This window comes from Lactuca saligna, chromosome 7 (genome assembly GCF_052625555.1).
Source record: "Lactuca saligna cultivar CGN05327 chromosome 7, ASM5262555v1, whole genome shotgun sequence".
NCBI lineage: Eukaryota > Viridiplantae > Streptophyta > Magnoliopsida > Asterales > Asteraceae > Lactuca > Lactuca saligna.
Window position 1 is genome coordinate 156,735,939 of NC_136423.1, and position 72,089 is coordinate 156,808,027.

At 37.8% G+C, this 72,089-nt stretch overlaps 2 long non-coding RNA genes and 1 other non-coding gene across 4 annotated transcripts; 1 reads left to right on the forward strand and 2 right to left on the reverse strand.

Annotated features, from left to right (window-relative positions):
* Window positions 1-25,816: 25,816 nt before the first annotated feature.
* LOC145004115 (uncharacterized) lies at window positions 25,817-26,973 on the forward strand. Its single transcript, XR_013662273.1, has 2 exons — window positions 25,817-26,313; window positions 26,402-26,973. It is a non-coding gene; the product is annotated as an uncharacterized LOC145004115 (long non-coding RNA).
* Window positions 26,974-27,872: 899 nt separating this feature from the next.
* LOC145004087 (uncharacterized) lies at window positions 27,873-29,645 on the reverse strand. Of its 2 annotated transcripts, none has more exons than XR_013662265.1 (3): window positions 29,312-29,645; window positions 28,738-29,215; window positions 27,873-28,569 (listed from the first exon to the last, which is right to left on the reverse strand). It is a non-coding gene; the product is annotated as an uncharacterized LOC145004087 (long non-coding RNA). The 2 variants fall into 2 exon arrangements; XR_013662264.1 differs by having other exon boundaries at window positions 28,722-29,215.
* Window positions 29,646-44,454: 14,809 nt separating this feature from the next.
* Window positions 44,455-44,527, reverse strand: TRNAA-UGC (transfer RNA alanine (anticodon UGC)). Its single transcript has one exon. It is a non-coding gene; the product is annotated as a tRNA-Ala (tRNA).
* Window positions 44,528-72,089: the final 27,562 nt, after the last annotated feature.

Consider the following 72,089-nt stretch of genomic DNA (forward strand, 5'->3'; position numbering starts at 1 on the left):
CCCGATTAGGGTTTAGGATTTTTGAAAATACGAACTTTCCAAGTGATAACTTCTTATTAAAATAGCGAGTTATACAATAGTAACATATTGTAAACCCTAATATACAAGGGTTAGATGAGTTGACCGGTTTAACCTGTTGACTTTATTTGACTTTGACTTGACCGGAAATTGACGATTGTCACACCATCCCCCCGATAGAAGGAATTTCATCCCAAAATTAGCGTTTTGAACGGGACTTCAAGAATTTGGGAAAAGATGCACATAATTTTGTTTTAGTTGATCCTCGCGTTCCCAGGTGAATTCAGGCCCCCGTTTAGCCTTCCAACGGACCTTCACGATAGGAATACGATTTTGCTTTGTTCTTTTGATCTCCCGATCCATGATTTCAACCAGTTCCTCCACGAAGTGGAGATGATCGTCAACTTCAATTTCATTGAGTGGTATTACGAGGGTCTCGTCGGATAGACACTTCTTTAAGTTCGATATGTGGAAGGTAGGGTGTACTTTATTAAGTTCCTATGGTATTTGGAGTTTGTACGCTACAAGGTCAATCCTGGCAAGGATTTACAATGGCCCGATGTACCTAGGGTTTTGTTTCCCACATTTACCAAAACATACCATACCCTTCCAGGGTGAGACCTTCAATAGCACATGGTCTCCAACCTGGAATTCCAAAGGTTTGCGTCGTTTATCAGCGTAACTCTTTTGTCGGTCACAAGATGCTTTCAGTCTTTCTTGTATTTGAACGATCTTTTCTGTGGTTTCCCTTATGATTTCAGGACCAGTGAAGGCGCTATTTGGGACTTGTCCCTTTGCTAGCTGAGTGTCCCCCACTTCAGCCCAACACAGGGGTGATCTACAATTCCGACCATATAGAGCTTCGAACGGAGCGACTTTGATGCTAGTATGATAGCTATTATTATAAGCGAATTCAATGAGTGGTAAGTGGGTATCCCATGCTTTACCAAAGTCTATCACACAATCTCTCAGTATGTCTTCAAGTATCTGAACGGTTCTTTCGCTCTGTAAGTCGGTTTGTGGGTGGTAGGTTGTATTCATATCCAACCTAGTGCATAGATATTTTTGTAAAGACTACCAAAATCGTGAAGTGAACCTACTATCTCTGTCATAGATAATGGATATTGGCACTCCATGCAGTCGTATGGTCCCTTTGGTGTACGTTCAAGTCAAATTCTCCATTTTGTCGGTTTCTTTGTTTGGTAGGAAGTGCGCGGTAACTTGGTTATGAAGTCCATGGCTAACCGCTAAAATTCCTTTCGGGATCCCAGATTTTTTGTAGGAAAATCGAAGACTCCTATCGTTCTACCTTGACCTTCGTACAAGTCGAGTACTTGCCCACATACGTATTGATGTTACCTTTTCCATTCGGCCACTGTTATCATCCTTTGAGGTCCAGATACCTCTCGTCCGAGCCTGGATGAACGGAGTAGCGAGTTCTTGTGTGCTTCGTTTGTGATGGCATATATGAATCTACCAACTTCGACGTCTAGATTCGGTCCATGGAATAACTTGCCCTGATGTTCTACTATACGAGAGATACTCTCGAAGGGTCTACTATGAATACTTTGTAAGGGTTTTAGAATGTATGACACACCTCCAGATATTGCTTTAGGGTTTTGCAATGGAGGATGACCCAAGGGCCAGAGTCAGATTTCGGGTTGCGAGAGATGAGGGTTTTCTATCAAGTTGGTTAGGCGAGGGGCTTCTTGTAACATGTACAACTGATAAGATGATTTCCCAAGCCAATCCATAATGAATGACGACATCGGTATTTTCTTATTGACACATGTATTAGGTTGTGTTTGCATGGGATATTCGTTAGAGTGATAGAGCATCCTGTGTTTCTTGTTAGTGTATTCTGTTTTTAATAGATGTGATTGTTACTGTAAATGATTCATACCATAACAACTAGTATTGGTAGTAAATGCGTTCTGATATCTAGTAATGATATGTTATATCATGATCCCCGATAGATCACCCTATGATTGATCGGTATATGTAAGTCGTATGTCATTTGATATTGATGAAATGGACGAGTGAATGGCTCTACCTTAACCCCACTACTAGATGAGGAACAGGAATTAGGACGGAATTATTCACTTGAAGTCTGTAATATTTTAATTATAGTAATCCTGATGTATACATCAAGTCATCACAGTTCATATATAAGTGTTTTGATTTGATTGAGCGAGAGCATTTTAACTACTTCTCGATAGACGGTAACTTTAGCAAACATACTGAAACCATACAAACGTACGTTACTTAACTATTCTTTTTTTTTTTTGAAATGATCCTAATGTCCTAATAAGGTTTCTTGTTGGTCCTGTAGGTTAAAGTTGTCATGCTCCTCCTGCTCCTCTATCATTCCACTCTATTGGACAGTTCCTCTTAAGGTATCCTGTTTCACCTCATAGGTAGTATGTTATGCTTACATCGGAGTTGGTGATTGAAGTGATGTACCGAGGTTGAGTCCTGCAGAAGCGAGCAGTATACCCTTTCTTGTTGCAGTTTTTACAACGCAACACCCGGAAAATCCCATTATGGTGGTAGCTACACTTGTTAAACTTTGGGAGTGTTCCAACATATCGTCTGGCTGGTGCTTGGGTGACATGTTTTGTGGGAAAGGTCGAGGCATGTGTCGTGATCGCTGTTGTAATTGTAGGGCAGACATGGATCGTTGTCTTTTAGCGAGTTTTCGCATTAGAGTGCGACTCTTTTTGTCGCAAAACTTTCATTTCTTGCTCTTTGGCTTGTGGTTTGAGGCATCTTCGTAGGTAGCTATCCGCCGGTGTCCTCGATCGATACTGTGGCTAGTATTGTCGACACTGCCTCCTACTTCGCTGGCGTTGTTAGCATTGAGTTGCGCCATGACGGCTGTCACTGCTGCCGTGACTGCAACTTGAAAAGTAGCGGAGTCTATCTGCAGGATTGGTGTCTTTCTTGTTGGTTGGTTCCCTCCCGGTGACGACATAGTCCTGTTGCATGGTGAGGAACGATCTCGTGAGTAGTGATGATCATTGCTAATTACATTCTTACGATTTATATAAATAAATTTCACACTTTTCTGTGCTATTCCCAATGTTTCCTGATAAACATCCCCGAGATGGAGTTATGGTAGTGGATAGAAGTGGGTTTGGCACGAGCGTTAAGTCTTACCGATCCTAGTACTATCTTTCCCCTTACACACTTAGTTATGGAGTCTTGTTGGGATTTGATGCAATAATGTTGGTATGATTGCACCCTATAGGTCCACGAAGAAGGTACCTTTCAACACTGATATTTAAAAAAAATGGGTTGACAATGAGTCACTAATGGAGGATTATACGTCGTGAGTTATCTACTAAGTTATCTTTGTTATGAGCGTATCCTGTTTCGAATTTTATAGTATTCTCAAAACGACTCATAACAGAGGTCTATGGAAACAAACTTATGAATTTTTAGTATTTACCTTCTCATGAACATTTGTGAACTGAATAAGTTGTCACTAATTGATACGAAGGACAAAATAAACCTAATACATAGTGTGAGCAGTGCAATTTCTGACTCACTAGGTTGTTTTAGTTTAATAACTATTAGTGTGACACATACAATGCTCGGTCTCTTCGCGATTCTAAGGAATTGGTTTTTGCCTATCTATGTTGTTTTTGCGAGAATGGGAGGGGTTAAAGAATCTATAGGATTAACTAATAAATTTTTATCTTTTGGATGACCCCTACCGAGTCTTCCCATAATTACGCAATGTATATAGGTTGTATATATATATATATATATATATATATATATATATATATATATATATATATGGGTTAAACATGCATCTGAATGAGTGATCCTACTCTAAGACCACATCCAAACAAGGAAAAGGGGGTACAGTGAAAATCACCCATTTCTAGGTCTATACAATCTCAATTATATAAAACCTTAAGATATACACTCGGTAATTATGAAGCTACCAGTAAGGGTCTATTTAATTCTCACATAAGTTATGGTACCACAAAAGACTCCTATAGTATTTTAAATGTTATGTTTGGTTCTTAATGGTTTTCTTGTATGGGAAGTTGTTAGGCTTGTTGCTCACTACCACCATTCCCAGCATACACTAATCACACCTCAGATTAAATATAGTTGATCAAGCTATATTCGACCCAAGTCTGATTACATATCCCAAGGTCTACTCAAAATGTCCAACTATTTATTTTAATTTCGTATTGTATTACATATATCACTATACTATTATGCATGCACGTACTCATACTTTTAATAGAGAAACGGTTTCATTTCTAAAAGTATAGTTATTTGAAAAATGTTTAAGCAGAGACTTTTAATCCCAATGCATTTATAGTTTCTATATCTTATGTGGTTTGATATACATAGTTCACTATAAAGAATGCTTTGATACTAATCTTTCACACCCCCAAACCAAGGATGGCGGAAACGTCCGGGGGTGGAGGACTTCATGTGTAGTATCATAACAACGAGTATAATAGTGCTTAAAGTAAATACAACCATCATAAATATAATTGAAAAAGTTACACCGTAGTATATGTTCACATATTTCAAAATCAATTACATTATGATGACAAAAATGAAATGTTTGACGTCTGAGCGTCCCATCCTCAAAAGTTGTTGTTTAGCTGGTTCATTGATTTCCTGAGAATACAAGTAGTTTCGAAAAAAACATCAACAATTAAGTTGGTGAGTTCAGAAGCTTTTGTATATAGTTTTTGAAATCCTTTCCTTGTAAAAGTAATGTTTGTTCCATAAAAATCAAATATTTTCCTTTTAAAACTTATTGTAGTCTTCAAAGTCAAGACCAAAATGTACAAGTATCATCCATACTTAAAGTACTTTATGCAAGTTTAAATGGACATAAACCCGTTTATTTAAATGGAAATCCCATAAATCTTATGTTTTGTTAATACCCATGTGAGTTATTATAACAATGCTATGACTTAGTCGGCCTCGTAATACGACGTTCTTCAGGCGTTGCAAAGTTAAATGACATTTGTCACCTCAGACATGTCAGTCTAGCTGTTGCATGAAATTCAGGAGTGTATTTGTCAGACGCAATATTGATCTATATACAACCATCACGCTCTCCCTACAAGAGACTATGGTTACAATTTACAGGACTTTTAATGCGCTACTTTAAAAGTAACGTGAAGCGAATGTCTCATAAATTGATTCATTAATAGATTTACGTGCACTGAACTGAAAACCCCTTTTTTTATAAACCCGGTACTTTGTATTCCTACCCCATTTATATGAAAACCTGGTACTTTGGAGTGTACCCATTTTTGTATAAACCCGATACTTTGTATTCGTACCCCATTTATACGAAATAAAAACTACCTTTTATAAGGAGTTCGAAAATTAATGAAACATAAACTAGACCTATTGTAGTTTATCATAATTGTTTGTAATGTATATGAACCATAACAATACCTTTTATAGTTTATTGAAATGTTTGTAACGTATAGTAAACCTTTTCTGTGTAAGTAGAATTTATAGTAAAACATGACTATCTTATTATGCTTCATCTTGTATTGTTTTTAACGATAAAGGCCTCTTACAATTTAGTTAACAATTTTTTTGTTATATAATTTTAGTTAAACAGAAAATCACATATAAAATATGAAGTTATCAAATATTAACACTTTGCTCAACATATTACAAAGTGTTATGAAAGTTGTAAGTTGTTAACTTGTTTTTAGCATTTCTGCAATGTTTTAGAAAAATCACAGAAAAATCATACGAACTCGAAAACTGAATCTGTAAACTCTAAGAGTTTAGAAAATGTGTCTAGTTTGTTCAAAAATTTTATTATGATTTTTATATGTCTGTAACGTGTGTGAAAATGTCCATATTCACGGACTGGTCCGAATTCGTAGCTACAGTGATAGATAGTTTTGTAAAAATCACCGTAAATTGTAGAAAAATCGTATGGACTTGTGCAAGTAGTCATTTTAACTGTATAAACCTGAACTATTTGCACATAATACAGTTTTGAATACTAAAAAGTTTAAGATGTTCAAAACAGTTTGTGAATGAACATTAACTTTTCTATTGAAAGCTGATATTTGAGTTTGGTTATGTTATTTGTGTTTTTAACTTTTATTCTCCCCTAAAACTTGAAGAAAACATGAAAATGTGGGGGTATGAACTCACCTTGAGTGATTTCTTAGGATGGATGATGAATAGAAGACATTTCCAAGTCAAGAACGCTTGGGAGATACTTGAGGATTCGAAGATCTAGTAACAAATATGATGATATTTGTGTAAGGAATCCATGATTTGAGTGAAAGGATGAATGATAATCAAATTTAGGATGAAGTTACTTACTAAAAATGGAGGGAAATGCTCAAGAATAGCCTTCAAATTCGAGTTTTAAAGAGAGAAATGGGTTTGATTATTGGTGAAAGTGTGAGGAATGTGGAAAGGAGAAGTAAAGATTTGCAGACATTTGATCTGATTATGGGCTAGTGAAAGAGGGTGAAAGGACAACCAGTTGACTAAGTATGGGGGAATAGTAACTTTGTATGGCCCTGGAGTAGGTGTGGTGGGTTGCATGCATCATGACTTAAAGGTAATGTCAACACTCCACCTAAATATCTTACCCAGTAGATTTTATTCATAGGCAAATATTTCCCATAAAATGTGTTGAAATTATGAATATATAGGGTCTTATATGTCAAAATATGATTTTGGGTGAAAATCCCATGTCAAAATCATGAAAAACGGGCTTAAAACGTGAAAATGATCGAAAACCGGGAACTTATGCGAAAACATCGAAGTTCGGATCCGGAGCCAAGGGTTTGGTCTTTAGGGGTTGTGAACCGAAGGTAGGTTCGGTCTAGGAAGGATGAGAACTGAGAGGAGGTTCGGCCCGAGAACTTTCGCAGGCGAGAAGGGAAGGAAGCGAAAGCGAGAGTGGGAAAAGAAGCGAAGGCGAAGGTTAGGACTAGAAGTGAAGGCGAGGCTTGGTTTGGTTTGAGAGGTTCGGTACCGTCTAAAGTTTCGGCCTATGCAATTTTCGGTCCTCTGTCTCAGTTTTGGTCCTCTTACTTTCGGTTCTTCATAGTTTCGGTTCTAATAGGGATTTCGGTCTTATAAGGCCATTTTCGTTCCAAGAGGCTTCTTAGGGGTTCGCTTCTTAGGGTTTCGGCCCTAAGAAGGTTCGGCCCTATAAGGCTGTTTTTCGCATAAACTCCCCGTTTTGCATAGTTTTTGGCTATGTTAAGGGTTGGGATGCCCCCAAATCATTATAAAATGTTGAGGGGGTTATGAGAGAGATTTAGGAGTGATTTGGGGGGGGGGAGAGAGAGAGAGAGAGAGAGAGAGAGAGAGAGAGAGATTGATAAAGAGAGACTTCGTTTGTGACCTTTTTGGATGTTTAGCTTCGCAACACAAGGCTCGTACACCCCGTTAAGCCTTGTTATGATTGTTATATGTCCCCGAGGGGTATGGAATAATGTTTTTTTTCGAATAGTTTCATCACTTACCCCGATTAGGGTTTAGGATTTCTGAACATACAAACTTTCCAAGTGATAAGTTCTTATTAAAATAGCGAGTTGTACAATAGTACCATATTGTAAACCCTAATATACAAGGGTCTGAACATACAAACTTTAACCTGTTCACTTTATTTGACTTTGACTTGACCGGAAATTGACGGTTGTCACAGATACCTTTTATGTGGCTTGAAGTCTTGATGTATTTGGTGTTGCTTGAAGGACTTTGGCCTTTAAGAACTTAGTGCCCCAAGTGTTGCACCTCAAATGGAATCACAACTCACTTAGAACAAAGGTGACTCTTGAGAGAGAATTCCATGCACCAAAATACTGATGGGTTTTGTACATAAGAACATTCCTAAGTGCGCATACAAACCCTAATGCTCGGATCTAGGTTTCTCTAATTAAACATGCTTTGAATCCAAGACTCCTAATGGCTTATTAGGTATAAGAACAACACAAAATCATATTTAGAATCATACCTTGAAACACTTGTTTGATCTTCTTGTTCTTGGAGCTTTAGAGTCACAATTGTCACTCCTCTAATGGCTTACAAACACCAACTAGCAAAGAGGATGATTTGAGAGAGAGGAGAGAGGAGGGAATTCGGCCAGGGGTTCTCTACTTTAGATCAAGTACCGATTTCCCTTTGCCATAGGGTCTATTTATACTTGTAGACTCCTTAAGGGTTACAACTCAAACACTAATTGGATAACTATTACTCAAAGCAATCCAAATCCTTCCCAAGATAATGCCTTAGACGATTTTGAGGCTTATCCTAGCCTAGAAATCATCCAACCCCTATCCAATAAGGATTTACAGTCTAAAGTTTAACTATCAAACAATTGACAGTTTATACCCTCTTATTTAATTAATCTCCTTAAGTCACCAAATTAATACTAATTAATCTATGACTTATATTAATCAAATAACTATATTATTATTCCTTATATTATTCCCATAATATATTAATAATATCCATTCTCTCATAATAAATCATCCTACCAAGTTGCTATGGTGAAGGCAACTCAAAAGGACCATGCACAATCGGGTCAAATACTTGCCTAATATAGTTGCAGCTTTAGACACTATTCCAACAGTCTCCCACTTGAATAATTCTAGTAACTATATGCGCAGGTACATTCCGATTTGCAATCGTAGCTCTCAAAGACGCTGTCAAACTCTGATCAATCTGTGCTTCAGATAAGGGATCGTACAGTCCTCTGTTAGATATCATGCTGACAATTATATGGAATGATTAGTCTAGCATTTGGTTTCTCGATCTCCGATTTATTTGACATAGAACTTAATCGAACACATCAATTCAGTTCTGACCGGGCCCAACACATAAGTCAAATCAAATCATCGAGCGGCCGAGATATCACTTTTTTTTCCTTCTTAGGATAAAAGTTACAGATAAACTTCGACTTATATGCATTTACTTATTCATTAACCAACTACACACAACAATGCGTTTTATAACATCGAGTTACCAATGCGTTTTCGCATTATCAATGTACGATCAATTAACCAATAACAAACCATATATCTAGGTTTTAAGACTATATGATATTATCGTCTTGCGATCACCTTTACTATCACATTCCATAAGGTGATTCCAGCAAGCGCGGGTTTGTTCCAATTCTCAAAACTAGTTCATAAGCACTCATAAACGTTGCAGCAATCTTTTGCTATGTCCAAAACCATTTAGACACTCTACACACCTATTCATGACAATCTTCATTCATATCTACTTCCGACATATGAACGATTGTGGACTATTTGAATAATTCGATTATTCTTAATAAACTCAATTATTCTAGAAGTCAAAACATGCAAAGTGAAACAATAGTTAAACAATTAACATAAGACAGTAACATTACTTATAAATAAAACTCCTTTATTTAATCATCAAATGTCAATTACATTTATCTATAATACGTTTCTAATACTATCTAATCTATGCTAATATCATCCTTCAGCCCAATACTCCTAGCATGCTGCAAATGCTTAACCCTACTCAGTCCCTTCGTAAGCGGATCTGCTGGGTTATCTTCTGATGATATCCTCTTTACTACGAGTTGTCCTTCTTCTACACGATGTCTAATAAAGTGATATTTTCTATCGACATGTCGTGATCTACCATGATCTCTCGGTTCCTTGGTCAAGGCAACCGCACCTTCATTATCACCGAAAATCTCCATGGGCTCCTTTATGGTAGGTACAACTCCAAGATCACCAATGAAGTTCTTTAGCCATATTGCCTCCTTCGACGCTTCGCTCGCTGCAATGTACTCTGATTCGCACGTTGAATCAGCTATGGTTTCCTGCTTGGAACTGTTCCATGTTACTGCTCCTCCATTCAGGGTAAAGACCCAGCCCGACTGCAAATGGTAGTTGTCCCTGTCGGTCTGAAAACTAGCGTCACTATACCCTCACACCTTCAAGTCATCACTCCCTCCGAGGACTAAGAACCATTCCTTCGTCCTCCGAAGGTACTTAAGGATATTCTTCACCGCAATCCAATGGGCTCTTCCAGGGTTCCCTTGATATCTACTAACAATGCTCAAAGCAAAGGCTACATCAGGGCGAGTACAAGTCATAGCATACATGATTGAGCCAACTGCGGAAGCGTATGGAACTCGGCTCATTTCAGCTATCTCAGCTTCGGTACTCGGACTTTGAGTCTTACTCAACTTGGCATTGCTTTGTATCGGTAATTCTCCCTTCTTCGAGTTTTCCATACTAAAACGTTTAGTACCTTCTCTAAGTAAGTGTTCTAACTAAGTCCTATTAGTCTCTTACTTCTCTCTCTTACTATCCTTATTCCCAAAATATAGGAAGCCTCTCTGAGGTCCTTCATAGCGAAGCACTTCCCGAGCCAGGACTTAACCTCCTGCAGAGTCGGGACGTCGTTTCCTATGAGTAATATGTCATCGACATATAGAACGAGAAAGCTTACTACACTCCCACTGGCTTTGACATATACACACGATTCATCTTCGCTTCGTACAAATCCAAACTCTTTGACTTTCTCATCGAAGCAAAGATTCCATCTGCGAGACGCTTGCTTTAGTCCATAAATGGACTTCTCAAGCTTACACACTCTATTCGGATGCTTCGGATCCACAAACCCCTCTGGCTGAGCCATGTAAACATCCTCAGCCAACTTCCCGTTAAGGAAAGCGGTCTTGACATCCATTTGCCAAATCTCATAATCATTAAATGCGGAAATAGCTAGCATCACTCTAATAGATTTTATCTTCGCAACTGGTGAGAAGGTCTCTTCATAGTCAACTCCAGGAGTTTGAGTAAAGCCCTTCGCAACTAATCGCGCTTTAAATGTGTGTACCTTTCCATTCACGTCGGTCTTCTTCTTGAAGATCCATTTGCACCCAACGGTCTTACGTCCAGGCACATTATCAACCAAATTCCAAACTTGGTTATCATACATGGATTAGATCTCGCTATCCATTGCCTCTTTCCATTTCGCAGACTCCGGGCCTGCCATGGCTTCCTTATAGCTATTAGGTTCATCAAGATTTATTAGTGTACTATCACTAATATACGTGTCCCCTTCGGTAGTAATATCAAAACCATACAACTGGAGTTGAACTCTAACTCTTTCGGAACGTCTAAGAGGTAATGATACGTCAATTGGTTCAACCGGAGTTTCTTCCTCGGGTTGAGCGCCAGCGGTAGAGGTTCCTTCATCTATCGACTCTTGAATCTCTTCAAGATTGATTTGCCTCCCACTGTCTCCTTGGCTTATGAGTTCTCGCTCTCGGAAAACTCCTATCCTCGCAACAAAGCCAACATTATCCTTCGGTCTATAGAAGAGATATCCAAAGGATTTCTGCGGGTAGTCGATGAAAATACAGCGTCACTACGAGGTTCGAGCTTGTCGTGAGTATCTCATCTTACGAAAGCCTCGCAACCCCAAACCTTGATATGTGCCAACGAAGGAGCTTTCCCCGACCACATCTCGTGAGGTGTTTTGGCAACCTTCTTAGTAGGGACTCGGTTAAGGATATGGGTGGCAGTCTCTAAGGCATACCCCCCCCCCCCAAAAAAAAGAGATAGATAGCGAAGCACGACTCATCATAGAGCGAACCATGTCCAACAAGGTTCGATTACGCCTTTCTTCCACACCATTCAATTGTGGTGTCCTAGGTGGAGTCAATTGTGAAACTATTCCACACTCCTTGAGATAATCGTGGAATTCAAGACTTAGGTACTCTCCTCCTCGATCGGATCGAAGCATCTTCATCTTCCTGCCCAATTGATTCTCCACTTCATTCTTGAACTCTTTGAACTTTTCAAATGTTTCTGAATTTTGCTTGATTAAGTAGATATACCCATATCTACTATAGTCATCGGTAAAAGTCACGTAGAAGCGGTTACCATCCTCCGTGGTAGATCTAAACGGTCCACACACATCGGTATGTATGAGTTCCAATAGACCCTCACCCCTTTCGCACGTACCAGCAAAGGGTGACTTAGTCATCTTTCCAAGTAAACAAGACTCGCATGTGCCATCTTCCCTAAGGTCGAATGACTCCAACACTCCATCGTTTTGGAGTTGGGCTATTCGTTTCTTGTTGACATGTCCAAGACGACAATGCCATAAGGATGCCTTATCCATACTATTGGAAGAATCCAAGTACAAAACATCATTTCCTAAGTTATCAACCATCATAATAGTTTCATAAATTCCATTACATGGTATAGCTTCAAAGTAAAAGACACCATTTAGATAAGCTAAAATAGAACCATTCTCATTATTAAAAGAAAATCTAAAACCTTGTCTAAACAAACCATGAAAAGAAATGATGTTTCTAGCTATTTTTGGCGAATAGCAACAATTGTTCAAATCTAAAGATAAACTATTCCTAAGCACTAAAGAATACACTCCAATCTTGGTCACAGGCGACGATCTTATGTTCCCCATGACTAGATTTATTCTTCCATGCTCCACGTCTCTACTTCTTCTTAGTCCCTACACATTAGAACAAATGTGGTAACCACAACCGGTATCAAGAACCCAAGAAGTATTGTGAGATGAATCGTTAGATTTAATTGTATATATACCTGCGAAAGATGGCTTGATCTTTCCTTCCTTGATGGCTTGCAGGTACTCCGGGCAGCTTCTCTTCCAATGTCCTATCTTGTGGCAGTGGTGGCACTCTGCCTCCTTCGGATTAGAGCAGGGCTTAGTGGGATCAACTTTGGTCCCACTAGAAGAGGCACCATCTCAGGCTTTCACCTTGCGATAGTTCTTTGATGAAGCCTTCCTCTTCTTTCCCTTTCCTTGTCCAATTGCCAAGACAGGAGCAGCGGGCGGATTGGGAGTTGGTGCAACAGACTTGTCCTTGAAGTTGCTCTCAACGACCCTCAAGAGACCTTGGAGTTTGCTTAGGGTGACCTCTTCTTTGTTCATGTGATAGGTCATCCTAACTTGATTGTAGCTTGGAGGCAAAGAGTGAAGCACCATGTCGATCGCCAAGTCTTCCCCAAAGTCAACATTTAACTTGCGAAGGCGGTCGACATACCTTTGCATCTTTTTCAAGTGCACGGTAAAAGACTCTCCATGACCCATCTTAGTGGAAATCATGTTCGTGAAAATCTCATAACGCTCTTGTCTCGCGTTTTGATGGTATCTCTCCAATAAGTCTTGGTGCATTTCGTACGGATACATGTTCTCGTAGGACTTTTGGAATTCGGAGTTCATAGTCGCGATCATGATGCAATGTACTTTCGTTGCATCACGCTCGTGAGTTTCGAAAGCGGTTATTTCGGAGGGAGTAGCAATTTCGGGGTTGATTTTCTCGGTTTTCTCATCGAGGACATACTCCTTGTCCTCATAGCGAGCAATCGTGCGAATGTATCTTATCCATTCGCTAAAGTTCATTCCATCAAAGGTGACCTTTTGACAAAGGCTCATCAAAGTGAAAGAACTCGCAGCAGCATTGTTGGCGTTCGACATCTATAAATAGAAAGGACAAAGATAGATTAGAATGTGAATCCCTAATTATCACCCAATAAGAAAATTAGGGCTAGGATCCAACAACAATATTTACACATTAGAAAAGGGATGCCGTAATCTAACATGCAAACAATTTGAAGGTAAGTGAATGACGATTCACTAATTCTCCACCATGAAAAACATAACTTTAAGTCCTAAATGTATTGAGAATTCCTAGGTTCGGATGAGATTCATTGAAACTTTTCAATGACATGTTTAAATCTCGATATGCCCCTCTTGTTTGTGACTGGTATACCGAGGATCACAAAGCGGGTGTGAATTACCATGCAAATTCACATGGTGCCTTCATTGTAACGATCACCTATTCGATGTGCCGGTAAACCACACACGCTCCATCGAACTATGATAAACAATGAATCACCCTTTGCCACCTTCGCTTAGAACCAATTAGTGTGCCGGTAAACCTCACACGCTCCACTAACTTCTTAGCAAGGTGCAAAGTGTAATTTCATGGGATTGCATCAATTCACTTTTCCTAAAGTAACTAAGATTGGGAAAAAAATTTAAAAACATGTAGTTACTTTGTATTTCTTATTATACTTTTAATGAGAGGATGAGGTTGCCCTATCCTTCCCGTTCGGCTAACGACCCTCCACCGATCAAGCAAGCGGTGGGTGTGAGTGTACACCCATTAAGAGCCATTTTATAGGCCGCAACCTTATACCCACCTTATAGATCGGCTTCGTGAATGAGGCCTACTAACGGTAAGACTAGCATTTAAGTTATACATATATAGATATTAATCTTGTAATATTATATTAGTATAGGGTTGGATTTTAAACTTGTAAAATTCTAGGGTTTGAAATTTAAATTGTCTAAATTAAACTTTTAATCACAAAACATAAATTTCAAAACTTGAGGGCAAGTTTTAAACGTTTAAAACATAAAGGATCAAATAACAAATAATTTATATTAACAATTAATCACATAATTATCCATATTTGATTTATTTATGATTTCTTGAAAAACAATTTACCAATTTAATAAAAATAATTAATAATTATCATATAAGGAAATTAAATATTTTATTAATTGATAAATATCTTCAATTAGATCAAAAATCTAGTCATATATATCATAAAATCGGATTTGGGTTGATCTAATATGATAAAGGTAAGTTTCCATAAGATAAATATGAAAAAATCCCGATTTTGGCTCTTCCTGACGCTCGGACTCGCCGAGTACCTACTTTGGACTCGCCGAGTCAGGCCAACTCGCCGAGTCCCAACTCGCCGAGTCCACTATGGGACTCGCCGAGTCCATGACTCAGAATCACAAAATTCGAATTTTGCAGGTAAGATTAAAACAATCAAGCAACAATTTAATAGAAACCAATCTAGGCTCTGATACCACTGATGGGTTTTGTACATAAGAACATTCCTAAGTGCGCATACAAACCCTAATGCTCGGATCTAGGTTTCTCTAATTAAACATGCTTTGAATCCAAGACTCCTAATGGCTTATTAGGTATAAGAACAACACAAAATCAGATTTAGAATCATACCTTGAAACACTTGTTTGATCTTCTTGTTCTTGGAGCTTTAGAGTCACAATTGTCACTCCTCTAATGGCTTACAAACACCAACTAGCAAAGAGGATGATTTGAGAGAGAGGAGAGAGGAGGGAATTTGGCCAGGGGTTCTCTACTTCAGATCAAGTACCGATTTCCCTTTGCCATAGAGTCTATTTATACTTGTAGACTCCTTAAGGGTTACAACTCAAACACTAGTTGGATAACTATTACTCAAAGCAATCCAAATCCTTCCCAAGATAATGCCTTAGACGATTTTGAGGCTTATCCTAGCCTAGAAATCATCCAACCCCTATCCAATAAGGATTTACAGTCTAAAGTTTAACTATCAAACAATTGACAGTTTATACCCTCTTATTTAATTAATCTCCTTAAGTCACCAAATTAATACTAATTAATCTATGACTTATATTAATCAAATAACTATATTATTATTCCTTATATTATTCCCATAATATATTAATAATATCCATTCTCTCATAATAAATCATCCTACCAAGTTGCTATGGTGAAGGCAACTCAAAAGGACCATGCACAATCGGGTCAAATACTTGCCTAATATAGTTACAGCCTTAGACACTATTCCAACAAATACCTCCATATTTCTCTATGAAAAGAAGCACACGTTTTTGTTCATGAACTAACATAATGGAGGGTTTCTAGGGATACAATACCTGGTTTTATTTTAAGTAATAAAACTACTATACATACAGGCGGTAGCCAGGGTTTTCAAACTGAACAAACTTTACATACCGGTGGTAGCCATGGTTTTCAAACGGAACATACTATACATAGTGGTGGTAGCCAGGGTTCTCAAACGGAACATACTATACATACTGGTGGGTAGCCAGGGTTTTCAAACGGAACATACATTACATGCTGGTAATAATCAGGGTTTTCAAACAGAATATACCATACATACTAGTAGTAACCAAACATACATACTATCATGTTTCTTATACTACGAAGGACACAACATTAAACATTCATAGTTATTTCTATAACCTCTTAGTTTATACATCAGGGTTACCTATGAAGAATACTCGATAGGCCATGGAGTATGTGGTTTCCGCCTTATTCATGTTCCTTGTTTGGTTGTGGGTTTAAGGCAGATCCACATAATCCACTGTCTGTTCGATATTGGTTTATACGTGACTAGTATGAACTAAATGGTGATAGAATGAACTTTTATCATCATACTTTTACTTAAGAAAATATTGATTTTCTTAGAAGCATGCGAACGTTTTCACGGATTCATCAACATATTTTCATTACAAAAACATCTCTTATGAAATCACCAGCTTCATGTTGATACTCTTTCAAAATTGCTTATATTCTCAGGGAATCATTAGACAGGTACCTCCTGGATTTTGAGAAAAAGGGGCGTATAGAGTCACGTCGTTTTCTTTTGATTATACTTTTGATGTATAAAAACAAGAATCAAACATATGTAAACTCTTTCTCCTATATTATCAATGTAATGGTTGTGTTTACTATGATTACTATGATGTGATGGTTGTGATACTACATATGACGCCATCCACCACTGAACATTTCCGCCATTTTCGGTTTGGGGGTGTTACATATTAATACTTTTATAAAGTCCAAAAATTATCATTTTTTTATGAATAACAATAATGGAAATAGTATTTTCCAGTAAGTCTGTAAAAGCCAAAATGTATCTTTGTATAAGTAATCCATACATAAAAACCGTGTTTGTAAAGAATGTTTGAATATCCTTCAAAACCAAATTGTATTGTCACATAAGTAATTCCATACTTAAAATAGTTTTGAAAGCAACCAAGCCCATGGTTGGTAGTGATATATATATATATACATATTCTTCTTAAAGTTTATAGTGAGTCCTATAACCGAGCTATGTGATAGAGTGTACCCTTATAACACTTCATTGGATGTTGTAGTAACAATTGTAGACACCTATCACTAGCTTTGATTGATCGGTCTAGGGTTGTAGCTACAACCACATGTTGAGATGTCAATGCCGTATAGATCTATACATATGAATCTCTCTCCAAAGATTAACTGTTACAGTAGTGTGCACATGCTAAGTGTTTCGACTCAGGTAATCAATAACATCTCACTAAAAAACCATTAACTAAAAAGTTTGTAAATAGGTCTTAGCCCTAAATTAAGTGTGATTAAGTCACTAGGCATAATGAATTTCATTGCATAAATTTTATAAAATCCAAGTATGCTTGGTATGTATGTAAAAGTGTAATGTACTTTCTTTTATAAAGATGTATGTTTCAAAGTAAAGAACATATGTACATGTATAACATATAAATATACATGAATAGTAATAGCTTGAATGCTTGAAATACAACAAAGTGTTATAACATGATTGTTTAAATATACAATGTCACATAAAAATCATATATATTTGTATCATGTAACATTTGTCGTGTGGACTAGTTATTAGACAATAAAAATTATATAATATGTATACGAAAAGTTTATACTTGTTATTTGTAACAATATGTTAAACTTTTAAATAACATTTTTATAAACTAGATTTATTTTATTTTTGCATAAAAGATAAAATATTTGTATATAAAAAATATATATATAGACACATGTATTTGTTGGATTAGTGTGTAAGTCCATAACTGTTTTGGTATGTACTTGACCCGATTATGAGCATGGTCCTTTTGGGTTGCCTTCACCATAGCAATATGTAGGATGATTTAAGGAGAGAAAGGTTTAAATATGATTTATTAATATATTATGAGAATAATATATTAAAGGAGAAATCATATTGTTTAATTAATATTGGTCAAGAATTAATTAAGAATTAATTTTGTGGTTAAAAGAGATTAATTAAACTTAGGGGACTGAAGTTGTAATTATAAGATAATTATAATTGGGCTATGGATCACCTAATAATATATAGGTTGAACGAATTCTATGGGAAGCCCATTAGAAATCATCCAAGGGATATGTTTAAGGAGTCCATGGGCTGCTTAGGGCCTAAGCAGTCAGATTAGGGTTTCCTAGTTGTAAACCCTAATAGCCTACATGTATAAAAGGGACCCTTAAGCCCCAAAAACGTGAACAACACTTCCATTAGGGTTTCCAGCCGTTTTTTGTGCCTCTTTTTCTTCTCCTCTTCATCCAAGTTGCATATGGTGTTTGTGACTCCATTAGAGGTACTACACTTGTGATACTTGCTTTCAAGAGCTAAGGAAATTCAAGGAACTAGTTGTTATTGCTATATAACAACAAAAGGTATGTATTCTAGCTTTATATATGAATTTCGAAAATTATAGTAGCATGCCAGGTTTCTTTTTGTGTTGATAAAGTTGTATAACTAATAGTGAAAACATAGATCCAATACTAGGGTTGCATGCACACATAGGATTGTTTGTATAAGTCCCAACAGGGGTATCAGAGCCATTGGTTTTTGTTTTCAATTAGCTTTTATTCAAATTTGTGAACTTGACATATTAGGGTTTATGGCTAATAAACCCTAAAGGCTAGGTAATTTTCGCAATTAGGGTTGCAAAACCCTAGATGGCGATTTTTGCTAGGGTTTCCCAAATCCTTTCCTTAGCCTCCAAGATTTTGAAATCTAGGGTTATCCAACCCTTGGATTTCGAAATTACCTCCTTCCCCAAGGTTAGATCCTAAATTTTAGGGATTTGGATAATCCCATATCTTGTAATTATCTTTTAATTGTTAAATATGGTAATTAAAGATCTTGAATTATCCCATCCCTTATTTTCGAGATTTAGAGAGGGATTCAAGGGATTAGGATATCTTAGATGTATAATTGGTAATTATCCTCATGATCTAGATAATCCCTTGTGATTTAATAATTTAAATTAATTGTTTAATTTATGGTAATTATTAAATCAAGAGTTTTAATATTTAAAATTTTAATTTAAATGTCTTAAATTCGAAAATTTTAAGTGAGATTAAAACCTAATTGTTTTGAAGTGTTTCAAAACTTGTCCTCAAGTTTTGGAATTTAAATTGTTGATTAAAAGTTAATTTTGAAAGTCTAAATTCCAAAACCCAGATTTTGAAAAGTTCAAATTAAACCCTTATGGTTTTATTAAATTAATTAAGTGTATAATTAAAAGAGATTTAATAAATCCATAATGATTTTGGTTAATTAAAAGTATAATTTAAACCACCTAGTATTTTAAAAGTGTAAAATACACCCTTATACTATATATATAACATTAAAAGTTTAATATTATATATGTATAACTAAAAATTCAGTCTTACCGTTAGTAGGCCTCATTCACGAAGCTAGTCTATAAGGGGTGTTTAAGGAAATTGCCTATAAAATGGCGATTGAATGGGTATCCACTCTTACCCACCGCACTCTTGACTAGTGGAGGGTCGTTAGCCGAACGGGTAGGATAGGACAGAAACCTTCCATTATAAGTATAATGAAGTACAAAGTAACTAAATGCTTTTTCAAATTCCGAAATCATAGTTACTTTAGGCAAATGTGAAATTGTATGCTAACCCATGGAATTACACTTCGTACCCTTGTCAAACGTTAGTGGAGCATGTGTGGTTAACCGGCACACTAATTTGGGGATGACATTGGTGGCAAAGGGTGGCTCGATGCTTATCATAGATCAATGGAGCGTGTGTGGCTAACCGGCACATTGATTAGGTGATAGTAGCATTGGGTGCACCACGTGCTTCGTATGGTTATTTACACCTTGTTTGTGATCCTCGGCATCCCAGTCACGAATAGTAGGGCATAATCGAGATTAAACATGCCATTGAAGAGTTCAATGAGTCTCAAAAGATCTAGGAGTTTCAATTCATTTAAAACTTAAACTTCTTTTTCGTTTTTCATGGTGGAAATTGGTAAATCGTCATTTACCTACCTTCAAATATTCTGCAACTAGATTACGGCATCCCTCTTCTAGGTTGTAGAGTATTGTGTTGGATCCTAGCTTGATGTTTCATTTGGGTGTTGCATCAAGAATTCTAATCAACTTAACTTGAATTTTCTCCCATTTTGTAGATGTCTGAATCTTACAATGGTCTTCCCAAATCCTTTGGAACAAGCTTTCCAAATGAAGATGACGTTCCGAGATACGATCAAGGAAATGAGAGTCATGTTTCACTTCCTCCACCTCCTCCAATTATTCTCCCTGACCCACAAGTTCAAAGGCTTGAAGAGTTCAAGCTCACTCAAGCCCTTTTGGTAAGTAAAAACGAAGATGGGAAACCTGTGTGTGCGCACGTCTTAGAGATGAAGTCATACATTGATAGGTTAAACATGTTGGGTGTCGAGATTTCAAGTGAGTTGGCTGTTGACTGGGTTCTTCAGTCACTTCCTGAATCATATAGTGAGTTCGTTAGAGAGTACTATATGATGGACCACGACGTGACCCTAATTGATCTCACCTATTTGCTTATAGCTGCTGAATCAGCAATGATTTGGCGTGCTGGTCAAGCAAATTTGTCTAGTGAATCAAACTCCCAAACTTCAATGGACACTGGCAACATTGGAAGTCCAGAAAGAACTAAGTCTGTGATTGTCCGATGTGTTGTGCCAAAGGAGTCTATTTGCTTTTATTGCCAAGAGAAGGGGCATTGGAGATGAAGCTGCCCTAATTACCTGAGAGATCTAAGAGATGGGAGAGTCAAGACGTATGGCTCTACTTCAGGTAAAATCCATTAACTAACTCTTTTAAGTTCCTAATCTAGATTCTTAATACATGATGTGATAATATTACATTTTGATGTTTTGTAGGATCGAAGAAAAGAGAGGAAGCTTGAGAAAAGAAGTGAGCTGAATCTGATCATGAAGAAATGGATTTCGATCGCATTACTTGAAGAATGGATTCTTGAGCTACAACTTGGAGTTAGAATAGATTGTTAACATAGTTTTTCAGTTGAATTGCATTGTAAGGACAAGTTTTTTCCGCAATAAAATAAATTTTGATTTTGTCTTATTTATTTATCCTTACAATGAAATATATGAAAAATTGATGTTCATGTACTTCTATTATTAGCAAAATGGATTTGATTCTTAATTATGGAAATGTCAAAAGTGTACCAAATAGGGAGACTTTCTCATCGCCCAAGTTTCAATTGGACAGAAACTTGGAATCATGCAATGTGTATTGTATGATGAATGGAAAACTTTCACATTTGGGAAACTTAGACTAATTCTTTGGCAAAGTGTCAGTTGAAGGACTAGGAGATCAAGTACACTAGGTTGTGCGTTGATCAAGTCCACCACAAGAGTGACAAAGATATTCGTCATGATTTACTAAAGTTTAGTAAATGTGATTATACTTATAAGATTAAGTGTAATTCTGAGATTGATTGAAGGAGTTTCAATGAATAGTAGAACGAATAAAGAAGAATCGAGTAGGCAGAAAGATAAAAGTTTCTCTTTTCTAGGAAGAAGGGAGAGTACCTTTTATTGTGTTTTATGATAAGTCTTAAAGATTAAGAACCATGTCTCAATAGATCCTCTAAGTGAGTCTTAGTGCAATTGCATGTCTAAGAAGAGGAATCAAGTATTGTAGAAATGGTTAAATCAAGAAGTCAATCACACTTCGTTCCAATATCAAGTCTTAAAGTCAAGATTGTGACATTGAGTGAAAAGTTTTAAGTAGGTTTATAACACTCATCAAATATGGAACTTGGAAAAGTTTTCTTATTCTTGTACATTTGAGATTGGTAAGTTGTGATGTCTTGGATAAGACAAAGACCAACTAGGACCAACTTGTGAAGTGTTCTTGTCTTGATAATAACTGCACTGACTCTTGAATATTTGATTGTCAAGAAATGTTTCTTGACAAAGAGAATCATATATGTCAAGAGGTCAGTGGTAGTTTTAATGTTTTGAAAAAGTTTCAAGAACAAATCAAATAAACCTTATCGATCATCACTAGCGCACGAGTTGAGGTTTACAACCTATCGTGTTGACATTATTTTGAGTCTGTGCCAATCCAATCGAGTTAATTATGCATGTGAGTTCTATGAATTCTCATTTGAATGCATAAAAAGCAAGGACCTTGATCAATGAAAGTACATTGATAAGAAAGGGTGAGCTGCTTAACTACTTGGAAGACGTGGTGGGCAGCTGTGCTACCATAAGGCAAGAAATCAAGATTAAGAAAGGTCAGTCCATATGAGTTTGAATTTGTCATAAACTTTGGTTTTAACAAATTCACATGGATAGGAACAAATACACCATTTAAATCTAAGTGTCATAAGATTTTCTCCTTCATGAAAATGATTGTGAGGAAATGCTTTCACTGAGAAAGATTTTAAGAAGATAGTGATTGTAAAATTGCATTCTCGAATTCGATCATGGTTACGGTATCCCTTTCCATAATTTGAATTGTGAGGTTTGGCAATTAGTCTTAATTGTTAAGACACACATATGAACTATCTAAGGCAAAGGTGTATAAGTTCAAGAAGCCTTGATAAAAGATTATCAAAGCACTAAGTATTAGAAACATGGACTTAAGAAATTCAATAGTTATTGTCTTTCTGAAAGTTAAGATGTTTATGAATACATGTCGAAGCTAGTGGGAGCATAAGTGTTATGTTTTATAGTAATCATCATGATAGTGGGAGCATAAAAGTTATGATTGTATGATTATTATGGAAAGTATTGCAAGTTAGCAATATTAATTATAGAAAAACAAAGATTCAATTTGCAAAGTTGCATAGGTTGAAAAGTTTTTTTGCTATAATTAAGGGAGAGAATATTATACTCCGTTTCAAAATCTAAAGCTTAGATTAAGAAATTTTAATATTTTCAGTCAAAGGATACATTGTGTGTTCTTAAAACGATTATGATTACGGCATCCCTCTTCATAGTTCGAATTATGAGAACATGACACATAAAATATTATGGCAAAAGATTGGTAAAGTATCATATCTTTATGTAAGACATTATGCATCCCATACGCTTTGGGTATAGGATCGATTGCAAATGCTATAGTATTTTACCATTCTAAAATTTTCCAAATGTCTAGCGCATTTAGAGGGAAAAAGGGACTAGAATTGGTTTTGACTAAAATAATTAAACAACTATCAAAGGTCAATCCAAAGTTCGACGAGAATTGGTCGCTTGTGAGTAGTTGGAAGTATAGTATTGGAAAATATGGAAATGTTTCCATATTGGATGGACCATATCGACATCATTACAAATAGAAAAGATTCTATTAAGAATGGGTTGTTATGAGGAAAATATGGAAGCGTGTTCATATTAGGAAGTAAATATTGAAAATCTTTGTCTAGATTAGAAACTTTTATGCAAAAGGATGTTCAAAGGAATGTACTTTGAGTGAGAGACATCATATCTAAGGAATTGTCTTGTAACAGTCTCTGATAGAAGACTTTGTAATATCATTGGCAATAGTGCAGTGACATTATGAAGGGATCGTTGCATAAAGTGTTAAGATCTAGCATATTCTATAAGTAACGAGAATTTGATATTCTTACACTTATGAAAATGGATTTGGAGTTGTGAAATGAGAATGATTGGAAATGTGTTCAATTGATCTATTTCACAAAGCATGGACCATAGGAAACACGGTGTGCATGCTTAGAGCATGGGACAATTGTTGTTGTAATTCAAGCAATGAGTTGATTATCCGAAACATTAAATGATAAATAATGAGTAATCAATATGGTGGATAAATAGAAGGGTTTTATTTACTCTCACAAGTTTGGGGCCATATAGGATTAAGTATTGTTGTTATGTTTCAATTTGCATGTTTTGACTCCCAGAATAACTAGGTTATTCAAACATCCACAGTTGGTCATACGTTGGGAGTAGGTATGAATAAAGACTGTCATGAATCTGTCTGTAGATTGTCTGAAGTGTTTAGACATGGCACAAGTTTGCTGCAGAGTTCGTGAGTGCTTTGATAAGATTAAAGTATTGGATTAAACCCACGCTCACTTGGATCACTTCACGGTTTTATCACGAGTGATTAGTGAGACGATAATATTGTATATTCTTGAAACCGAGACGTGTGAGTTGTTATTTGTTGGTCAGTTACACATTGATAATAAGTAAACGTACCAGTAACTTGGTGTTATAAAACTTATTGTTGTGTGTGATTCGATCAGTAAATGCAAGCGAGCATTTGAGTCGAAGTTTATCCATTCCTTTTACCCAAAGTGGGATAAAAGCGATATATGTGGGCCTCTCGATGATTTAGTGATGACACCTAAGCGCTTGGCCAAGCCGGGACTAAGTTGATGTGTTCAATTGTAGTCTGTTATCAGTCATCATGAATCGGAAGTCGGGAAATAGTATAGAGAGAATGATTGAAATTCATGTCTTTTGTCTATACGATATCTTGAGAATGGAGGAATATATAATCCCTTATCTAGAGGACACGCTATCTGATAAGATCAGAGTTGATAGCGGCTTTTGAAAGCTACGATTGCTGATCAGGTTCTGAAGTCATACGGAAAATAGTTATTAGACTTATCCAAGTGGGAGACTGTTGGATTAGTGTCTAAGTCCATAACTGTTTTGGTATGTACTTGACCCGATTATGAGCATGGTCCTTTTGGGTTGCCTTCACCATAGCAATATGTAGGATGATTTAAGGAGAGAAAGGTTTAAATATGATTTATTAATATATTATGAGAATAATATATTAAAGGAGAAATCATATTGTTTAATTAATATTGGTCAAGAATTAATTAAGAATTAATTTTGTGGTTAAAAGAGATTAATTAAACTTAGGGGACTGAAGTTGTAATTATAAGATAATTATAATTGGGCTATGGATCACCTAATAATATATAGGTTGAACGAATTCTATGGGAAGCTCATTAGAAATCGTCCAAGGGATATGTTTAAGGAGTTCATGGGCTGCTTAGGGCCTAAGCAGTCAGATTAGGGTTTCCTAGTTGTAAACCCTAATAGCCTATATGTATAAAAGGGACCCTTAAGCCCCAAAAAACGTGAACAACACTTCCATTAGGGTTTCCAGCCGTTTTTTGTGCCTCTTTTTCTTCTCCTCTTCATCCAAGTTGCATATGGTGTTTGTGACTCCATTAGAGGTACTACACTTGTGGTACTTGCTTTCAAGAGCTAAGGAAATTCAAGGAACTAGTTGGTATTGCTATATAACAACAAAAGGTATGTATTCTAGCTTTATATATGAATTTCGAAAATTATAGTAGCATGCCAGGTTTCTTTTTGTGTTCATAAAGTTGTATAACTAATAGTGAAAACATAGATCCAATACTAGGGTTGCATGCACACATAGGATTGTTTGTATAAGTCCCAACAGTATTCCCCCCCCCCCCCCCCCCCCCCCCCCAAAAAAATAAATAAATAAATAAATAAATAAAATAACTAAAATATTAAAAATGGGCCGTAAAGCACTCACCCTCGAAGCGTGAGTTCCATTTGTTTGAAATCATTTTGTTTAAGATGCTTGATGTGTGAAACTATAATCCACAATTCTTAAACTTTGAAATACTATCGGGATCATTTCATAACAAATTTGAACTATCAGGGACTAATTTGTAACTTCGCTAAAGTATAGAGGCTTTTTAGTAATTTAATTTAATGGTTAGGACTATTTTGATAAAAAAAAAAAAAAAAAAAAAAAAAAAAAAAAAAAAAAAAAAAAAAGTTACCAAGTGAGGGTGGTAAGGGGTTGTTTGTGGATAAATGGAATCACTTTTTGGGGATTGGGACCTATTTTGAATGAAGAGTTTAACAGGGAGGGTAGTTTGTTCATCTTATAACTAAAATGACTTAGGGCTTAAATGTTATCCGTGTTCAAGATTTAATCGGGTAAAGGAACGAACGAAGGCACGAACGAATGGAGGGGAAAAGACGAACAAAGCAGCGACTGGTGGGTGATCGATCCATCGTAAGGAGGAGGAATTCCACTCTCCGGCGACTCGCTTAGGAGTTTCTATCCGTCGGCGGCAGCAAGGAGGTCCGATGGCAAAGCAATGACCGAAGGTGGCGAGAGGGGAAACGTGAAGCGACTGCGAAACCTGATGGCGGTCGTCATCTCGCGAAGGAGATGGAGAAATCGGCGACGAGGGGTTTGTCTTCGGGGTTTGACGAAACCGAAGGGATAGAGGAAATGGCGGAGTGTTGCGAGGGTCGATGAGGTGAGCGATTCAAGGGTTCGGTGGGAGGAACTGAAGAGAGGAGAAGAGGAGTGCGAGGGTGGGGCTGTTATTTTGATTGGTAGCAGGTAAGCGAATGGGGGCTGCTACTGCAGCCTCGCATGTTCTTCTTCTTCTTTTTTTTTCATTGATTGTTCTTGACAGAAATTGATATAGGGAATGGATGTTTATGTGTTGATGTTTGATAAAGAATCGATGGATATTTGGGTTGAGGCTTGGTCATCGAAACAGGGACAAAGGTGGATTATGATGTTCTTAGTCCATTGGTAGCAGTTCAATGAAAGAAGAAGGTAGCAATAGAAGCGATTCTCAGGGTGTTTTGGGTTGGGGTTCGATTGACAAGAAACGAAAAAGATAATCAGTTGAGGAAAAAGGGTGTTTGGCTGTTTGTTGTCCACCGAAAGGGTAGAAGAAGAACAGGATTTTTTTTTTTTTTTTTTTATTTTTTTTTTATATATTTTATGTTTGATTGTTTCAGTTGACAGGGAAGGAAAGTGGATTAAGAAAAAGAAAGTGTTGTTGTTTTTCTTGATTCTTCACGATCTGAAGATGATAGAGTGTGTTTGAGTGTTAGATTATTTATTTATTTATTTATCTTTGTACAATTTTTGAGATTGGTTTTGTATAGGTTGAAGTTTAGAAGCAACAATAATTGAATGGGTGTCATCCTTGTTTGGCTGTCAATTTAAGAGTAAAGAGTATATATTTCATATTTCTATTTTGTATAATGTATTTGTTTTTATATCTATCCTTACTAATCCTTACTAATAAAAGAGTATTCCTAACCTCCACTTGTCAATTCTTTAGTCCTGGTTGTCATCAAAATCTAGGCATTCCTAGGTTTTTCCTTTTTCTAAATTTGACTTTCACTATTGATTACCATATCAAATGAGTTGGTTAAAGAAACATCCATATAACTAAATAGATAACCTATAATAATTATATAATATAATAATTATATAATAATTATCTATTTTAACTTTTTAACAATGATTATTATTTGTTATTTCTAAATAACTATTTTTATAAATTTTTATTTTAAACTAGTAACGAGGCCGCGACTACGTTGCTTTTGGGGTATTACGGGAAAAATCAGCAAACTTTAAAAAATTTATGCTGAAATTGTAAATCACCACAAATAAGGGATAAAATCGATAACCCCTAAAATTAGATGTCAAAGTGTACAATCAAAACAATGAACACTGCTGGAGAAAATTCAAAAATTTTGTGTCAATAATGTTAAAGTTGCCAAAGTTGGGAAAATATGGTGACAAAATTCAAAAGAAAGTTTTTTTTCTTTCTTTTTTATGTCAAAATGTAAAAGTTTTTAGTACAATGACGAATAGTGTCAAATTCATAAAAGATATGTTGCAAAAACATCAAAAATGTAAAATTTTTTACTGTAAGAACTAAAAGTGTCAAACTCACTAAATATTTGTGTCAAAACCAAAAAGAGAAAAATTCAATCAAAACGCAAAAATATAAAAGTTTTGAGTTTAAGGGCAAAAAGTGTTAAATACACCAAGGATTTGAGGTAAAAACTTAAAGCCCAAAAATAAATACTATTTCTAACTTTCATTTCTTTAATATATACAAGAGAAGATTCCTGCGGGGGTTGGAAGACATTCAATTATAAATGTTTATTAGCAAAAACCAATTTAATCAAACAGCTAGCATAAAAATGACACAAATTACTAAACTTATGTTCATAAACTTAAAAAAAAAAAAAAAAACTTAAGTCCATAATTCCCCAAATTTATAGATGAAAACATTCGGTTTTGGCATAATATAAAGCTGCAGCAAGTAAAAAAAAGAGAAGTAGGAACCATAAGATTGACCATGTCTATATCGCTGTTCACCATTTACATTCCCCTGCTCAACTTCATTCTCATTCTGCTGCTAATTCCCATTGTTTTGTCTACCACCATTCCTGTTCTAGCTTCCATTATTGTACCGCTGTCCATTTAATTTCCCATTCCAGCCTCAATTTTTGTACTGCAAGTGGAACAATTTTTTATTGTATCAGTAGCCAAGTATAGTTTACCCTTGAAATTGAAACTCATATGAAGTCGATACAAATGGTTAAATGAATTATTCAATTCAAATCCATGGTACTTGATTACCAGGGAAAATTACTTAGAAACATAAATAAATAGTGAAAAAAGATAGTATGTTTGATGAATTGCAAAATATCATATATATTCAAACTTATCTAGACTTGCTAAAGCTCATAGAGTTAAAATATGATACTGATCAACAGGCTTCCAGAAGTTTGCTCCAGCATAAACTGCCTCTAACCACAACTCCTCTTCAATTCCCAGCAGCTGTAGTATATATATATATATATATATATATATATATATATATATATATATATATATATATATATATATATATATATATATTCATTCTGTTTTAGCAAGAAATGAAATATGGTAATTTACGTACACATTGAATTGGAAAATATATTATATACATTCATATACAAAAACCTGTCTGATTGTATTTAGTAAGAAGCTCTAACATGCAAGTTGCTTCAGTCTTCATTTGCCCTTAAAGAGTAGTTACGTTTATTGTATGATCAGTATTTCAAGAATAAAAAGTTAAAAACTATAATTATGTTTTCACCATACCCACTCAAAACACTTTCTATTATCATATAATCAAATCTTGTTTCCCTTCTCTAATTTTCAGTAAAAAATTGAAGATTTATCAATTCAGAAGTTGAAAACTTAGGGTACGTTTCTATTTAGTTAGGACACAAATTGACTAACCTCGGTGACATCAGAATGGAGTCATGCCAAGACCAGGATCTCATATTAGCATGTATGATAAATAATAATAAGCAGCATGATGTAGATAGAGATAGGCGTATGGTACGTAAATTACCATCAAATTTTTTTTTTGAGGAGTGAGGAGAGCTGACATCGGTCTCATCTTCTTCAACAGTCGAAGGACTGAGAACTGTTTCTGAAGAGGAGGTTGACACCAACGACAACAAAAAAAGGTTAGGAATGAGATTAGAAGAGAGGGTAAAGAATCAAGATTCACTATGTTCTAACTTACATCTGATGACCAGAAGAATTTGGGAGTGGTTGTCTGAATTGGAATTCGATAACTTCGAAACCTTACGATCGCGTCTTCAAATCGTTATTGGGGTTTAGGGCAACAATGAAGACCGATTTATCAAACTTTGGATGTGGTAACGGTGGGTTGTCGTCATCTTCTCCATGGTGGTAAATGAGACCTAATCAAGTCAGAGACTCCTCCAATCTCGAAGTCGATCCTTCTCTCTGGCGACGATGGATGCGAGAATGGTGTTGGGCTTCGATTTTTCTGTTAAATAGCTCCGATTGGAAAAAGAACGGTGTGAGACACCGATTGTGGGTTGGTCTGCAATGTTTTGAAAACCGGCGGAGACCGAACCCGTCTTACCGGTTCGATGGTTCGGATGGTCCAACCAGCCAGATCGGTCTCAAAAACCGGGAAAACCGGATGATATCATAATTATATTTAATTATATAAAAAATATAAAAAATAAAAAAAAAAAAATTTTTTTTTTAAATTTCCGGTTTTGACCGGTTTTGCCGGTTCAACCGGACCGGTTTGTACCGGTTCAACCGGTTTTTACTAGTTTTCACCGGTTCAAATGAATACCGGTTTTTTGGCATTTAAGAACCGGATCCGGGACCGGTTCCCGGTCGAACCGGCCGGTCCGGTCCGATTTTCAAAACATGGTTGGTCTGGATGAGAAGAATGAATGGAGTTGAAGTAGAAAAAACGGAACAATCCGGAAGAGATATAATTATATTTTATAACAAAATATTAACTAATATGTTTTTTTTAACTTATTTACGTATGCTTTACTTTTCGTTTTAACACTAATAACTATTTTTATTAACTTTTATTTTAAATATATTTTATAACAAAATATTAACTAACATATCGTTGTTTAAACTTATGTACATATTCTTTACTTTTTGTTTTTTATACTAAAACAATAATAAATACTATTAATAAATATATTTGTAAAGTTTGTTCTAATTAATTAATTTATACTATACATTAGGGTTTAATATTTTTATTAAATTTATAATATAATTATTATATAACTATATAATTATTATTTGTTATTTCCAAATAATCATTTTTATTAACCTTCTATTTTAAATGACATTATCTAATAATTAAAAATAAATAAATACATAAACACAAAAATGTGAGACCAACTTTAATCATTCATTAATCAACTAATTTAATAATTCTTCAAATACAAGACATAAATAATATTCTTTAACAATCCTCTATAATTATAAAATCATGATTATAAGGTTTCAGTTGTCTATAAATTTGCAGACGTGACATAAACATCGTTTCTCATCCAGCTGCACACGGGGCTCTGTGACGGATCCATAAAGCCGAAATGATAGGCATCAAACAATCTTCTTTTAATTGTACCATAACATAACGAGGACCACATATAAGTGAAATTGTAATAAACCGATGGTCCAAAAATTCTTCTGGGCCTTTCCAAATAGGAAAGAAAGTTAAGGAACCATGATTGGTTAAGAAAGTAAGGACCACACCAAACTTGTTAGTAATCAGAATATCTGTTTCAGGCATAAGCATCCAATGTTCTGCTAGTGCACTCGGTCTTAAGAAATACAATGAATTCCACAATTCATGGATTCCATCTGTGAAAACCGTAGCATATACATCGAATGACTATGTAACTCATATACTAGTTGTTTTCGAACGTAGAGCCATTGATCTTCGCCATACCCAAGACAAGCAGATATTGCTCGAAATCTGCAATGTCCATCACCCTCAACATTTTGTATATGTGATACGTATGGATGAAACACGAGTGGAATGTCATCCATTAATGGATGAATGTAGCATGACTCAGGCGCTTGGTTCTAATCCATAAATACATTTAAGTCTGGAATTGCTTCATTCATGTCTGGAACCGTGGTTACATATGAACTATGTCTTGTTGGTTCCTTGTTCATCCATGTTGAATTCAATCCATCATATTTTGATGTGGTTGAATAGCTACATCTTATAGGAGCTTGATTTGTAGAATCAGCTCGTTTTGTTGTTGTTTCTTCAAGTTTGGTCGTCCACAAGTATTTTTTTGAATTGTGGGTTCCTTAATGCGTGTTTTAATTGGTAGGAAAATATCTCTTAGCTTTCTTATCATACTTTTTTTCCTGCTTTTGACTGTTGATAGAAGTCTTCTTTAATCATTTCTAAATCATCCTCACAACGAATATCTTCATTAGCTACAGAAATTGACTCTGATATATCAAGCTTTGTCCAGAATATATCTATCGATTCTAATGGAATATACTCACCTGTATTGAAATACCATTAGTATATAAAAATTCAATATATTAGTTAAATTAAAAAAAAAATACTTGTTGAATATACTCACCCGAGTTTAAGTAAACTAATAACATGCAAACACATGGTAAGCCACAACTATGTTGTAGTTTACAACCACAGTTTAACGAGTCAATTTGATTTTCACTCAAGAAGTTCCCCAACTATTTTATCGAGATCTTCATGTAAAAATGAACCCCACAATAATCTAAAACATGGCAAGTCGTGTTCCCGTTTACGGACAATTCTACTCTTTTCAAGACTATCTTGTATCGATGGAAGTTGAGACCTCACTAATTGATCAAGACAACCAATAAATTTATCAAGAGAAGAATTTGTGTCATCTAAGTACTTCTTTAGATTTGAATGTGCGCTCTCAACTCTATTTGTAGTTCGTTGTCCAAAGTTGAGATGTTGATCGATCCAGACTAAGATAAACATTTCCTTATATTTGTTTAACCAAACTTCATCCAGATAATTTAAAACATTTGTAATTATATAAATGTTATTATCTATAAAAATAATCTAAAATCATAAATAACAAGTTAAAAAATAATAAGATTTGTACCTTGATATTTTCTCAACATCGATTGGAGTGTTTTGTAGTTATCATTGTACACTATCCATGTTGGAGAGTCAACAAGTACAGTCCACATTATATGAAAGGGTTTCCACTCATCGTCTATCTTGAATCTTCTCCTCCAACGCTTTCTAATATTTTCAGTAATGTGCCATCTACAAAGTAACCGAGTGGCACCGGGGAAAACTTGTTGACATGCGTTCATCAGTGCCAATTCCCTGTCTGTGGCTATAATGTGTGGGTGCATGCACTTGTCTAATGTGGATTTTAGACACGTTAACACCCAATTATAGTTCTCCTCCTTTTCATTAACGATAAATGCAAAAGCTATGCTAAATGTCTTGTTGGTTGAAGTTGTGCCAACAATCTGAACAAAAGGCATACCATATTTGTTGGTCTTGTATGTTGCATCTATTATCAAAACGTGTGGAAATGCCTTCCATATATTCAACGACCGTGGATGAATGAAGCTTGAGACGCTCATTGTATATGGTTTTTAGTGTAGAAACATTATTCTCGCCGCGCTTCTTTATTATTGAGAGTATGTTATGTGGTGTAACATTCATATTTGTCAAGTCACCCACCAATTGTTTATCGTGTTCTTTCAACCGCCTAGCAAAAGCATGTTCCTCCATATATTGTGCAGGTGGATGATTATGTTGATCATGTATCACCCTGAGGGTCCAACCGTCATATTGTTTGATGTACAAACCTACCAATTGAAAGTTATAATTGATTTTTTTGGTTCCAAAATTTTTAATTGTTGCTTTACTTTTGTATTCATGACCAATATCACAAATAAGTGTGATATAAGACACCACACCATTTTTTGTCTTTGATTTTCTCATCACGATGATATAACCAAGAGAAAATACAATGTTTCGCACCCATTCCATCAACTCATCACGAGACGTAAACACCTATTTAAAAAAAAATTGTTAAAAAATTGTAACGCAATGATAAAAAAATGTTATTATGATAAATATTATACCCTAGTGGTAGAAAACGGCGATGTCGACGTAGTGTTCATGCCTTCATTTAAATTATTTCCATTGGGATTCGATATTATTTATTAAACACTACAAAAAAAAGATTATAAAAACTAAAATTATGTATAAAGAATAATTTATATATATATATTATAAAGTTTTAGTATAGAAAACGTGTTTACTGCTACTTTACTCCAACCCATTTTGTTAAAAAAAATATGTTAGCCCATGTTAGCCCAATTTTAAAACCCATACCAATCTTCATATATAACTAAAAAAACCTAATCCTTTCATTATCCAATCAAGTCTGCCATCGCTTCCAAAAATCGATCGTCTTTTTTCTCCCAACTATCACTCTCGTCGCTGGAAATCTCCACTCCTTCAATCTCATCGTCGCCACTCTCATCGTCGGATTCAACCTCTGACTCAATGGACCTCTGCTGCTCATCACACTTATGATCTCGTCGACCACAACCGCCGTCTCTCTCCCTCGATGATTGTAGCCTTGACGATGCCCAAAGACAAGAAAAAAAATGACGAGGAATCTGGTATTCGACCTTGGTGGAACAACATTTTAACAATGACAATGGCTTTTTTAAGGTTACTTCAAAAAATCGATATTGTAGGAGTTACATGTTAGCTACAAAATGGTGATGTACAACTTAGATTAGAGATTTTACCTGAAAGTTGGCTTGATTAGTATTAATCTGAATTAAGATTTTATATAAGATTTTATATAAAAGAATAGAAGTCGTTAATTCATTCTAGTTAGTGGTTGTAACAAGTTTCAATGTAACTACTGTTAATGCTGTTAAAAATTAATTACAGTTTAAGTTACCAAAAAGCTAAAACCTATAAAAAGTATAAAATACACAAATATCAAAGTTTGACTTTTGAATTAGGCTGTCCAAAAGGGTGTCTTATTAGCAGTACCCTGTTAATATATCTTTTCGGTTGACTTATGACTTAAATGACTCGGGCTCTTGGTTCAAATCCATATAATATATCTTTTCGGTTGTTACTATTCCTGATTTATCATGACTACATAATCACCAGCAAATGCATCTAGTGGCTTAGGCTCGTATGCGGGGCGTACAAGCTTTGACGCGGGGCGTACGAGGTTGAGGTCTAAGACCCTAATATTCGGACTTTTACCATATTTAAACCATCGTTTAATCTTTGGATCTTATTTCTATCAGCTTCCTTTGCCTCTCATCATCCCTATAAACCCTAGTAGCCATTGGAGGTGAGTTTGAGCTTGGAGTGTCATAAGGAAGCCATTTTTGGGCGTGTATGCAAGGAGAAGAGCTTGTAATATAATTCTTGATCGTGGTGAAGCTTCTAGATCCAACATTTCCTTCATCTTAGGGAGCTTCTTGAGGTATAAAGTTCATACCTTGATCAACCATTGTTTAGATCTCCTTTTTGGACTTGTTTGGTCTCTTTGGTCCCCTTTTTGAAGGTCTTGATGTGTCAAGACCATTTGTGATGCCAAGGCTGTAGATCTAGTCGTTTAGTGGCCTCTTCTAGCTTAAAGGTGCAAACTTTATGGTGTTTGTGACCTCCATGCAAGCATTAAGACATTTATTAAGTTCTTTTGGGCTTTTAGGGCTTCATTAAGCCATGCATGCATGTAAAGTTGGCAACTTTACGTGATTATCCACCTCAAAAAGGTCAAATATGAGTATTGGAGCAAGTGTCTGAACCAAATAAGAGCTTAATGGGATATTTGGCAAATAAGAGGAGTACGTTGGGCGTATAAGCATGTACGCACAACGTACAGGCCCTTAATCATGTACGCTTATCATACAAGCTGAGTACGCTCCAAGTACTCAGTAGAAGGTTTCAGTATTTTGGGCCTTCGGTGTGGGCTTCGCATGTGGACTTAGGAGTTTAGGGTTATATCGTGGGTTGTAGCCTAGTTATATTAGGTGGGTGAATTTATAATGTGGACATTTAGGGTCATAAGTTGGGCCGTTTGGGCCTTAGAACTGTTAGTGTAAATGGACCAAGCTTGGTTGGGCCCATTATGAGGAATCTTCTTTTAGGCCTTTGGGCCTTGTTGCCTATTATAGTTTTGGACTTTGATGCTAGGTCCATTGATGAAGAAAAGACTTTTGGGCCATAACAAAGGGTCTTGGACTTAGGATTTTGGGCCCTTTGCATACAAAAATTAATGGGTTAGTTTGGGCACCTAAACGAGTTTGGAGCCCGAGGACAAACTAGAGCTTTTCTGACTTTGATGCATGAATACGATGTTTAGGGATAGGTTTTGTGTCAATCTTGAAATGTAGAACTGGTGTTTGTGAACTGTTGGAGTGTTACGAGGTTTTGGAGGATTGTGAGGTTTTGGAGAATTACGGGGTTGGACTTGATATGGCCCTTTATGATGATAAAATCCAAAGGTAAGATTTTTCTCATTTAGCCAGACACCGTACCTGGTCAGCGGTCCAGAGTGTGTGGTGTGAGGCTTGTGACCAGTCCGAGAGTGAAACTTGATTGAGGTGCCCTTGGGAATTGAAAATTCTTGGGCATTTGATTTCCTCCTAGGTTTTGTCCTTCTAACAAACTGATGTGACCTAAAAGGTGTAGGAGTCGGCAAAATTCCTTTCCATTTTGGATCGTCCAATGAATAGTTTTGAAAACGATATCTTTGAAAAGATTTAACTTTCTTTTGGGATTTGTCAGAAGAGATAGAAAAAGTTTTTTGTACTATACAACCCATTTGTCTAATATTTTAACTGCAGTGCCTTTTGAAAAACGGTTGGAGGAAACAGATTTTTCAAGACTTTTTTGTTTTGAAACTTTGGTTTGTTTGAGGGTTTTGTTTTTGAAATTATTTTCATGCTTTTTACCATGGGATGTAACTTCCTCTTTGAAAGCCAGTTTTGCTTGAGATTTTGGAGAACCATGGTCAGAAGTGTTCAACTGCGGTTTCTTGGAAAGCTTTGTTTGTTTTTGAAAAGGTGGACTTGAGTCATCTGAACTAGAAGACTCAGGACTCTGAGAGCATTGACCGTATTCAAAATTTTCTATGGGTAACTCATGGAGAATGGGTTGAATGGTCATGGTGCTCTTGACTGCGGTCTGCGGTAAGGAAGACTAGACTACCACATAGTAAGTCAAAGAACGTCCCTTAGAGGGACACTTTATGGAAGGTACTTGAGAAAACTGTGGTCTAAGACTGCAGTGAGTGGGACGGCGGTCAGAGGATAAAAGTGTACAGTTTACAGTTTCATCAGGTCCTTCCATAAGAATTTCATCATCAACAATTGTCAAAGCCTGAGAATTAGGATAAATTGTGCGAGTGATGGGTACTTGATCACATGGATGATCAGAGGTTTCAGGAAGAATTTCATCGATGACACAATTATTATTTAGATTACGAATTCTACTGAAGTGGGCTCTAATGTCTTTTGGGGGAATGTTTTCTCATTGACTGGGAAATGAAACTCTCGATCAGGAGGGAGATAGGGACGGTCTTTGTTAAATCGAGGTGATGAATCCACTGCGGTGGAATACCCATTGGACCAACCCTAATTATATGTATTATCTACGGTTCCATTATTCACAAGATTTTCAATGGCTTCACTTGAATTAAACAATTTTTTGATTAACAAATTCAAACGTACATTTTCTTTTTGGCCTAGATCCCTTTGATTCGAAGCTATTCCTAACTGAATTTCACATAAAATTTGGGCATCCTTTTCTGACACCAAGTCTCTTTCTAACGTGGAAACTTATAGTCTCTTGTCTTCTAGTCGTCCTCTTACATGAAACATTTCTTAGGATGCTATGTTCTTCTCATCTAAGGCCTAGTTATAGTCTGAAAGGATGGTAACACAAGTGTCATTAAGGTTGTTTAAGAAGGGTTGACAATCATGCATGACATAATTATTAGTTTGGATCATGAGTTTTACTTGTTCAACAATGCTTAGAGTTCCATCTTTTACCACGAAGCAGTAGTTTTTCTCTAGCTTTTTTGATCCATCCTCATCAGTAGTTGCCATCACAAAAATTTTTCCCTTGCCCTTGATGTTGTTGAAGTCTTCATCTTCATCCCCTGACGACCAAACTTGATGATCCCTCTTCACTTGGGCCACATATGCCCTTTCCTTTTCTTTTTCATCCATCTCCTGTGCCATTCTGAGATAGAATTCTTTATCCTTCACCACATTGGCTTTACATACTTTAGAAAAGCGGTTTCTTTTGTTGCATTTGTGACAAATGACAATATCATCTTTAACTTTGATTGAGGTATCAGAGTTAGTTAGCTTGACAGGTTGTGGGGCCTCTTTGGATTGATGAGTGTTCAGAGGTTGGGGAGACTGGTGAGGTTTTTAGGATATCGAGAATGATTGTTTGGTGGATTGAAGTTTCAGTTGAAGGGAGGTTTGGTGAACTTCTGATTTTTGCAAAAGGAGGTTGGTGGTAACTTGTTGAATTGTTAGCTAACAAGAACACTTGCATTTTGGAATTCTTCTTCAACATCATATTCTGTATCGGCTTCGTATGACTGTCGTGGGTTGTCATATGAGGAAGGGTAAGGTTCATATGGTTAGATGGTTTTGTTTTGAGTTATGAGTGCAAGTGGACCTCCGAAGTCTACACAATCTTTGAGCATGATTGATTCTTGTGCCTTGAGTTCTCCATACAACTTGAAGAGAGACAGTGAGTGAATCTTCCTATCATCTTGGACTATCATTTTCACCGTAGTCTAGTGTTTCCCCAAACCATTAAGAAACTGAAGATTGGTTTCATGGTTGCTTCAAATAGTGGAAACATTTGATAAATTGGTGACAATGAGGTTGAATCTGTTAAAGAAGTCCTCAAGACTCTCATCAGGATGAGCTTTGAAGTTGTTAAACTCATTAAGTGCGGTGGTGAGATTCTTTCCTTGATCTTGCTCAGAGCGTTCATATAGATTTTTGAGGACATCCTAGATTTATTTGGCTGATTTGCAGTTGATTATGATGTCAAAATTGTTTGGGGCCCATCCACATGAGATTTCATAGAAAGCAACATCATCACTTTCCATTTTATCCAGATCATCTTTAGTGGGACAGTTCATTGTAGCTTGACCTCCACCTAGTCTGGCTTGAGCACCATCAGCTTGAACTGGAGAGAGAATGGGGACATGAGGTCCTTCTTCTATGGATCTCCACACATGTCTTCCAAGTCTTTTTAGATACCTCTCCATCCTTTTGAGACCGGTGGTGATACTAGCTTGCAACAAGGATTGGGGCTCGATTAGAACCACCAACACTGTTGGAAACGTTAAGAGATAATGCTTGTGCCATATTTCCTTGTTTTTTTTATTTATTTTTTTGGGAAAATGAGATTTAGTGGTATAGAAGGCTTTTCAAAATCAGTGTTTTGTTTAAAAAGCAACCACTTTGGCTCTGATACCAATTATTGAGAGAAAAACATTTAAGACACACACTTGAATAAACGTTAGAACAAGTTATAGATTGCGGATTAAAGTTAATCTCAAAGGATCATAAAGCTCAACAATAATAAGAAGTTAGAGTTTTTAGAAAGTTAGTTGCAGAATATTTAAGTGCGGAAAAGTAAGGAAATATAATGACAGCAAGTTATATGTCAAGTAAACACCAAACTGATTCTTAACATGGTTTGGAATCAAACACACGTTAGTATATGCTATCAGTTTAAAGTGAATGAAGTAACTAGGACTTGCTCCAAAGGAGATTCAGATCTTAATATGTTTGAGAGTAAGTACAGTAAAATCTTAGAAGAAAAGAAGATATGAATTCAGAGAGAAATTTAGATATGGAGAAAATAGAGATGAGTTGTTGTATGTTCATTTATGAAGTAAAGTACTCTATTTATAGAGAATAAACAAAGACTGAATTTCTGATAAAGTTTTCATGCAAGGCACACTGGATAATACAATGTAAACAGATAAGTTATGAAATAGAAAAACTAAGGTGTTGTTTGTTTATTCTGAGGCAAAATGTATGTAGTCTGCGGACCATATCTGTAGACCTCTGCAGTAGAAGAGGTGGACCAAACATCTGCAGTCTGAAAAAAGAAGACTGTTTGTTTTTTAACATCTGCTAGAAACTAAAATCAACTGAAATCTAAATAAACTGATTTTTTAAATATTTTTATGACTTTGCTATAAACAATTAACGAATCTAGATCAACTTTTATGTATTATCGTATAAAAAATAAAAATAAAATTGTATGAATTAACGTATATATTTGATAAAAACCAACAACTTTGGTTGCAAAGTTATAACTAAACATTATAATTAGTGATCAAAGAATTTGATACATAAATGGATGGAAATAAACTTCGATTTTTTCAATTAAATCCATTAAAAACATACCATAAATATTTTCTGAAGAAATTGATGAAACTGTATTAAATAATGTTTTATAAAATTTGGAAAAATGATATAAGAATATATTATGACTTTTTTCATATTTATATAAACAACTTCAACGAGTATTATTATTATTGTAATAAATCTTTATTTATAAATTTGTCAAAAATATCATGTTTGTATCGTCGAACGTTTTTTTTAAGTTTTGTATTTTTTTTTTCAAATTGTTTATCATTAACAAAGTTACAAAAATTATAAATTAAAAAAAATAAATATATATATATATATATATATATATATATATATATATATATATATATATATAAGATGTTAGAAGACTCTAGTCCACATCTACGCCAAGAAGAGGGCACATAGACATTTTTAAGTCTGCAATCTTCAAGAAAACAAACAGTTTGCGAAGACTAATGTATGGGCATGGTTTGCGCGGCGTAGACAGAAGAGGTCATACAAATCTGTAGACAAAAAACAAACACTACCTAAGTCTTTGTTGCTAATGACATTGCGGATGACAGAAATTGATTGCGATCAAGAAGTTCATTGCGGTTGCGAAGATGACTTTGGATTGACAAGTTAAAGAGGGTCACTTTCTTGCTTCAACATTATGAATGCTTGGATCTATTGTAGTGATGTTTTGGGATCTTTTTAGTCCCAAGATTGGATCTTTATGATTCAACTTCGTTTCTAGGCCAAGGGGTGCAACCCTTAGTGATATATGAGTCCCATAAGAAGTAAAGTTTCAATCTTTAGGGCCCATTTGTGACCATGCATGAGATCTAGCCATTTCCATGGAAGATAGTTGTTATATTCCAAGTTTAGGTTTATTTGGTGGGTTGCAAGCCACCAAGTAGTCGACTTTATGAATTAATACATGCTAAGGGACTCAGATCTGAAAAATGGGCTTAAGGTCTTAATGGAATAAGCATTTTTGAAGTTGATGGCTTAACAGGGTAGTGCGCTAGGGATACACACCAGTACGTGCATCTTACAAACCATGCAAGTTGTACGCGTAGCCTACAGAGGAGTACACTCAATGTACTCTCAGGCTTTGGGCCTTGCGATGTTTGGGCTAATCTTTGGGCTTGGCAGTTATTGGGCCACAATGGGCCATCAGAAGTCAGATAATGGACCAAGGACATGTTTGGGCTTAAGGGAAGGCCCATTTGAGGTGTGGGCCCAATTAGCAAATTAAGCCATTAGTGGGCGTTTAGTGGGCCATTAGTGGGCTTGGAAATATTAGAAGGAATGGGGCCTAGGTTATGGTCCAAATTAGATCAGGGGGTAAAATAGTCATTTTACCCTAAGAAGGATTATTGGATTTTGACTAAGTGTTATTGTTATAATGATAGCCAAGGAGTCGCGGGAGCAGCCGATAGAGATGCCTTACCGAGAGGTTCAACAACCAGCTTTGTGAGGTGAGTTTTCCTCTAATAGGAGCGGGTTGAAGGCACAAATGTTGGCCCGTTTATGTATGTTAGCATGTGCTAGACTTATGTCCGATGTCGGGGTTAGCCCGATGTAGATTATATGTTTCTGGACTTCGGCCAGACGTCGGGGCAAGCCTGAGGAATGTTTTTATGCTTGATGTCTTTGTGATTCTTTCATGTGTATGTTTATAGGTTCTGGGCTTCGGTCTAATGTTGGGGCAAGCCTGAGGAATGTTTAGCTTATATGTTATGTGTTATGTGTTCCGGGCTTCGGTCAGATGTCGGGGCAAACCGGAGGAATGTTTAGCTTATATGTTTATGTTATGTGTTTATGTTATATGCTTGTTGATATGTTATATGTATACCAGACTTCGGCCCGATGTCGGACTTCGGTCCGATGTAGGGCAGGGCCCGATGCCGGATTCATCCAATACCAGACGGGGTCTGATGTACTAGGCAAGGCCCAATGTATGCTATTATGTGATTATGTGTATGGTATGTGGTAGTTTGGGGAGACTCACCAAGCTTTTTGCTTATAGTTTTTAGTTTGGTTTCAAGTACTTCCGCTAGCAAGGGGAAGAGCTTAGGATGACTACATTGCACACACCACAGATTTTAGCATGGAATGATTTACTATGATGTTTTGTCACATGATTTTGATATATTGACATTAGTTTATGATATTTTCAAGATACATGAATTATGCTTTTATATGATGAATGCCAATTATGGTTTTTATTTATATTATAAAACGAAAATTTTGGACCTTATTTTTTGGATGATTCAGTTTTTAACTTAATCCGTTAAGTCACAACCACATCTGCCAATCTCAAATCCAATGGTCTAAATGGATAAAGTTTCCAACTTTATCCATTAAGACACACCACGTCAAACAAGATCTAGGCTTTTGTACTCCAAATGAACTAAATCATCTCCAATACTTCAATGAATTGAAGGAAGAACTAAAGGTCCAAACTTTATGAGGACAAATGGTTCAATCAACAACCCTATGTGACCAAAAAGATTTGGAGTCAAGCAAATTCCAAGCTCACCTCAAAAAATACGGACGAAAAGCGTACAAAATGGATATTAAGCATGATATAACAAATGACAAGGAAAGCTTGAACCTTTATATTCAAAAAAACATCCAAAACATGAAAATTTCTAGATCTACACTTGCTCTTCACTTTATTGCACGAAGAAGGATCTTGTTCTTCAAGCTTTAAGAACAAAAGTTGAGAAACAATATTTCCAAGGACACCAAAGTTCAAAAACAAGAGAACTAGGGTTAGGGTTTCTAAATCTCTCTCTAGAGGATGAAGGAAGCTGAGAATGAGCTAACCGTAAGGGTTAATGATACTTAAACAGCCCCCAAAACCCTAAAAAGACTTCAGCCCATGGGTTGGGGCACATCCCTCTCATAAGAAGCAAGTCCTGCTTCGATTAATTCTAGTTTTCAAATTTTAACGGAATGTTCAAATTAAAACCATATTAAATTACATACCGAGAAATAGGATCGTGCACTTGATGGTCAACTAATTTTATATAAAGTGTTTGATAGGGCTAAGAATATTTAAAAAAAATGTTATATCTATTAAATTTGGCTTTGAAATTACATTTGATACCATAAATTGGAAATTCTTAGTCTTAATTATGAATCAAATGGGTTTTGATGTGGTATGGAGATCATGGATTAGTGGATGTATAGAGTCCATAAAAACCCCAGTTCTTTTATATGATGCACCAACAAAGGAATTCTACAAGCATAGGAGAGTAAGGCAACGAGATATTTTGTGCATTTTCCTTTTAATTTTTTTTTTGATGGAAGCATTAAATATGGTTTCAAAAAGAACATGTAATCTTGGTCTATTCCATGGGGGTACAAAGCCCTAATAGCTAACTTCTATAATCTTCGTAGATACTCATATTTTTCTATTTATATTTAGGTCTAAAAGTTAACTTTTCAAAGTGCAAATTATTTGGTGTTGGGGTTGGCCCAGTTCAAATATCGACCATGGCTTCATTATTCATTGTCACTCGACTTCATTTCCATTTCCCTATTTGGAACTCCCTGTTGGAGCCAATATGGAACTTATTAAAAACTGGAAACTAGTGGTGGAAGTCTAACAAAAGATTATTGCTATGGAAGGCTAAAACTCCATCTTTGGGAGGAGAGTAACTTTAATAAAAACGTTTTAGTTAGCCTTGCGACCTACTACTTTTCCTTATTCAAAGAATATATGGAAATCAATGACAATCATTAACTCACTGGAGATAATTAAAAGGGAGTACATAGGCTAAATAAAACCTAGGTGTTGTGGGAGAAAATCACAACACCTAAATCATAAAGGGATTGGCTAAAAAGACACTAAATTTTACCATATAAACATCCTAATTCAATTTTAAAATATTTTGATTGGTTGAAATTGCATTGTTTTTCAAAAAAACTGATTATAAATAGTTAATTATAGGTTGACTTTTTATAAAGGAATCAATAAGGTGTTTAAGGGGTGTCTTATTAGCAACACCCCTTATAAAGAACGCTCGGGAGTGGAAGCCTTGGAACTTTGAACCTAGCGTTTTTCACCAAATGGAGGTAACATCAAAAGAATAATCCCTATAGTCTATGGGAAAAGGTTATTAAATCCATTCCTACTTCTAGAGTGTTGGAATTTATTCTTGTTAAAAGGGTTTTGGCGAACTCACGGAAAATATTTCAAAAATTAATTTAGATCTAGAAAAAATGAATATCAATGTGACAGAATTATTTAGATGCAAGGTGGGTAGTAGCAATATCTTCCCCTTATAGAATGACATTTGGGTTAAATCTTAGCCACTTAGATCGAGTTTTCCTACTCTATATACCATTGCTTCGAACAAGAGATGCAAAATAGTAAAATGCTACATGGCCATGGGAGATATTCGAAGCTTATCATGGTACAAGCCATGTGAACCTTCGAGCACGGTTGGATTTTTGGAGCTAGAGCGCTACAGAAATTTGATTGGGATGCTAAATATTTTCAATGACGCGGATACAAGGGTATGGATTCCTAATCAGATAACTCATTTAGAAAGTTGATTGAATAAAAAAATATTCCCTTCAACTTGGTAAGTACACTATTGGAATATTTGGGCTCCAATTAAAGCCAATTGTATCTCAACGATTTACAGAATTCCATCTTTAGTTGTTGTACCTAGAAGGGGTGTGGTCTTTAGCTCTTCATCTTGTTCGATATGTGGAGGTTTGCAAGAAACGATGGACCATCTCCTTGCTCATGTTCCTTTGTGAAAGACCTCTCATTATCCTAACTTTTGAAATTACAATTTATTATATTGAAAACTGAAATAATCAATTTAAGTAAAAGTATATGCAAAAATACATGGATTATCTTTTAACCGTAGTTCTAACTGATGTGATAATTTAAAACACAAAGGTTTAAAAAGGTTATATATATAAAATTGGAGATGCGGGGGATCGAACCCCGTGCCTCTCGCATGCAAAGCGAGCGCTCTACCATTTGAGCTACATCCCCATTTTGACATTCTTTTTCATAGCAACAACCCCTAAACTAAATTTGTCTATTAAACTTACACATTAAGATAATATATGTAGTTATTCAAATATGTATATTTTTAAAGTTTGACATATTTGTGCAAACAAAATAGAGCTATAATAAATCAAATATTTGTGAACTTTTCGTAGAGTAGTTTATGTATTTATTAAAAGTGTGATATGACTACATATTAAATAAACCTATTTCATGACTTGCAAAATGGAAACAAATGTTCCCCAGATATAATATTTTCTTCTCAAATATTTTTTTTTGGTGCCTATTTTTGCCTATTTCATGACTCGCTAATCCATCTTAACTCCTTCACTATGCTATCCCTATCGGTTGCTAATCTGAAATTTTAAGGAGAGATGTTTTTAATTTTTGGACAGGGCATTCAAAATCAATGCAGTACCTCTGGATTTACAAAAACATTATTCCTTTAGCTTCAAGGGTTATTGGTGAGTTTCCTTGTTAAAATTTCTATTTTCTGGTGTCGAATATCGCTGTTGAAAAAAAATCTAGCTCAACTACACGAAAAATCCAAGATCGATCAATCGATCGTATAAATCTATTCTCTAAAAGTATATAACAACATGAAATATTATTTGTCATATTCATTATTTACTGTCAGATGAGGACGAAGCAATTTGCTATTTATAGATAGTGGAATGTTCAACCATATGATAACACTTTGAACTCGTTATGAGTCCAAAAACCCTTGCAACGACCAACTATACGGAAGAGTAAATGCTGTATACTCAAGCATCCACTTTGGAGTGATTTTGATCCTATAAATAGCTGCACAAGGAATGATCGATTTCAATGCTAGATAACATGAAGATTAAATCGTTTATGGTTCTATGTGTTCTCTTTGCGCTTGTTTTTTTGGGCTCATCGACTGGGCAATTCGAAACACAAAATGGTGAAAACAATGGTGAGTTTGGTTGATTTTGACTCTGTTCTTTTTTGTTATTGATACATAGTCTCTTATGGTGCTTTCGTGAGCGCAGCGAATAAATCTCCCAAAGAATATCATGTGAAAAATGGATATGATGGTGGTGGCGGCGGTGGTTGGGGTGGATTCAGTGGTGGTGGATGGGGAGGACCTGATGGTGGCGGTGGTTGGGGTGGATTTGATGGTGGATATGGTGATGGTGGATGGGGTGGACGTGGAGGAGGATATGGTGGTGGTGGATGGGGTGGACGTGGAGGAGGATATGGCGGTGGTGGGTGGGGTGGGCGTGGTGGTGGTGGTGGTGGTTGGGGAGGGGGTTGTAGATTTGGATGCTGCGGTCGTTGGAACCATTATAGAGGTTGTGGCCGCTGTTGCCATTCTCTCACCGAAGCAATCACCTTTAACGAACAAGAAACGTCTCCTTAAGATGGTGGAAACCCTAGCTATATAAATAAATGTTTGCATGTGATTATATAAACAGAACACATAATCATCCATACATGATGTTTGCATGTATGTATATCAAATATATGGCAAACACAATAATGTTTGTAACTTTGTATCATTATATGGTGTGATATAAGATAAAAATACTAATAAATTCATTGCAGGCTTTACTTAACTTTTTTTTCCTAATACAGCCAGTCATTTATTTGTTATCTCGTCCATTAAAGCAAGAAAAAGAAAATCCCAAATATAGTCGACTCATGACATGCATCTGATATATATCAACTGGAGCAACTTAATAAATGATGTTTTTTAAAAGAAAGTTAAATACATAATGATTTAAAATAATATTGATCACTATTGTTAACATTTGGATCTTGATTGTAAGATCCTAGGACTCCTACTATCAAAAACTAATTGTCATCCTTATGATCGTTTTTCAAGCAAGGTCGAACCTAAGATTGTAGTATCATAAGTTCTTCCGTTGATCCATTTCCTCCCAATTCTAGGATCACACATTGATCCATGCCCTCGGAGAAACTCAAAGAAATGATGATTGCGGAATACTTTCCTCGAGGGGAGGTGCAAAAGCTTGAGCAAGAATTATGGAACCTTACGGTGCAGAACTCGGATATTGACGCATACATCTCAAGGTTCAACGAGCTATCCCTCCTATGTAATTGCCTCAAATCCAGAGACCTATGACAGTGCAAAGTGCCTGGCCAAAAAGCTTTACGATCACAGTGACAAGAAAAACACGAAAACAACAGGGGGGGAAAGCAATCAAGAAGGAGGAAACAAGAAGAATTTGGGTAACAAGCGAAAGGGATGGCAGGATGCAGGGTCATCCAAGAAATCACAGACTGTAGCAGTTCATGCTGCTACCACTCTAGTCGCACTAACCCCAGCTGCTCCAGCCCCAACCACAACAATGCTAGCAAAGTCATACGTGGGTTCCAACCCAAAATGTGACAAGTGTAATTATCACCACTAGGGGGATGCAAGGATTTCCAATGCACCAACTATAATCGAAAGGGGCACATTGTCCGATATTGCAAGATGCCCCCACAGCAAAACAAGCAGCCCAATGACAACAACGCCGGAGCCAGTCGTGCATGTTATGGATGCGGAGAAACCGGCCACTTTAAAAGCAACTGCCCCAAGAACAACAATTAGAATGTAGGAAGGGTCTTAACCATGGGGCAAGGAGAAGCGGTCGAAGATCCAACAGTGGTGACTGGTATGTTTCCCCTCAACAACTCTTATGCGTGCATTTTATTTGATAGTGGTGCTGAGCGAAGCTTCATAAGTCACAAATTTAAACATCTACTCAATAAAAATCCCCACCAATTTGACGAAACTTTTACAGTCGAAATGGCCAATGGTAAAACAGAGTCAACCAACGATATCTACATAAATCACTCCTTCCAAATCAGTTTAATGCCAGTTAATATTAAGAGCTTTGATGTGATTGTTGGCATGGATTGGTTAAGCCCCACCATGCTGAAATTATGTATCATGAGAAGGTCGTTCACCTTCACCTACCCAACAACGAAACCCTAATAGTTTATGGCGATAAACCTGGAACAAACCTCCGACTCATTTCATGCATCCAAGCACAAAAGTGCCTACATAAAAAGAATCACGCCTTTCTTGGTCACATCGTGGATAAAACGAAGGTGGAGAAAAGCATCAGCGATATTCTTTAAGTATGTGACTTTCCCGACGTATTTCCTGAGGATTTGCTTGGAATAACTCCCGAGCGCCAGGTCAAGTTCCGAATCGATCTTATACCTGGAGCCACCTATCGCCAAAACACCCTATAGGATAGCTCCTGCCAAAATGCAAGATTTATCCAGTTAACTAAGTGAACTTCTTGACAAAGGATTCATCAAGCCAAGATTTTCACCTTCGGTGCTCCTGTTCTATTTGTCAAGAAGAAAGACGGATCTTTCAGAATATGCATAGATTATCAAGAATTAAATAAGCTCACCGTCAAGAATCGATACCCACTTCCCTGAATCGATGATCTATTCGACCAACTCCAAGGAGCCGGCTACTTTTCCAAGATAGATCTGAGATCCGGATACCACCAACTAAGAGTCCGAGAGGAGGATATCCCAAAGACTGCTTTCTGAACCCGTTACGGACACTTCGAGTTCGTAGTCATGCCTTTCAGTCTCACCAATGTGCCAACAGCCTTTATGGATTTGATGAATAGAGTCTGCCGACCATTTCATGATAACTTTGTGATTGTTTTCATCGATGATATACTCGTTTTCTCTAAGAGCGGGGAAGAACACAACCAACATCTACGACATATTTTAGGAACGCTGAGGGCGGAAAAGCATAATGCGAAATTCTCAAAATGCGCATTCTTGATTCGTAGTCTGGAATTCTTGGGTCACATAGTCAGTGAAGAGGGAATACATGTGGACCATGCAAATATCAAAGATATTGAGGGCTGGACAACCTCGAGAACCCCAACAGAAATCCAATAGTTTTTAGGCCTCGCTCGTTACTACCAAAGGTTCATCTAAAATTTCTCCAAAATCGCCAAGCCTCTCACCACTATCACCCAGAAAAATGTGCCTTTCCATTGGACTGACAAAAAAGAAGTTGCCTTCCAAACCATAAGGTGTGCTCCCTACAGTGCTCCAGTACTATCCTTGCCAGAAGGAATGGAGGATTTCATGGTATACTACGATGCCTCTAACCAGGGGTTAGCTTGTGTGCTTATGCAACGAGGAAAGGTGACAGCGTACGCCTCAAGACAATTAAAGACCCACAAAGTAAACTACACCACCCACGACCTCGAGTTGGGAGTTGTGGTCTTCGCTTTAATGATTTGGAGACACTACCTTTATGGTACCAAGTGCACCATCTTCACCGATCACAAGAGCTTCCAGCATATCTTGAGTCAAAAGGAATTGAACATGAGGCAACGAAGATGGGTCGAACTGCTAAATGACTATAAGTACGAAATCAAATACCACCCATGCAAAGAAAATGTAGTAATAGATGCCTTAAGTCAAAAAGTGTACTAGGGTCGCCGAGTAAAGACATTGACGATGACCATCCATTCCCATCTATCCTCATGAATCAAAGAGGCCCAGCAGGAAGCCTTGAAGCCAGAAAACATCACCAATGAGGCACTACGCGGAATGGAAAAGAATCTGATGGTAAAAAAACGGAGCCTATTACCTTATGGACCAAATCTGGACACCGAAGTTCGGTGGTTTTTGGGACGTGATAATGAACGAGGCTCACAAAACAAGGTACTCGATCCATCCGGGTTCCAACAAGATGTACCTGGATATCAAGCAACATTATTGGTGGTCAAATATGAAAGCAGAGATTGCTACTTACGTTGGAAAGTGTCTCACTTGTGCCAAAGTTAAAATGGAGTATCAGAAGCCCTCGGGCCTACTTCAGCTACCAGAAATACCTGAGTGGAAATGGGAGAGGATAACATTGGATTTTATAACCAAATTACCCAAGACGGCAGACGATCTGGATGCTATCTGGGTGATCGTTGATCGATTGACCAAATTCGTCCATTTCCTGCCAATAAACGAGACATACAAGATGGAAAGACTAACGCAAATATACCTGAAAGAGGTGGTAAAACTTCACGGAATCCCGATATCTGTTATCTCGGATTGGGATAGTAGATTCACCTTTCGTTTTTCGCAGTCGCTCCAGAAAGCATTAGGAACCCGACTGGATATGAGCACCGCCTACCACCCCCAGATAGATGGTCAAAGCGAGCGAACAATTCAGACTCTAGAGGACATGCTCCGATCATGTGTAATAGATTTTGACAAAGCCTGGGATACCCACTTGCCCCTAGTCGAATTTTCATACAGCAACAGTTACCACACAAATATACGAGTCGCCCCCTTTGAGGCATTATATGGCCAGAAGTGTAGATCACCCCTATGTTGGGTTGAGGTGTGTGACAACCAGCTGGCAAAAGGGCAACTATCGGATAACACTCTCAACGGGCCTGAGATCATCCGGGAAACAACCAACAAAATCGTCCAGATTTAGTAACGACTTTAAGTGTGTCAGGATAAACAGAAAAGTTACGCAGATAAAAGGTGAAAGTCATTGGAGTTTCGAGTTGGGGACCGCATGTTACAAAAAGTCTCTCCCTGGAAAGGGACGGTTCTCTTTGGGAAGTGAGGAAAGTTAAACCCGCGCTACATCGGACCATTCGAGATTCTTACCCGAATCGGTCCAGTGGCCTATAAGCTGCAGCTACCCTCCGAGCTCAACAACGTGCATCCCGTGTTTCATATATCAAATTTGAAAAAGTGCTTATCGGATGAAACCCTTGTAATCCCGCTAGAAGAAATCAAGGTAAACGAGAATCTATTCTTTGTTGGAGAACCAGTCGAAATCATGGAAAGAGAAGTTAAACGTACTAAGCAAAATTGCATCGTAATTGTAAAGGTTTGTTGGAGTGCCAAACGCGGGACTGACTTCACGTGGAAATGTGAAGATCAAATGTTGCACAAGTATCCCCACCTATTCGCTAAACCTTGAAGGCTTTCTCAAAGCAAAACAATTCGGGACAAAATTCCCTCAAGCGAGGGATGATGTGACAACCGGCAAGTTTCTGGTCAAGTCAGAGCCAAGTCAAGGTCAACAATTCAACCTGGTCAACTCAACTGGTGTTATGTGTTAGGAATTTTCTTATGTTTACTAATGTACACTTATAATTCCTAATGCAAAGTAACTTTTGAAAGTCCCAAATGTTCAAAATTTAACAACCTAATTCGATTTAGAGAGGTAACAACTCTATAAAGTATTACTAAGTGCCCTTGGGGGATGTAAAGCACTCAAAATGAGATATAACTAAGTCTAAAGTCCTTACACTACGAAGAAAAACATTAATAAGTGCTCCCGACAAAGCCTCTCTCAATCTCTCCCAAATCTCTCGAAGTATGTGAAATCTCTCACAAATCTCTCCAAGTATCTGAAATCTCTCCAAAATCTCTCCAACTATGTGAAATCTCTCCCAAATTTTTTTCCAAGTATGTGAAATCTCTCCCAAATCTCTCTATGTACCTTCCTCAGTCGAGAACAACCCAACAACCAGAAGAGGAACACCCAGAAGAAACCTCTTGGTCTTGAACCTCTTGGTCCTGACCCTCTTAGTCTGGATACCTCCTAAGGAACCAAGAAGGTTCTCACCGCAGAACCCTCCTGGTCCGTAATGCCCTAGCCATTCCGGAACTCCCCTTTGCTTCGGACCTCGCACCTCGGAAGGCTACTAATCCGGACCATTTCGCGATTCCGAAATCCTCTTAATCACACCCGCTTCAGAACATTGTCGTGGAAGGAGTGGCTCTAGATGATATCGCCTAGGGTTGCTTTGGATCTTCCTGATGACCTTGTGCCTCCAATCCGGATTTCTGGCTTCGCCCGGACATCCCCTGTGACCCCGGATCCGAGTACATCGTTCCGGAATTGCGAGAATTGTTCTCGAACTTCACTGTTTTCTTCGGAAGTTTCTCTTTCACTCCGGAACTTTGAGATGACTCTGGAAGACTTTCGGAACTCCTAAAATCACTCCGGAACTCACTTCTTGACTTCGGATTTTAGACCATTTCGCAACATTTCATCATTTTAAGGCATTCTAGCTTCAAGAACACCTCCAAACTCATATTTTTCTTCCTAGACCCCTTAAACCACTAATTTATGCCAAAAAATAATAATTTTAAATATATAATACCCAAGATTTTAAAGAGATTTTTAGAGGATAAAAGGAGTTTGACTTTATGATGTGACCCTAATTCCTCCTTTCCCATACTAATCTCAGTAAAACATGCATTATCCTTAGAAAGTAAGCTTCACCCACCAGTTTTCCATGTAAATGTCAAGTCATTCCTTATCCCTCCATCTAGAATACGTGAACTCCTTCTTCCTCCCTTATTCTATTTCCCCCTTTCACCTCCAACAAGCTCTTAAAAAGTGCTCTCAACTCCTTGAAACTCCATGGTCATTCCTTCAAGGAAAATTTCCAGAATCTTTGTAAGTGTTCATCCTCTTTTACTAGTGATTCTTCATATTATTCCTAAGACTTCCTTACATTTACACATAAAATTATTCTTAGGATTTTCTAAAGTTCAAAGAAACACTTCCAAGTGTTGGAACTTGGAAATTTCTTACACCTCTTCCAATCTCCAGCAAACTAAACCAAGGTGAGCTTCATACCCCATATTTTCCTAAGTTTTTATTGATTTTGGAGGATATTACAAGTCAACCTCTTGTTCAAAATGCTTGAATGATTGCATGTATACGTGAATTTTATACGTGTGTTGAAATTGTTGGTGACTTAATCACCAAATATATTTTAGTGTAATGGATTTAACAAGTGTTTCAAAATAGTGTTTTAGTTATAATACAAGTTAGGAGGTGTGGGAGTGCACACTTGTATCTACAGTACAAGGACTAATATGTCATTAGTTAGAGATGCAAATTCAAGGACTAATCTATCCTTTCTAAAAGATGTAAACCATTCTCATTTATCCGTTGAGTGGATAAATCCGTGAAATACAACGACTTCGTGGAAACACAGAAAACTGAAAAACGCTTTTTTCTTCATTCTCTCTCAAAATTGATTCTGTGTTTTGTGCCTAAAATCAGAATCGTTTCTTCAGGAATTATCCTAGTTTGGATTTCGTGATACCCAAGGCAATTAGGGTCGAAATATCAAACAAGGAAAGTGTATCACACGATTCCTGTTTGTGATCCAGATTTCCTATAACCCAATTCGAAATTCTCAAACATAAATATCATTTATATTTTTATATATTACTCTATATGAACGTGAGGTTTCACAGAAACCATGAAAATAAATAATATTTTAATCACTACATGAACAATACAATTTACAAAAGGAGCCTCCCAAGTTTTTGGGGGTGTTCAACATGCACCCTTGCATCTATGTTTTTCATAACTAGAGATAAAAGTTGCTAAAATAGACTTTGAAATGTTGACACTATGTCTAGAGTTTCGAAATTTGAGCTTTGTGTTCCATAAATGACTATTTGAAAACTGTCAAGGGGTTATTTATAAAAATTTGATATAGGTAAGTTCACGAAGAATACATGCAAATGGGGCCCTTATGACAGAAAAATTTGCATGTCATAAAGTTGTTGTCATAACTTCACACAAGTCATAGTTTTACACAAATCATAACTAGGCATTTCCCCGGTAAATGAGGTCTCACTTAGTGATATATATATATATATATAGAGAGAGAGAGAGAGAGAGAGATAGAGGAGCCATTTTAGTCAACTTCACCAATATTGAATCGATTGATAAATATTTAAAGCGAATTATTTTCAACAAACGAAACGAAACAAAATAACTAGTCAACTAGTACAACTATTATTATTTATTTAGTAAATAATATATTTCAACGATTTGCTCAAAACGGTTAGTATTCTACTCAGATAACTCCTCACAGTACATATATTACCTACAATAGTGTACGCTTAAGTCCTGTAAGAGTTATAACCAGAGTCTCCTGGAGGGGGAGCGAGAATATGTGTATAGATCTATACGGGGTTGACACCCCGCACCTTCGTTGTTTGCTACAGCAAGACCGGCCAGTCTAGAGTGAAAAATGTATTAAACAAACCGACGCCTGAAGAATGTCATAGCAAGCACTCTATCATATTAGTATGGTTATAACGACTCACTAGGATACATCAAAAACATATTTATACAGATTTCACTTTCAGTTGAAAATCAACTATTTTTGACTATCTCAATGAGGCTTTTCCATGCCAGTGTTAGTTTTTTTCCCCAAAGCTACTACTTTACACATCAGAAAATATAGGATTTTATGGGGAAACGATTTGTACGATTTCGAAAACGATGAATTAAGACACACATGCAACTATATTTGAATAGAAACAAGAATTATAACTATTTGATAAGAAAATATTGGATTTTCTAGATTTCTAAACTATCATCAAAGTTTGTATACGCAAATGCTTATGAACTCACCAACATATTTTATGTTGACGCTTTTCAAACGACTAGTATTCTCAGGAAATCAATAAGCAGGTTATGGATCGCGAACTCGAGAATTATTTTGTTGTATTTTGGAAATTGTTTACCGATGTTTCTTTTGTGTACACTTGAAAACATGAACATGATGTTAAAAAATGTAATCTTGTTATATTAATGTATGATGTATGGGTTTGCTATGTTTCAATTATATACAATTGTTATGATACTGCACAATGATGTCACTCACCTCCGGACGTTTCCGCCGTTCTGGTCCGGGGGTATGACATCAACCCTCTTACTGGACTAAAACCTCCTTATTAGGCTATAATAGGCCAATAACCTCCCAATTTGACACTTTTGAGCCAAACAACAACAATTGGGTCCTAGTTGGGCCGGAATTCATTAAGCAATAATATTTTGGTCCATAAGACCCTTAGTGGGCCTTATTGGGCCGTGAATACCTTTCTTAGGGCATAGTGGGCCCAATACTCCATTTAGCATTATTTTAGAGCTAAGACATTCTTAATGGGCCTTATTGGGCGCAATACCCTCCATAGATCATTATTGGACCTAGAACCTTCTAATTTGGGCCTATTGGGCGGAAAACTCATTCCTTTACCCTTTTAGGCCGTAAACTCATATGTGGGCCCTATGGGCCAAAAAATCTTTATTGGGCTAATATATTCTCGGCTTCTATATATCCAATCCAAGCCCAATATTCTTTTTCTTTTTCCCTCTCTTAATTCTCGGTTTTGAAAAAAAAAGGATAATAAGAGGACTATTACTTGACACCTCAACTTTATATGGTGGACACCCATGCATTACCATACTTTTAGGATTAAGATACTAAACCAACATGTAATTACCACTTGAACTCTCCTCCTTCTCCTTCCTTATATCGGCCGAAACCCTCACCACCACCCCTATTTCATCTCATTTTCAACTTCCATTTCTCTTTAAAACACAAAGAACTCCTTTCCTTTTTCTCCAAAAATCGTGTGGTGTATGTGTGAGTTCAAGGCTTCTACTCCAAGAATCATTAAGATTGGTAAGTTAATATCATCATCCAAGTTTCACATTCTCTTTGCACTAAGATTTATCCCTCATAATCACCTCATTTTGTGTATATGCTTCTTAGAACCATCCAAATTTCGAAACTCTCCTCATGAAGCTAGGTAAGACCGAAAACACCTTCATTCTCCTTCATTTCTTCATCACAGCCGATCCAAAACTCAAGGTGAGCTTCATACCCCTTGTTTTCATGTTTTTCCATATTTATGGGGGGGGGGGGATACAAGCTTGGTTTTGTGTTTGATCTTAGTATTTATGCATGCTTATGTGTATTTTCATGATATGTTGTGTAAATATTTTATGAAACTATGTTGAACACTCATAAACTCAATATATCTTCCAAGTCATGAAGATATTAGGAAACAAGTTACCTTATGTAACTCAACATGATGTTGAAAAGATTAAACAAGTTAAAGGATACTATAAAACTAAAGAAAAACTAAAGAGGGGCCATATTTATCAAATAAGCAAAAGTGAGCCTTTTTATGACATTCACGGTTTTATGAGGATCAAAAGTGTTACTTTTTTTAAATGGGATTCTTATTGGGCCTTCTCGATATTTATGTGCCAAAAATGTCATTTTTCATAAAAATGGGCCTTAAGTGACAACTCACGGTTTTTATGTGCCAAAAATGTCATGTTTAATAAAAATTGGCCTTAAGTGACAACTCACGGTTTCATGTGCCAAAAATTAAATATTTCATAAAAATGGAACTATTGTGACAACTCACGGATTATTAGGCCTAAAGGGTTATTTTTTATGTAAATGGGCTTTGTTTGCCAACTCACTGAATTATTGGGCCTAGAATGTCATTTTTTATATAAATGGGCTTTTATTGTCATTTTTGGTATTATTAGGCCATTTATACACATTTTAGTATGAGTTGGACCTTAAAGTCAAACATATACCAATTGGGCCAAGGTTTATATAATTTGGGCATTATGGGTCGATTACATTCTAATTTGGCCATGTTTGATAATTCTATGCTAATTGGGCCTTTTATGATAAACTTTATGTTAATTGGGTCGTTAGTTAAAATTCTAATACACTCGAACTATTCATGATACTTCGGGATAACAACGTGTTTTTCCACGATAACAAAAAATATTTTGACACTTCCGATGAAAACAATTATAATTTTATTGCCAATGGTTGTAGAAAAAAATTCACACTCAAAACATTATTTATATCGTTAAATAATGGGATACTATATTCGTTTAAATTTAGTTAAGACTCTTGTGAGACACTCCTTCACTCGTACCTACCTAGTATACACCATAAGTCATGTAGTTATAACCAGAGTCTCCTGGAGGGAGAGCAAGAACTTGTGTATAGATCTATATGGGGTTGACACCCCCACACCTGAGTTGTTCCCTACAGCTAGACGGGCCAGTCTAGGGTGAGAAATGTCTTACCTTAACCGACATTTGAAGAACATCATGACAGGTATATCAGTCACATCAAACAGGGTTATAGCGACTCACATAGAGATTAACAAACACGATAAATTTACGGAAGACAAATACTATACTCTTGATACATTGTACGAACTATACATTTACTACATTACTTCGGTCTTAGGGTTTAAAACCACTACTCTTTTACAAAAAAAATCGGATGTTTTATGAAATAACATAATGTACACTACAATATACGTACAACAGAAAATATAGGATTTTATGGAACTCTATACATTGTCAAAACAGGAACACACATGCTTTAATACAAGATTTGAAACAAAACTCTCAAACTATTTTTACGAAAAATATCAGATTTTGTGGTGTTTACAAATTGCTACAAAACTTTTCATACAAACATGCTTATGAACTAACCAACATTATATATGATGACATTTTTCAAAATAACTTTTATTCTCGGGAACTTGATAAAACAGGTTGGTCGATAACGAATGAAGACTTTTACTGTATTTTTGTTTTCACCATACTTGATATTTTTGGATGTAATGTTTCATACAATTACAATGATATAAAATATGATGGTTGTTATGTTTTCTGTATGGTGATGATGTTGTCTATGGTTCATTTATATACATGTGTGATGATATTACAAGATGAAGTCACCCACCCCCGAACGTTTCCACCGTCTAGTTCGAGGGTGTGATGGATTGGTATCAAAGAAATGTTTATAGTGAACTAGCGTATTTAATCATACAAGATATGCAACTATAAATACATTTGGACTAAAATACTCTGAACAAAAATAAAATATATACCTATGTGTGCATATTAGAGTATTGTCACCATAAGAAACAATAAAAGTCTCTAGAGGAGTTGAACATCGTGTGTAAACCTAGGCAATTATGTAATCGTATTGGGGATAAATATAGCCTGATCAACTGTATTTATTCAAAATGAGACCAACGTGTTCTTGGGAATGATCGTGGTGGCCAATGAATTTAGAAACTTACAAATTCTAAATCCAAAAAGTTTTAAGGAACCGAACACAAACATTTAAAATACTATACGAGTATTTTAGCATGTAAGGCCCGTAGATCCGGGCTAGTCAAATTAGAGACGATAAGCATCAAAAATGACTTTTTGATGGAAGATTATTTAGAATGATTAATCTTAACCAAGTTTTAGTATATGTCACAAGGTTTCCGTGCATATAAAGAACGCCAAAATCCTAGTTATAACGAAGAAGTTATGACATGTCGAAGTTTCGCGACAGAACCGGCATGACCCAACGCGACCCAGCGCGATGTAAATAGTGAATTTAAGGTAGATAGATATCTATCCTTAGTGATCTAAATGAGAGTCGAAGATTTCTTCAATAGTAGTCCTACGATAAAAAGTCAGACGAAAACGGAGTTCAAATGAAGGAGTTATGAATTTCGAACGGAGTTTTCCTGTCCCGACCTAGTAAATATAATATATAAGTAATATACTTATAATATATTAAAAATAAAGTCAAAATTAGCCAATGGAGTCTAAACAAGAGTTGTAGATCATAATCTCACCTTCGCGTCGATATAAAGAACGTCGAAAATGGAGTTCGTATGTGAAATTTATGAATTTCTGAAGTTCGGGGCGCGAACCCCAAAGTTGTGTCAGAGACCACGACGTGGCAAGCAGTGCCACGACATGGCAGGTCTTCTGACACATCTAGGAGTCCCCAAGATGCAACTTGTGATGATGCATGCAATGACGTTCAAGCCCACGACGTGGAAGAAGTGCCCACGATGTGGAAAATGAGAAAACAACCCTATAAATAGATTTGAAGGGGAAACCATTTGTGGTTGCCAAATCTCTCATCTCTCTCCCATATGACATCGTTTTACGTGCAATTTTAACCCCCCGAAGCCGCGGTATCAACCCCGAGACCCGTCCCGAAGCCCGAAAATCCCGAGAATAAAAGAGTTTCCAAGCCGAAGCTCTACCCGCGAGAAACCCGGTGTGTGAAGTGATCCCGGTTTTACCGAAGAATATCTACTTGAAGAGTTGTAGTGCTGTCCGATCATCTTCTAATCAAGTGCGTGTATAGTGACTTTCGTCTTACACATAGATATGAAGTATTTTATAAAATACGTACTATGTGTATATATATTGTTGTTTATATTTGTGAGAGTGTGGTCACTTTCTTCTAACACATAAATATTAAGTATTTGCTATGAAATATGTGCTATGTGTATAATATAAAGTTGTTTATATGTGTGGGTGTATAGTCCCTTTCATAAACACGATAATAATACAAGTATTGTTTGAATGTATTAAGTATATCGTTGTTTATATTTGTGAGTGTGTGGTTACTTTCTTCTAACGCATAGATATGAAGTATTTGCTATGAAATACGTGTTATGTGTTTATACATTGTTTTTCTTATTTGAGATGAGTGTGGAATGGACATTTCATATAGTTTTTAAATGAGTTAAACTGTATATGTATTTTATATCGACAAATATGTTGGGTAGAACATGGGTAGATGAGATCGTTGGTATGTGATAAAATGAGGAGGTATGAAAGATGCTTAAGAATAATATCGGTAGATGCACCAAGTAATGAATGTCGTAATCTTGGCAGATGCACTGATAGGATAATGTCGGCAGATGCGCCAAATAAAGATGTCATAATACTAGCAGATGCGCTTAAGAATAATATTGGTAGATGCACCAATTAGAGAATGTCATAATACTAACATATACGCTTATAGGGTAATCCTGGCAGATGCGCTTATAGGATAATGTCGGCAGATGTGCCTAAAAGAGAATGTCATAAACTAGCAGTCACGCCTCATAATATATAACGTAATCTTGGCAGAGGCGCTTAAAGGATGATGTTGGTAGATGCGCCTTATGTAGCAATAGATTTCGTGTCAATTCCTTAGGTCAATCCTTAGGAATGAATGAATGACGGGTAGTTGAATTCTTAGGGTAAAATCCTAAAAAATAGAGAAGATAATGGGGATGGGTAATTGGGTTGATTGTTTGATGGTTGAATATAATAATTATATTATTGTGGGTTGAAAACCCTATATGCTCACCAGGCTCCCAAGCCTGACCCACTCAGTTTAATTGTATCACAGGTGTCGATACGAAGCTGCTTTGCACTGAGAGATTAAAGGAGATGTAAATCACTAGAGTAATTGAATGTATGTTCTGTTTATGTTTATGTGTCTGTATCGAAACATGACATCCCGAGGTTTTATTATTTACTGAAAATACATTCTCTTTGAGAAATGTTTTGATAAGTTTTTATCATATCTTGTTTTGGGAACAAATTCCGCAACCGTTTTCTTTAAACGAGTACTCTGATTTATAAAACAAAGCATAAACAAACCGGTCTTTTTTGGCCGAGAAATTGGGGATGTCACAGTTGGTATCAGAGCATTAGTTTAAGCGAACTTGGAATTTGTAGGATTTCTAGACTTAAACTTAAAATGCTAAGTGAAATTTTGAGATGTGTGTCTATTGTGTTTTAGACACGAGCACTAGTTTATTTTAGGAAAGTTGCTTAAAATGCTTTTATGTGATAAATGTTATATGTTTCCATATATGATATTATTTGTTCGGATCTATGGTCTGTTGCCGACCGTATCTGGAAAACTTATGTGTATAGGATTCTAAGCGTACGTCTACGATATTAGAACTAGCATGTAAACGTTTCGGAGTGATAAGGATGATTTGAATATCTATCGTGAATAAGAATCTAATTTCACCTTATTCGGTGTATAGATCAAAAATGCTGAGAACAAGAAGATAAGTTGCAAATGCTGATGAAAACAGGAATCAACCATCAGTTATTGAGAAAATATCTGTTATAGCAGCAGCACCTGAGCCGATAACAATGGCTGGTGTACAATTGATGATTCAGATGATGTTGGATCGTCAGATGGATGAAACGAGACGTCTGCTTTAACAGAATCGTGAAGAACTGTTAATTCAAGTAAAAGATCCTGAAGTGAATGAAGGGCACTCGGAAGGTGGAAACTTTAGTGGATCTGTTGGTCAAGCCAACCCATCGATAGTTAGGCAAAACAACCAGAATGGAAGGAATGATGGAATGGGATGCAAGTATAAGGATTTTTTTGACTTGCAAACCATCGACCTTCACTGGAAAGGAGGATCCGATCGGAGTTATGGATTGGATATCGGAAATGGATCTAGCCTTCATGACGTGTGGTTGCAAGGGCAAGTTACAAACCATATTTGTAGTGTGTCAGTTCAGAGGTGGCGCTGTTCGCTGGTGGAACACTCTGGGGAAGACCCTAAGCCCTAACGAGCCACTGCAACTGTCTTGGGCAGAGTTCTTGGTGCAATTCAAGCGCAAGTTCTGCTCGGCCCAAAACCTGCTAGAGTTGGAGAACAAATTTCTGATATTGAAGAAAGATAGCATGTCAGTGGATGAATAAACTAATTTCTTCACAGACAAGATGGAGTTTGCTTTGCGCATTATCCCAGACGAGTTGACAAAAGTCGACCGATACGCAAAGGGACTCCCATGGGAGTATGCGGTGCCAGTGCGTCAGGCACCTACTCTAGAGGCAGCTATTTGGGCTGCCAAGTCTGTTTAGAATATGATCAAAGGGAGGACTGCCAGCAAGGTTGAAGTTGGCGAGAAGAGAAAGTTGGAAGGAACTTCAGGTTCTAATGAGAAAAGAAAATTCTCGAATCCTAGAGGAGGAGGAAGAGATGAAGCAAGGTGGTGCGATAAGTGCAAGAAGAAGCACTCGGTAAAATGTGGCGTGGAGGTGACATGTTTCAAGTGTGGAAAGCATGGGCACTACGCTGATGAATGTATATTCAACAAAAAGGTGTGTTACAAATGTAACGAAGAGGGGAACTTCAAGCAAGACTGCCCAAGGAAAAATCAATAAGCAAGGCTAGAGGTACCGCCAAAGCCAAAGGCAAGAGCATTTCAAATGATCCTTGATGAAACAAATGGAAATGCAAGGAATCAGGAATCAGGATTTTATATCCAAAGATCAAGTTAGGAAGAAGCAGTGTGAATAGTAACTTATGGTATAGCCTATTAGAGGCATAGTATAGGGTGAACTTGAACTTTTGTGTAATAGTTTCAAGAAAGTAATATAAACCCTAGTTTTATTATCTGGTGTGTTGAACGATTGTAAGATTTTCTTGTATGATGACTTGGTCGACTGCGAGACAATACTTGGGACGAGTATGAGTAGGTGTGAAAGGTAGTAGATGCATATACTACCGGAAGCACAGGACTCGCACTTGGATCAGGGAAAGTCACAAGGTTACCAAGAAGCTAGTAATTGATTCCGTTTTGTTCAAGTTTGTCATTACCCTTGTTTCGGTAGTGACTAGTAAGATGGTTGTTATTCCGACCCTAGTGGTCATATCAAATTGAGTCCGACTACGATGAGTTTGTTACGTGGTTCATAGAACCAAGTTCGAGGTAGCATCTAACTCAAGTCAGAAGATTGAAATCAATGCGATTGATACTATCACGCTCGTTAACAAAAAAAAAGGGGGGGGGGGAGTTTGTAGCTAGGCATGCTAAATGTTAAAAATGTATTTATTGATGGGTTTTAGGTAAAACAAATAAACTAGAAAACAATTCCTAAGTTCACATGCAACCTACTTTGGATCTATGTTTTATTTATTGAACATACAACTTTGAATTGCAAAACAAGAACCCTAGAGGAGAGAGGCTATAATCGAAATCTACAAACTAGGGTTTAGTAATTACATACCTTTCAATTGTTATAGTAGACAATTGATGATTCCCTTGATCTTCTTGGAAGCTTAGCACCACAAGGGTAATGCCTCTAATGGAATCACACCCAAACTAGCAAGAAGGAAATTAGAGGAGAGAGGGAAGAGGGAGTATGCAAAATTTCGGCCCTTAGGGTTTCTTCCAAAGAAAAGAGAGACCAAAACATGAACCAGGAGGCTCCTTATATAGCTGAGGGATCTAGGGTTTAGGGGAAACCCTAGTTATCGTTTGCTTAGGGCCTAAGCAAACCCAAGGGCCTTATCCAAGCCCCTATGGACGAAATTATTAGGGTTTCCCCTAAAGATTTCATCCACCCTTATCCAAGGGGGTTCTAGAGCCTTCCATTCAACTATTAGATAATTGCAAACTAGTCCCTGCACCTTATAATTAATTCTTTTAACCCCGAAATTAATTCTAATTAATTTCTGGCTAACAACTAATTAAACCAAATGATTTCTTATTAATATATTAATCTTTTAACATATTAATAAAATCATTTATATTAATTTATTAATCTTATAATAAATTAATATCTCTCCTTTCATAATTTCCTTGTCCGGTTGCTAGGTTTGAGGGCAACCCAAAAGGACTGTGCTGCTATCAATTCAAGTACATACCAATTATAGTTATGGGATTAGATACCTAATCCAACATTTATATCACATTAGAATGTGAAGGAAGGTATATTCCATTCTGGAATTTAACTCTAAGAGACTTGAGTCCAAGCGTTGCATCATACGATTAGAGGTCATTAGAACACGACCCATCGGTTTGTTACAATAGATAAATGAAAGTATTTATCCTAAGAAGAAGAAGGAGTCCACAATAAGGACTTATTTTGTAACTTGGAAGTTATGATTGAAAGTACAACATAGTACGATAAGCAGATGCAAGATTTGGCATCGTCTACGGTCAAGAAAGCCATAGAGTTAAATACTCTTTTGAGGAAACATAGAAGTCACGCTTATTACCTAGGATGAAGAGATAACGTGTGGAATCACTATGCAAGTCCTATTTCGTTGATGATTCCGGGACGTAGTCATCCTAAGGGGGGGATAATTGTAACGCCCGTATATCCGGGCTAGTCAAATTAGAGAGGATAAGCATCAAAAATGACTTTTTGATGGAAGATTATTTAGAAGGATTAATCGTAACCAAGTTGTAGTATATGTCACAAGGTTTCTGTGCATATAAAGAACGCCAAAATCCGAGTTTATAACGAAGAACTTATGACCTGTCGAAGTTTCGCGATAGAACCGGCATGACCTAGTGCAACCCAACGCGACGTAAATAGTGAATTTAAGGTAGATAGATATCTATACTTAGTGATCTAAACGAGAGTCGAATATTTCTTAGATAGTAGTCCAACGATAAAAAGATAGACGAAAACGGAGTTCAGATGAAGGAGTTATGAATTTCGAACGGAGTTTTCATGTCCCGGCCTACTAAAGATAATATATAAGTAATATACTTATAATATATTAAAAATAGAGTCAAAATTTGCCAATAGAGTCTAAACAAGAGTTGTGGATCATAATCTCACCTTCGCGTCGATATAAAGAACATCAAAAACAGAGTTCGTATGCGAAAGTTATGAATTTCTGAAGTTCCGGGCGCGAACCCCAAAGATGTGTCAGAGACCACAACGTGGCAAGAAGTGCCACGACGTGGCAGGTCTTCTGTGTAACACCCAAAGTTTGGAAGGCCAAGAAAAGAAAGAAAACCTTAATTTTAATGGGGAGACTCAACGAGTCCAAGGATGAACTCGGCGAGTCCGAGAGGGATCCGGGTTGAGGAGTAAGTGACCGACTCGGCGAGTCGGCCAAGGGGACTCGGTGAGTCTGGTCTATGCGAGGAAAACCCTAAAATTAGGACTTGGAGCCTATTTAAACGTCTCATTCTCTCCCCTAGGGCTCCTTTACTGCCCCTTTCACCAAGAACATCGAACCCTAAGCCCCATTGTTGCTCATTCAAGCTTCCAAGCCATTTGTGGGGTGATTTGAAGGAAGAAGAAGAAGGGGAATAATTGGAGCTTCAAGGATTGGCCTTGGATCCAAAGATTGTTTTCTGAGTTATTGAAGGTATTAATTCGTTATCTCCTTTAGATCTAGTATGGTTGTGAGTTTTGGGGGTTTCTAGCCATGATTAGTTACCTCTTTTGAGTTAGAACCCAGATCTGAGGTTGCTACTTCAGATCTAAGCTCATTATGGTCTTGAGAAGCATAAAGTGGCAGCCCTTGAGTTGATTATGGAGCCTCTTTACCTTAAACCCTATTTTATGGTGTATTTTGCTTAGATCTCCTTCTTTACACGTAAAGTTTGCAAATTTACGTGAGAAATAGGCCTGGGAAGGGTAGATCTACAGTTTAGAGTCCATGAATGACTCAAAAGCCCTCTGCATGTAAAGGGATTTGAATATACTCGGCGAATCCTTTGAGTGGACTCGGCGAGTAGAATGAAGGTGAGGAGCAACTCGACGAGTGGGATGAACAGCTCGTCCAGTTAGATGAAGATTGCCTTGTACTCGGCGAGTCTGTTCTTGGACTCAGCTAGTCAGGTTGCGAAACCCCAAACCCTTCGAGTTGAGACTCGAATCAGTTAGTCGGGTGGAGACTCGGTGAGTTGGACAGGTCAGGACTCAGAAATCGGTAGACTCGATGAGTCATGGACTGACTCGGCGAGTCATGGACTGACTCAGCGAGTCGAGACGCGAAAGGAAGGAATCTGAATATATGAACTCAGCGAGTCAGTAGGGTGACTCGGCGAGTAGGGTTGACCTTGACTAGGATTTTGACTTGGACCAGGGTTGACTTGGTTGTCTTTCGGTGGTCATTTAGGCTCATGTTTGCTTTCATATTGTTAGTTCGAGGAGCAAGGGGAGCAAGAGTTCAGTGAGTTGTTGGGCAGCAGCTACTGAGATCTTCAGCAAGTTCAGCCAGTGCAGGTGAGTTTCCCTTTTTGTGAATGGGTCTAAGGCCACAATGCTGACCTATGTAGTTTTGAGTAGAAGACCCGGGGATTAGCCCTAGGCAAAATATGCTAGTATAATTTTCAAGACGAGGTCCCTTAATAGCGGGCGGGTGCCCAAGGATTTGTTTATATGATAGTCTATACTTGTTGTCTGTGTGATACATGTATGTGCCTGGTAGGAAGGTGAGTGTGGGCGAGGTCCTGTATCTCACCAATAGCAGAGTGTGGATGGTGTTCCACATCTCATTAGTAGCAGAACAGGGGCGAGGCCCAAGCTAGAGAAGGAGTGAGAGTGGGTTGGGCCCGTATCTCACTACCAGTAGGAGCACGGACGGGGTTCCATGACTCATCAGTAGCAGGATAAGGGCGAGGCCCAGGATAGGCGAGGCCTTAGAACAGGACCAGTCCTATGAGTTTAACTTATGTGTTGTGATATGTTATATGATATTATTAGTTGGCGGGCGAGGCCCTGTGATATGTGTATATGTTATTATTTGTTGGCGGGCGGGGCCCTGTGACAGGTGAGGCCTAAGTAAAACTGATATGAATCTAAGCGGGGCTCGAAGCCAGGCAGGGCCTGGAGCAGCGGGGACGTTGTAGCGGGTGTGGCCCAGTATGTGCAATATGTGGTTATGCATGGTATGTGGTAGGGTGGGGAACTCACTAAGCTTCGTGCTTATGGTTTTCAGTTTTGGTTTCAGGTACTTCCGGTAGTGGAGGGAAGAGCTCGGGGTGATCGCATGGCACACACCATAGATTAGATAACCTGGGAATGTTTACTCTGATAATGAACATGTGTTTTGAAAACTTATACTCAGATTATGTTTTGGAATGATGACTTTGCTTAAAGTAATGTTTTATTAAAAGAAATTTTTGGGTCGTTACAAGTTGGTATCAGAGCCTTGGTTTGAGGGATTCGGACATGCTCTCGGGTGTGTCTGAACTCAAACTGAGGAATTGGTATAGAAGTTTTCAAAATGAAATGACAGTTTTGTAAAAAGAGAGTTTTGAGAAAGAAAACGGTTTTAGAAAAGCAAAAAGAATTCAGAAAGAAAAGAACTTTGAAAAGAGAAAAGAGGTGTGGTGCATACAATCAACCGAGCTCAAGTAAGTACCCTAAAATACCCATACAAGTCTATGTTTTGATTATCAGTTAATAGAACAGCATGCTAGATTAGGACTGAGGATCTAGGGATGATGCCTTATGTGCCTATTATATGTGCTTTGGATCTGCATGATAGTGCTGAATAGATAGTAGTAGGATAGCCTGTTTAGGTTATGCCTGAGTTTATGAGTTGTGTTGCATGCTAGTTCAGATTCTTGCTATGTGGATATGATTGCTTGAGTATGTTATGGTTAGATTTTCCCTTCGTCTGAATGTTGTTTGCTTTGTGCATTGTGGGATTCTGAGTGATGTGAGTTAGCCATTAGGTGGATACGACACATCACATGTGATCAGGGTTGAATAATCTCAGAGTGTTGGATTTGGTCCTATTGCGCAGCTCTTGTTTGAGTCCAACCGTTGTAGGGACGAGTCTTTTACTAGATGGATTATCTGAGCCTCGTCACATGTGATGGTATCCAGGTGGTGGCTAATTGGCATCATAAGGAGACCTTCAGCAGCTGAGGACTGGTTTGAGTTGAGTCAAAGGTTTCCCTAGGGTAAGCCTAGGATGAGGTAGTGCTGGGAGCAGTAGTAGTAGAAAAGGGACCTGGTGGAGTCGAAGCAGTTCTTGAGGAAAGTACGGATAGATGTGGAAGGTAGTATGGGCCCGTACTACTGAAGGCAGAGGATCCGTACTCGATTCGGGAAAGGCCGAGATAAGACCGGGAACCTGGTAGTGAGTATGTTCGGTATCACAGTAGTGAGGAGTATTCTGATAATGGTTATGTTATATGTTTCAGTATGGTGACATTGCGAGAGAGATCAGTGGGCGGGTCAGGCGCCGAAGAGGGATCAGGCTCGGGTTCAGGGGCCGAGCAACTCAAGGAGCGGATGAGAGAGTTGATATCAGCTGAGGTTACGCACAGTATTCTAGCTCAGACTCCTATGATCTTTCGCACGGTCAAGGAGGGTATATTAGAGATTTTGGATGAGAGGCAGGGAGCCTTCCGTACTGAGATGATGGCATTGATGGGAGCGCATACCTTGACATTTCGGGAGTTTAGGGCTTGCGGGGCACCATATTATCATGGGGCTAGGGACCCCATCGCTAGCAGCAGATGGTTGGCTGATGTTGCCAACGCGTTCCGTACGAGCCGGTGTCCTGAGGAGGACAAGGTCAGACTCACTTCCTGTCTTTTGAAGGACAGAGCGAGAGATTGGTGGGAAGAGATTGGTCATGCTTGGGGTGATGATGCCGCGTTGGACGCGATGATTTGGAGCGATTTCTCAGCTAGGTTCAGGGCGGAGTTTTCGTAAATTATTGAGGTGCAGCAGCTGGCCCGGGAATTTTAAGATTTGACGCAGACTACTGAGACTGTGGCGGAGATCACCAACAAGTTAAGGGGAGAGGGCCCTTCTTGTTCCGTAGTATGTCGCGGATGAGGAAATGAAGAAGGCCCGATATCACGAGATGTTGGGGGCTGCAATAAGGGAGTTCGTGAGCAGGTCCGGTTGTAAGATGCTGGAAGATATGATTTCTTGGGCCAGGGAGAGGGAAATTGATTTAGAGAAGATCCAGAAGAGGAAGCCAGATGAGGTTCAGGTAGCCACGAGTTCGGGCAAAAGGCCCAAGGGATCGGATTCGAGATCGAGGGATTATCAGGACCGTAGTCGATACGGAAATTGTGGAAGGGGGCACGGGGGCGCGTGCAGGAGTGGTAGTGGTGGTAGGTCTGGTCGCTTCAGGTGCGGTCAGACTGGTCATTTTAGCAGGGATTGTACTGTTACCATCACTCAGGGATCAGCCTTGATATGTTTTCACTGCAATCAGCGGGGCCACTAGAAGGCCTAGTTCCCCAGTTTGTTTTCAGCAGGACGGGTGATGGCACCTGCCCCTGCAACCTCGAGGATCACAGACGGCCGTTAGGGCCGTGTAGAGGCGCCTGTGGTAGGAGGCAGGGCTTTTCAGATGGCTACTTTGGAGACGCGAGCAGCGCTGGACGTTGCAGGTATGCGATTTCCGTTTTTAGTTCTTTTGTTTGTGCATGATGTTATATTGTTATGCTTCCGCATCATTATCAGTATGAGCATTTCATTTTGAGCGGTTTGATTGTGATCGAGTTATATGCCATCTGCATACCTTGGATATTTGGTTAGTAGTTAAGGGATGGGTTCTATCGAAGAAGGTTACTTAGGGTGCAGTAACTGTAGTATGCCTTGGAGGGACTCGGTATGTCTCGCTAGTTCGGAGCCATATAAGTTTTAGAAATGGATCAGTTAGATCCCTAGCTATGGTAAGTTTGGGGTTCATCAGCTGATTGATTATGGAATGGTAGCAAGGATTGGGATTTCTTTTCATTGAGCAGCGAGGTGTAAGCAGGATCGAAGTGGGCGAGAATCCTCCGAATGTACAAGGGTAAGAGCACGTAAATCCAGAACGAGTACGTGATTTTTGAGAAGGAAAAGAGGTAGTTCAGCATTTGATGGATTGGGTAGTTCAGGGTTGGGAGTTTGAGAAACTCCCCATCAGTCCGTGCGTGTAAATGGCGATGGTGAGTATGTGGTTCGGATTCAGGTTGAAGGGTCGTCTGTAGGACTCGTGTGAGTTGGAATGAAGATCTTGAGGTCATATAGCATGGGATGCTTTCGTGTTAGTAGTCAGTGGCAGAAGCAACATGTAGAGCATGGGAGAGTGATGGGAGAGCCTCAGCTTTCTTCAACAGCAGTCAGTGGTGGAAAGTGATGTAAGACTACGGGGTAGATGTAGCATTCACTAGCAGTCAGTGGTGGGAAGTGTTGTCAGACTACGGGGTAGCCATAGCATTCACTAGCAGACGACGATAAAAGGTGATGTAAGACTGTGGGTAAGCCGTAGCATTCCATAGTGGTTTCATTGGCGGAGTCGGGGCGAGGCCCTTATCTCCTAGCATTCAGATCAGTATCAGAAGGAGTAATGGATGAGAATGGTAAGGAGTTTGCCTGTATATCCCTTGAGAGGTGAGACCTTGGGAGAGGCCGCTCTAGGATATAGTCGGGTGAGACCCGTGGGCGAGGCCCGTATGAGAATAGTAGTGTAGGTGAGACCTGAGAGCAGGGTTTCTCAGTACTATGGTTGGGTGGGACCCGTGGGTGAGGCCCGTGTGAGAGTAGTGAGGCAAATGATACTAGACGGATAAAGGCGGGTGAGACCCATGGGCGAGGCCTGTGAGTTTTAGCAGCACAGGTGGGACCTGGTAGGGATCTTAGTGTCTGGTTCGGGGATTGGGGATCCCTGGGAATTATAGTGCTTGTATGGCAGGATAGATTGAGCAATTTTAGGAGGTCGAAGTTGCTTCGAATGTCGCTGGGAGTGACTAGTGGATCGTGTTGGGTCAACGATCGGTGGGATCCAGTAATCCATATATTGATAGGTTGGTAGGGACCAGGGTGGTCTCAGTTCATCCGGAAGCCGGATAAGGAATAGCAGGATTTCCAGTCAATAGCAGTGCGAGTATGCAGCGTATGGTGGAATTCATTTAGTTGATCGTGGGGGTGCTCGATACCAAATGATAGTAGAAGGAATGCCCAGTGGATACTGGCGACGATGACCCGTACTGGGAGTAGTGGGAGTAATAGATTGGGTGAGGACAGGGTCTTCACAGTGGCAGAGGGGATAGATGGTTATGGAGCGTTGCCTTGGGAAGGCAAGGATATCGCGCAAGAAAAGAAGGGTGAACCCCTATGTTGCAGTACTCGGAGAATATCAGAAGGATTGTCGGTTAGGTAGGGTTTGCTTCCAGGATGTTCTGGGTCAGGGTTGACCTGAGATTATTATCCGCAAGGGTTGACGTTAGTCTGAATGACTGAGCGGAAGGCCAGCGAAGGTAGGCAGCTGGTGTTAGAATGAATGGTGGGGTATTGGAGGCAGATCGCGGGCGGTGGATCATAGCTAACTTCAAGGACGAAGTTTAGTTTAAGTAGGGGAGAGTTGTAACACCCAAATTTGGAAGGTCAAGAAAAGAAAGAAAACCTTAATTTTAAGGGAGACTCGACGAGTCCAAGGATGAACTCGGCGATTCCGAGCGGGATACGGGTCGAGGAGTAAGTGACCGACTCGGCGAGTCGGCCAAGGGGACTCGCCGAGTCTGGTCTGTGCGAGGAAAACCCTAAAATCGGGACTTGGAGCCTATTTAAACGTCTCATTCTCTCCCCTAGGGCTCCTTTACTGCCCCTTTCACCCAGAACATCGAACCCTAAGCCCTATTGTTGCTCATTCAAGCTTCCAAGCCATTTGTGGGGTGATTTGAAGGAAGAAGAAGAAGGGGAATCATTGGAGCTTCAAGGATTAGCCTTGGATCCGAAGATTGGAGAAGTTTTCTGAGTTATTGAAGGTATTAAGTCGTTCTCTCCTTTAGATCTAGTATGGTTGTGAGTTTTGGGGGTTTTCTAGCCATGATTAGTTACCTCTTTTGAGTTAGAAGCCAAATCTGAGGTTGCTACTTTAGATCTAAGCTCATTATGGTCTTGAGAAGCATAAAGTAGCAGCCCTTGAGTTGATTATGGAGCCTCTTTACCTTAAACCTTAGTTTATGGTGTATTTTGCTTAGATCTCCTTCTTTACATGTAAAGTTTGCAAATTTACGTGAGAAATAGGCTTGGGAAGGGCAGATCTATAGTTTGGAGTCCATGCATGACTCAAAATCCATCTGCATGTAAAGGGATTTGAATGGACTCGGCGAGTCCTTTGAGTGGACTCGGCGAGTAGCATGAAGGTGAGGAGCAACTCGACGAGTGGGATGAACAGCTCGTCGAGTCAGATGAAGATTGCCTTGTACTCGACGAGTCTGTTCTTGGACTCGGCGAGCCAGGTTGCGAAACCCCAAACCCTTTGAGTTGATACTCGAATTAGTTAGTCGGGTGGAGACTCAGTGAGTTGGACAGGTCAGGACTCAGAAATTGGGAGACTCGGAGAGTCATGGACTGACTCGGCGAGTCGAGACGCGAAAGGAAGGACTCTGAATATATGAACTCGGCGAGTCAGTAGGGTGACTCGGCGAGTAGGGTTGACCTTGACCAGGACTTTGACTTGGACCAGGGTTGACTTGGTTGTCTTTCGGGGGTCAGTTAGGCTCAGTATTGCTTTCATATTGTTACTTCGAGGAGCAAGGGGAGCAGGAGTTCAGTGAGTTGTTGGGAAGTAGCTAGTGAGATCATCAGCAAGTCCATCCAGTGCAGGTGAGTTTCCCTTTATGTGAATGGGTCTAAGGCCACAATGTCGGCCCATGTAGTTATGAGTAGAAGACTCGGGGGTTAGCCCTAGGCACAGTATGCTAGTATGATTTTCAGGATGAGGCCTGTTAATAGCGGGCGGGTGCCCAAGGATTTGTTTATATGATAGTCTATAGTTGTTGTCTGTGTGATACATGTATGTACCTGGTAGGGAGGTGAGTGTGGGCGAGGTCCTGTATCTCACCAATAGCAGAGTGTGGATGGTGTTCCACATCTCATTAGTAGCAGAACAGGGGTGAGGCCCAAGCTAGAGAAGTAGTGAGAGTGGGTTGGGCCCGTATCTCACTACCAGTAGGAGCGTGGATGAGGTTCCATGACTCATCAGTAGCAGGATAAGGGTGAGGCCCAGGATAGGCGAGGCCTTAGAACAGGATCAGTCGTATGAGTTTCACTTATGTGTTGTGATATGTTATATGATATTATTAGTTGGTGGGTGAGGCCCTGTGATATGTGTATGTGTTATTATTTGTTGGCGAGCGGGGCCCTGT